The sequence below is a fragment of the Nerophis lumbriciformis genome, linkage group LG21 (genome assembly GCF_033978685.3).
Source record: "Nerophis lumbriciformis linkage group LG21, RoL_Nlum_v2.1, whole genome shotgun sequence".
NCBI lineage: Eukaryota > Metazoa > Chordata > Actinopteri > Syngnathiformes > Syngnathidae > Nerophis > Nerophis lumbriciformis.
Genome location: NC_084568.2, coordinates 19177186 through 19246516, shown reverse-complemented (window position 1 = coordinate 19246516; position 69331 = coordinate 19177186). Strand labels below are relative to the sequence as shown.

The 69331-nt window shown below is 41.0% G+C and overlaps 1 protein-coding gene across 3 annotated transcripts; it reads right to left on the bottom strand.

Moving 5' to 3' along the window:
- Window positions 1–22861: 22861 nt before the first annotated feature.
- Window positions 22862–48626, bottom strand: LOC133621010 (adhesion G protein-coupled receptor B1-like). 3 transcript variants are annotated; one of them, XM_072915561.1, is made up of 31 exons: window positions 48045–48626; window positions 47352–47501; window positions 47184–47282; window positions 46946–47110; window positions 46699–46863; window positions 45907–46071; window positions 45635–45799; window positions 45456–45557; window positions 45272–45378; window positions 44991–45185; window positions 43476–43544; window positions 41019–41127; window positions 40654–40797; window positions 40482–40551; window positions 39108–39210; window positions 38703–38746; window positions 33561–33687; window positions 30586–30689; window positions 30401–30503; window positions 28820–28970; window positions 28633–28702; window positions 27719–27785; window positions 27548–27633; window positions 27161–27332; window positions 26981–27076; window positions 26854–26893; window positions 26151–26767; window positions 25859–25894; window positions 25462–25566; window positions 25175–25225; window positions 22862–24960 (listed from the first exon to the last, which is right to left on the bottom strand). In XM_072915561.1, the coding sequence occupies exons 1-31, from the start codon at window positions 48532–48534 to the stop codon at window positions 24760–24762; spliced, it is 4368 nt and encodes a 1455-aa protein (XP_072771662.1). In that variant the 5' UTR covers window positions 48535–48626; the 3' UTR covers window positions 22862–24759. The 3 variants fall into 3 exon arrangements, with proteins under 3 accessions (XP_072771662.1, XP_072771663.1, XP_072771664.1); XM_072915562.1 differs by having other exon boundaries at window positions 26854–26890; XM_072915563.1 differs by lacking the exon at window positions 25175–25225.
- Window positions 48627–69331: the final 20705 nt, after the last annotated feature.

Genomic DNA, 69331 nt, shown 5'->3' with positions numbered 1-69331 from the left:
CGACCAGTAAATTGAGAGCTTTGCCTTCCGGCTCAGCTCCTTCTTCACCACAACGGATCGATACAGCGTCCGCATTACTGAAGACGCCGCACCGATCCGCCTGTCGATCTCACGATCCACTCTTCCCTCACTCGTGAACAAGACTCCGAGGTACTTGAACTCCTCCACTTGGGGCAGGGTCTCCTCCCCAACCCGAAGATGGCATTCCACCCTTTTCCAGGCGAGAACCATGGACTCGGACTTGGAGGTGCTGATTCTCATCCCATTATTATCATTATTATTATTATTATTATTAATAATAATAATAATTTCAGCATTCTGGGGATATAAGATGTAGGTTATCTGTTAGGAATATTACCATCTGTATTTAAACTTGATTCATGTTGATTATGCCTGCAGCACAATGCCAAAAAAATAAAGGATACAGAAAAGGAAGGAGAAGGAGCGCCAGGAAGCAGCTAAGGGTAGCAGACCTCTTAATGCATGGCTAAAACCAAGTACTAGCACCAGAATTGAAGAAAGACCACAGACCTCAGAAAGTGTCACACCTGAGAGAGAGGCAGAGACCTTAGAAGCAACACCTGAGAGAGAGGAGGTGGAGAGTGTAGAAGCAACACCTGAGAGAAAAGAGGCTTTAGATGCAACTCCTGACACAGAGGAAGCCATAGAAATCCCGGTAAATGTTGGGGAGGAAGAATCCACAGGAAGGGAGGCAGATGATACTACTGCAGAGGAAGCCATAGATGAGGGGGAAGTTGAAGGAGATACAAGTGATGTAGGAGAAGAGGTCTTATCAAATATTGCAGTATAGTATAGTTGTATAGTTAGCTTCCTATTAGCAAATTTAATTTTACATTCATGTCCATATTGTGTAAAGGACCAAAAAAAAATTTCCTGCCCTTTTCTGACTTTGAGCCCCTGCCCCTCTATAATCATGTGCACGTCCCTGCATTACACCCAAAAGTAGTGAAAGTTGGTATTGGTTCAGGGCAGTGGCGAGTCTTTCCTCTCTACTCTAGGCGTAAACACCACTGGCTGACGACGTGGCTGTTCTGTGTTGCTCATATCACCAATATCTTTGCAGAAAAAAATTCAATACTGTAGAATCTACAGCCTGTGTGTGTCAGGCTTGTCCCTGACAGTTTGACTGTGTTTTAGTTTTTCCTCTGCGTTTGTTTTAGTTTTCTGTCAGCGCTTTTATTTTGTCTTCAATTCCTGATTGTCTCCCTGAGTGCTGCTTCCCCTCAGCTGTGGCTGATTGGCACCTGGCCACACCTCGTGTCAATCAGCCAGCTGCTATTTAAACCTGCCTTCCCCTCCAGTCAGTGCTGGATTATTGTCATTGTCATTGTCATTACTACCTGTCTTAATACTTGTCGTTGTAGCTCTGTCTACTTTTGTTTCACTCTGCTCATGTCCTAGTTCCTTCGTGTCACAGTAAGTGTTTTTGTTTCTTGTCCACAGTTAGCCTCTGTGCTATTTGAGTTCATAGCCAAGTTTGTTCTCCGCCTTGTGCGCGCCTTTTGTTGTTACCCTTTTGTTTGTTGTTTTGCCATAGTGTTTAATTAAATCATGTTTTCTCACTCAATGCCTGCCGTCATCTCTGCATCTTGGGGTTCATCAACAACAAACTCTGACAGTGTGAAGTATTTAAATGTTTTAAACCAAAATAAAATGTACAACAACAGCAGAATGTGACAGCATCTGGCTGCCAACATGGAGGTTTATATAGCCAAGTTCAAACACTATTATTTTCAGACAAAAGAGAAGGTGATCAAATGCTTGTACTTCAGATAGAAATAAATAGTTGTGTAACCAGTGGTAATTTCCACCTCTACAGGGGACGGCGTGAAGGTTCCCGGTTCGATCCCCCGTCTTCCCCCACACATCCGTTGTGTCCTTGATCAAGACAATTCACTCTTGCTCCTGATGTGTCGTGGTTAGGGCCTTGCATGGCAGCTCCCGCCATCAGTGTGTGAATGGGTGGATATGGAAATAGTGTCAAAGCGCTTTAAGTAACATGAAGGTAGAAAAGCGCTATACAAGTATAACCCATTTACATTGTGTGACGAGTTTTTAACAATGACTGACACAACTTTACCTTCATCGGACTAAGTCAACACGAAATGCAGATAAAGTCAATATTGTGGCCAAATACCGCGTCCCTCTCTTGTAGACAGAAGGGTGTTACATGCAACATACCTGACAAAGTCAACACGAAATAGTGATGCAGTCAATATTGTGGCAAATTGTTGTGCCTCTGTGTTGAATTATACCGTGTACTATTTTCTTATATGATTGTGAGCTTGCATGTATTTGTACTTGGTCACAGAATCCAGAGAGTGGGGGCTTCTACCCCCAGGACATTGAGGAACTTAAAGGATAGCAGCAGTTGGATTTTAGGACGAAGTGTAAACACAATAACGACATCTGGTAAGAGCCACCACCGGTAGGAGTAGAGATCAGGAGTTGGAGGTAACCCGACTCCATTGAGCAAGGTGACAACGCCCAGGTGTTGTCTGCATTTGTACAAACGTACTGGGTGTTGTCCAGACTGACCGGTCCCAAGGCTAGAACACCAAAGAGCAACTGTCTTCGTGTAAAAGGTATTTAAGGACAGTTGTCCAAGAAAGACAGGCCCATACCCTTTCTCCTGGAATCTGCAGTTCCAGTCTGAGGCTCACTGAAACAAATAAAGCTTTTTGTTCGACGATTCCTCGTTGGCGTCTTCTTGGCTTATAACCCATCACACGACCATCAAATATACAACACCCCTACACAACATACAATTATAGATGTCCGATAATATCGGACTGCCGATATTGTCGGGCGATAAATGCTTTAAAATGTAATATCGGAAATTATCGGCATCGGTTTCAAAATGTAAAATTTATGACTTTTTATAACGCCGCTGTGTACAAGGACGTAGGGAGAAGTACAGAGCGCCAATAAACCTTAAAGGCACTGCCTTTGCGTGCCGGCCCAGTCACATAATATCTACGGCTTTTCACACACACAAGTGAATGCAAGCATGCTTGCTCAACAGCCATACAGGTCACACTGAGGGTGGCCGTATAAACAACTTTAACACTGTTACAAATATGCGCCACACTGTGAACCCACACCAAACAAGAATGACAAACACATTTCGGGAGAACATCCGCACCGTAACACAACATAAACACAACAGAACAAATACCCAGAACCCTTGCAGCACTAACTCTTCCGGGACGCTACAATATACACCCCCCGCTACCCCCTACCCAAAACACTGCCCCCCCCCCCCCCCCATAACCCCGCCCACCTCAACCTCCTCATGCTCTCTCAGGGAGAGCATGTCCCAAATTGCAAACTGCTGTTTTGAGGCATGTTAAAAAAAAGAATGCACTTTGTGACTTCAATAATAAATATGGCAGTGCCATTTTGGCATTTTTTTCCATAACTTGAGTTGACTTATTTTGGAAAACCTTGTTACATTGTTTAATGCATCCAGCGGGGCATCACAACAATATTAGGCATAATAATGAGTTAATTCCACGACTGTATATATCGGTATCGGTTGATATTGGAATCGGTAATTAAGAGTTGGACAATATCGGAATATCGGATATCGGCAAAAAAGCAAAATATCTCAACATACAATGATACAAAACAAGAAATGATTATGAAATAAGGCTCTAAATGAGAAGATTGACACTTTTCTGCAGCCACATGGACACGTACCTCTCACATATAGATCGCGGACAAAAAGGGAAGTAGAAAAGCGTGTTCAACGCATATAAAGAGGCCGGTGTCACGCACACTGACATAATGGTTCCACATATTGATATAACATAAAACAAACAGGTATTTTCCTCTACCATACACATTTTGTAATTATAACAATTAGGGATGTCCGATAATGGCTTTTTTGCCGATATCCGATATTCTGATATTGTCCAACTCTTAATTACCGATACCGATATTAACTGATACAGATAGAAACCGATACATACAGTCGTGGAATTAACACATTATTATGCCTAATTTTGACAACCAGGTGTGGTGAAGATAAGGTCCTTTTTAAAAAAAATCATAAAATAAAATAAGATAAATAAATTAAAAACATTTTCTTGAATAAAAAAGAAAGTAAAACAATATAAAAACAGTTACATAGAAACTAGTTATTAATGAAAATTAGTAAAATTAACTGTTAAAGGTTAGTACTATTAGTGGACCAGCAGCATGCACAATCATGTGTGCTTACGGACTGTATCCCTTGCAGACTGTATTGATATATATTGATATATAATGTAGGAACCAGAATATTAATAACAGAAATAAACAACCCTTTTGTGTGAATGAGTGTGAATGAGTGTAAATGGGGGAGGGAGGTTTTTTGGGTTGCTGCACTAATTGTAAGTGTATCTTGTGTTTTTTATGTTGATTTAATAAAAAAAAATAAAAATAAAAAAAAAATACAGAAAAACCCGATACCGATAATAAAAAAACGATACCGATAATTTCCGATATTACATTTTAAAGCATTTATCTGCCGATAATATCGGCCTGCCGATATTATCGAACATCTCTAATAACAATAATAAAAAGATATGATACAAAGTACATTTTCAATACACAATTGACCCTTTTAGAGTAAGACCAAAATTATTTTTTCATTTCATGAAAGTAAATAAATGGTGCTAAAAGATATTTTGATTAGAACATATGAATTTAAAGGCATCAGTGCTTTACCTGGCGTAAACATCACTGCCAACAGTGCAACAGGAAGTATACATATTACCGCTGGCATCCGTTATGCTCACCCTCTAAACCTCACTGTCATCCGGGTCACGACATTAGTGTAGCCTGGGGCTCAAGCCAGTGACGGAGACTGCCCCAGCGAATGAGAGTTAAGTGCAGCAGTGCTCGGAAATGAGCTAAAAGCTGTCTGCTCATTGTCAAGCGTCTGGAAGTGAGGTTGGCACAACACAGACATATCCTTTACACAAGTTTATAATCATTTTTCTTCATTTCCACTGCTTTCCAACCCATTATTTCAAGGTAGTCCCCCCCCCCCCCCCCCCCCTTTTTTTCTATGTATTTTGCATTGGTCATTTTGGAATGCAACATACAGGTGTTGACAGTGCACTGCATTTTTCCGCACCTTCAACTAAGGATTTTCATAGTCGGTCCTCATAGAATTGCTGATGGTCTAACACAGTACTAACTTAACCCTTAAGAAGGGTTTCCTGCACATTTTTTAGGAAATCGTTCAGAACACATACGTCGATGTAAGGAACAGGGATTTTATCTATTCCGCCTATAAAGCCCTTTAAAAACCATCCAATGTCTTGTATACATGCTTTAAGTCTATGTGATGTAGTAACCAGCACATTCAAAACATGTAATATGTACAGTATTTTAGTCTATTTTGGGACACATGATGATCCAGAACCTTATCTTTTTTAACCTGAATATACGGAGTATTGCTGAAATAAGCAGGGGCATCCGTGATAACGTTGTTTGGATGGCAACGTGTGTTCATGCTTGCCAACCTTGAGACCTCCGATATCGGGAGGTGGGGGTGGGGGGCGTGGTTGGGGGTGCGGGTGGGGGTCGTGGTTAAGAGGGGAGGAGTATATTTACAGCTAGAATTCACCAAGTCAAGTATTTCGTATATATATATATATATATATATATATATATATATATATATACATATACATATATATACGCCGAGAAGATCTTCTCCATCTGCGCCGAGAAGATCTTCTCCATCTGCACCATGCTCATCGGTGGTATGCCGGACGCCTCTATGGAATAACGTGATTGGGCAGGCACGCTGTTTATATCGTGGGAAAGCGGATGTGAAAAAAGGCTGTCCTCACTCAGGTCCGCATGGAGCTGGAGGGGGCGTGGCCTCCAGCTCCGGCTGAAAATCGGGAGATTTTCGGGAGAATATTTGTCCCGGGAGGTTTTCGGGAGAGACGCTGAATTTCGGGAGTCTCACGGAAAATTCGGGAGGGTTGGCAAGTATGCATATGTTGCTCTAAAACCTGTATGTACCTTTCAGCATTAATGGTGCCTTCACAGATGTGTAAGTTACCCATGCCTTGAGCACTAATACACCCCCATACCATCACAGATGCTGGCATTTGAACTTTGCACCTATAACAATCCAAATGGTTCTTTTCCTCTTTGGTCCGGAGGACACAACGTCCACAGTTTCCCAGAACAATTTGATATGTGGACTCGTCAGACCACAGAATCCTTTTCCATTTTGCATCAGTCCATCTTAGATGAGCTTGGGTTTCTGGGTGTTGTTGATAAATGGCTTTCGCTTTGCATAGTAGAGTTTTATCTTGCACTTACAGATGTAGCGACGAAATGTAGTTACTGACAGTGGTTTTCTGAAGTGTTCCTGAGACCATGTGATGATATCCTTAACACACTGATGTCGCTTTTTGATGCGGTACCGCCTGAGAGATCCAAGGTCCGTAATATCATCGCTTACGTGCAGTGATTTCTCCAGATTCTCTGAACTTTTTGATATTACGGACCGTAGATGGTGAAATCCCTAAATTCCTTGCAATAGCTTGTTGAGAAATGTTGTTTTTAAACTGTTCAACAATTTGCTCATGCATTTGTTCACAAAGTGGTGACCCTCGCCCCATTCTTGTTTGTGAATGACTGAGCATTTCATGGAAGCTGCTTTTATACCCAATCATGGCACCCACCTGTTCCCAATGAGCCTGTTCACCTGTGGAATGTTCCAAATAAGTGTTTGATGAGCATTCCTTAACTTTCTCAGTCTTTTTTGCCACTTGTACCAGCTTTTTTTAATCATGTTGCAGGCATCAAATTCCAAATGAGCTAATATTAGCAAAAAATAAAGTTTTCCAGTTCGAACGTTAAGTATCTTGTCTTTGCAGTCTATTCAATTGAATATAGGTTGAAAAGGATTGGCAAATCATTGTATTTTGGTTTTATTTACGATTTACACAACGTGCCAACTTCACTGGTTTTGGGGTTTGTATAAGCTATGAACAGCTCGTAATAAAAGAATGATTTGCAATGCAGTCTGCTCAAAATGATGGAATTGCCACAAAACACATTTTAAGATATTCAACACTCTACTGCCATCTGGCGACGGAAGTGGATAGTGTGCGCCCCAAATTCGTCACGTTTCATGTGTCAGGTAATCCGCAAAGAATAAGGCCATATGAGTCCCCTTCCTACTGTAAAGCTTTATGGCACTGAAGGGCGCTGAAAGAGAAAACTAATAAACCTTTGAGATGCTTTAATTTCGAGCCTCGGTTTTGAAGTTTCTTCTTCTTCTTCTTGTTTTTCACTTTACTTTCGCTCTGCCTCGTTCATGTATGGTTGAACGCTAAAATCCACTGCTGTCGCCATTTTTAACAAACAAGTATCTTATAATTCTAATGTATGTTTTTCGGTACCGAGCAAGGAGCGTACATTGAAAACTACAAAAATGGCTGACGGGGTGTTTAAACATACTTGCATCTAACGACAGCCCTAAAAAACACTCATTTTCAAGCGACACTCAGTAAGGGGCTTGAATATGGCTCTGTAAAGCTAAATGTATGCAAAATTTTCACCATTACAGGTTTTATAGACCACAAGGAAGTTTGATGAATGTAGATTAGAATCATAATACGACCCCTTTAAGCCAAACGGGTGTGTGTTCTTGTGGGTTAAATCACAAATTGAGTCTGCATCTTCAGTAACAATCAACACAGTTACATTTTTTTTGAAAAGCTCTTTAAGAAAACCAGTGCATGAGTATGCAAAGTTTGTGCACAACAGTATGCAGATAACTTTGAAAACGATGACATGACGTGAGGTTAAAAATGGGGAAGACAAAATAAATCCCAGTGCAAACCAAGCAGACTAAAATGTCCATCACAGACATGCCTTATTTCATTATCTACCACTGTAGAAATCTTTGTCTCCTGGTAATGATGTCTCCTTGAAAATAATAAAAATAGAATAGGAGGACAGTTGCTCTTTTATCATCTTAAGTGCCTGTTATTTTGGGGACCAACAAATCATGACTATATTTAGAAAAATATAATTGTTGCTTGCCAGCAGCTTTAATGTGGCTATTAAAATATATCTAATCTGCTTATCTGTCCAACAATAGATTTATTTTCACTAAAACTTCTTCATAGGTGCGCTTTTGTCATATTCGAATAAAAAACAACAACATGCTGCCTTGCAACAAATTGAGTCACACTTTTTTGACTTGCCACCGAATCGGTGCCATTTGCGTAACGAGAAAATAGAATGTATAAATGCATGAAAAAATTTACAGTAAAATGCTTTTTTTTTTTATTATAGAAAGTGTGCTGCACATTGATTCAATTGCATATTTAATCAATGAAATTTAACATTTTACTACCCTGAACACAAAATAGCATTTGTTGTGTCCCCACTTTGTAAATTTAGTCCATCCATCCATCCATTTTCTACCGCTTGTCCCTTTTGGGGTGGCGGGGGGTGCTGGAGCCTATCTCAGCTGCATTCGGGTGGTAGGCGGGGTACAACCTGGTCATGATGATTAAATCATTTATTAAAATTAGTCTGATTATTTTATTACATTGTTGTAGATGGCACCAAATCAGGATACTACATCGGAATAATGTTTTTTTGGTATGATTTTTTTTTTTTCTTCAAACAAAATGTGTATTGAAAGCTCATGTTTTTTACGTTGACAATAAAAAAAAAACTGCATAAAATTCGATTGATAAATAAGCAAGTTATAGCTTTGCATTACCTTAAAGGGGGAACTGTTGCGCTTAGTAAATGGTGGATCCCAGAAGCAGAGAGAGACGTAACAGTTCAAAAAGGTTTAACATCCAAGTAAGGGAAGTAAAAAAAAAAAAAAAAAAAAAAAAAAAAAATAGTACTGGTGGGAGGAACCAGTGCCACGGGGTCAAAGTAAAAAAAAAAAGTGGCCATAGGAAGGCAGGTAAAAGGCTGAGCACAAAAAACTAAGTAACAAATGAAACACCAATGAAAAGATACTTGCACGTGAACTGCAGGAGGAAGGTTGGCATGGTCTGGATTTATGGAGGGACTTGAAGGAAAGAACTGGAAGGGAACAGGTGTGTGCAATCAGTATATGTAGGGCGTGGTGATTGCTGTCAGGTGTGCTCAGCCTTCCCGCCTTCCTTGGCTGCCATGAAAACTGGGTAAAAAACGAGAACACAGCGGCCACGAAAAGCACACATTATGAGAGACAAGATCACATATGTCTTTTTTTTTAGGATTTTAAAGATGATAAAAATCGCTTGAAAGATGCGGCTAATGAATTGTAGTCTTCAAAGCCCTCTAAAACAACTTCAAAACCCTCCATCAATGTTCTATATACACACTGCAGGTATATATATATATATATATATATATATGTATGTGTGGGAAAAAAAATCACAAGACTATTTCATCTCTACAGGCCTGTTTCATGAGGGGGGGTACCCTCAATCATCAGGAGATTTTAATGGGAGCATTCGCATACCATGGTTTATATAGGGCACAGAGTGGGTGGGTACAGGCTGGCCTAGGGGCGTGGTGATTGGCTCATGTGTTACCTAGGAGGTGTTTCCGTCTATGGCGGCATGCTGTTACAATTTCGCTGCGCTTGTTGAGGGATGACAGGTCTGGACGGTAAATAATAAACAGTTTCTCTTTCAAGCATAGGTTGCATCTTTTATTACCACTATTGTAAGGTGTGCTGGATGCAAGAATTTGCCATGTTATTGAATATTCAACATTATTGTCTTTGAGGTCCCAAATGTGTTTGCTGAGTTCTGTGGTATTTCGCAAGTTTTTGTTCCTGAAAGAAGCCTTGTGATTGTTCCATCTGGTTTTGAATTCTCCCTCGGTTAATCCTACATATGTGTCGGATGTGTTAATGTCCTTGCGTATTACCTTAGATTGGTAGACAACTGATGTTTGTAAGCACCCCCCGTTGAGAGGGCAATCAGGTTTCTTTCGACAGTTACAGTCTTTGTTGGTTTTGGAGTCGCTCTGTCTGGGGGCCGACGGCTCATTTGCAATTGTCAGAGGTGTGGACTCGAGTCACATGACTTGGACTCGAGTCAGACTCGAGTCATGAATTTGATGACTTTAGACTCGACTTGACAAAATGTAAAGAGACTTGCAACTCGACTTAGACTTTAACATCAATGACTTGTGACTTCACTTGGACTTGAGCCTTTTGACTTGACGTGACTTGCCACTTTCCCCAAAATCCAAAGCTTAAAAAGTTATTTGGGAGCGCTCCGTATTTTTCATTTTCTTCGTCTGTCTATCAGCGTGTTGTTCCTGTCAGCTGGTGTGCGCTCAGTACAACAGCCAATCAAATTAGAACTACGTTGTTTTCATCACGCAGCATTCATCCAATCAAATTGCAGTACAACCAATGAACAAGAGTTGTCCAACAACGTGCCAGTGATAAACAATTATGCCAAAGTTGGTTTCGTTCGGGTATAAAAACTACGACTTGGTCAACAAAAAACGAATTGCCGTATGCAAATCACGCAGTTCGAATATTACAGACGGAGACGCAACAACTTCCAACTTCGTTCGACATTTGAAGTTGCACAAAGAAGGGTAAGTTTTGAATGTAAGATAACGTTTATTGGCTAAGTAACGTGACTTTTATTTGCTGTGTAGTTAAATCAGTGAGGCTGCAAACTCACTGCTAACGTTATAACCATAGACATCTTATAAGTAGACGCAGCATAGAGCGCTACTGCCTACTGGCGCAGACGAGGCGCGTGGCCGCCATCTTGGAGTGGTGATCCGCTCCACTCAGTGCAATTCATTTGGCAGGAGCAATGAACTGTCAGCGCATTTAATTCATTTTACCTGACTGAATACCACTGATTTTCACGCGCTTTTTTGTCATACGTGTAGCTATGATAACAGACACATGTTTTGGCGTGTTTTATTATTCAAAACTGGGAATATAATCCCAGAGAAGGGGGAAAAAAACGGTAAACTATTTTTAAGTTGAAGAAACAATATGATTAGGTTATATATACAGTAAATGCGTATATCCTACAATGTATGAATACATTAGATATCTATATATCTTAGGGACCTATAGACTGTATCTCTGTTGCTTCAGCAGCAGAGAGTTTATTCTGTCTTGACACTTTGTATTGATATTTTCTATTACATTCTTCCCTTAAATGATAATGTTTGCAGTGATTGTTTTATATGTATTATTTTATGTAAGTCGCTTTGGATAAAAGCGTCTGCCAAATACTTAAACATATATAAACACCTGAAAGTCTTCATATCAGCTAAAACCACCAATCTGTTTCACTGGATTCAGAATAAAACCAAATTCTGTTTTACCCAACAATGTTAGTATTTGAATATTGTTACTTGAAGACTTATTCCTGGTTACAATTATACTGTTAAGAAAGTATTGTCTTATACTTTGCCTAAAATGAGAATGCATCATAATCAGTGGCGGCTGGTGAGTTTTGTTTTAGGTGGGGCTGAAAGTTTGTAAACCAAACCCCTGTAGGCGGGTCATCCTCCCCCAGAAGATTTCTTTGTGATTTTCACATACAAATATTGAAGATCTTTGCTCCTTCTCAACTCTGTGGTAATATTATTTTCATAAAATACAACCAATAGTACGTTAATGTTAAATCTTACTTGTGAAAAGTAATCCCCCGATTCCTATTTTCAACAGTCCGCTCATTTGAGCAGGAAAACGCTGAACACCATCTTTGTTTTCTACCTTTCAACTGTCAGTTTAGACTGCTCGCCGGCTCCTCATCAGCACTTCAAGATGGCGGCCAAATTGCTCACGTCACAGCAACCAATGCTGCGTCTACTTATAAGATGTCTATGGTTATAACGTCATTGCAAACACGGCAATCTGTTGCGTCCACTGCAGTTCGCTACCTTATTCATACTTTTTGTCAAGTGATTTTTTTTTAAGCAGGGTTGTATGAGGTACCTACACATAACGTTACGTTAGACAATGTATCACACACAGTAACGTAACGTTAGTCAATGTATCACACACAGTAACATTACGTTAGTCAATGTATCACACACAGTAACGTAACGTTAGATGGTGGTCAGCAGCACCGCGTATTTTAGCCACCTACAAAAAGACAAACATAGTCAAATAAAGGTCAGTTAAAATGTATACTATATTAAGAATATGTGTACATATTGCATAGGGTCCTGACATCTAAAAAGTACAACTCTGTTCATTGTTATGTTCATATATTTGTTATGTTTTTCATGTGTACGCACACATCAACACACATACAGTATGAGATGAGATCAATGAGATAAGGTAAGAACAGGATAGAAACTGCTGTGGAACTAGTTACAATGCAATATGCCATGGAAATACAATGTTAACACCTTTGTGCAAATAAGTACCGTATTTTCCGCACTATAAGGCGCACCTAAAAACCACAAATGTTCTCAAAAGCTGACAGTGCGCCTTATAACCCGGTGCGCTTTATATATGGATAAATATTAAGATTCATTTTCATAAAGTTTAGGTCTCGCAACTACGGTAAACAGCCGCCATCTTTTTTCCCCGTAGAAGAAGCGCGCGGTGCATGCTGGGATATGTGACGTTTCATTTCCATTTGTGTGTTTATGTAAAGACCCCAAAATGGCTCCTATTAAGTGTGTTGTCTGTCTAATTATAAATAATGCAGACGAGGCGTGTTAACTGAGTTCTCAACGTTTTCTCACAGCGTGCTCATAACCACATTCGAACTCCCAGCATACAACAACGCTTCTCAGGGCTACCGCGCATGCTCGTAACTATCGTTGCATGCTGGGTAGTGTAGTTGTTATATTTGCTAGCTCATAACAGCACATTGAGAGACACGCTTACGCGCTTAATTCAATACTCGCCGTCATTCCGGGTGGATTGACAAAAGACCTCCAGCCGCTAGATATTGGTGTCAACAGGGCATTCGAAGCTAGACTGCTAACTGCGTGGGAACTTCTCAGGGCTACCGCGCATGCTCGTAACTATCGTTGCATGCTGGGTAGTGTAGTTGTTATATTTGCTAGCTCATAACAGCACATTGAGAGACACGCTTACGTGCTTAATTCAATACTCGCCGTCATTCCGGGTGGATTGACAAAAGACCTCCAGCCGCTAGATATTGGTGTCAACAGGGCATTCGAAGCTAGACTGCTAACTGCGTGGGAACAATGGAGGACAGAAGGCGAACACACCTTCACTAAGACGAGGAGGCAGCGCCAGACGACGCCAACATCTGCCAGTGGATCGTAAATTTGCCCAACTTTTCACTTCGGACACCGAAGACGAAGGATTTACGAATGAAGAATAACTTCAGAAAGTAAGCGCTATGTTTATTTTGTGTGTTGTGACATTAACGTTCGAGCAACATTATGTTGCTATTGCTCTGCACTATTTTGAATTTTACTATGTTTGTGATTGCACATTTGCGTACATTTTGGGAGTGAACAGAGTTGTTAGAACGCTGGTTTTTAATATATTATTAAAGTTTGACTGACCTATCTGACTGTTTTTTTGACATTCCCTTTAGCGCAGCGTAGGCGCGGCTTATAGTCCGGGGCGGCTTATTGGTGGACAAAGTTATGAAATATGCCATTCATTGAAGGTGCGGCTAATAATCCGGTGCGCCTTATAGTGCGGAAAATACGGTACAGTTGCACTTGTTTTTTTCAAATGTGTTTATTCTGTAAAGGAATGAGTTACATGTTTAAAATGACTGGTTAATAGTGCTATTTTGAAGTGCAATGTCAGCACTATCTTTTTCCCTGCAATTTCAAATGCACTTGTTTTAATAAATAAATACAGCGTTTTAAAAGCATACACAATCTGTGTAAATATATTAGTCTGTGGTTAAACGACTTGAAAGGACTCGAAATTCAAAATGCAGGACTTGGGACTTGACTTGAGACTTTCCAGTCTTGACTTTGGACTTGACTCGGACTTGCCCTGTCTTGACTCGGGCCTTGACTCGAGACTTGAGGGAAAAGACTTGAGACTTACTTGTGACTTGCAAAGCAATGACTTGGTCCCACCTCTGGCAATTGTTTTGTTGTGGTTTGAGATGATTTGTCGTATATTGTTCATGCAGCTGTAGCTCCAGCTGCAGAGCTACAGCTGCATGAACAATATACGACAAATCATCTCAAACCACAACAAAACAATTGCAAATGAGCCGTCAGCCCCCAGACAGAGCGACTCCAAAACCAACAAAGACTGTAACTGTCGAAAGAAACCTGATTGCCCTCTCAACGGGGGGTGCTTACAAACATCAGTTGTCTACCAATCTAAGGTAATACGCAAGGACATTAACACATCCGACACATATGTAGGATTAACCGAGGGAGAATTCAAAACCAGATGGAACAATCACAAGGCTTCTTTCAGGAACAAAAAAATACCACAGAACTCAGCAAACACATTTGGGACCTCAAAGACAATAATGTTGAATATTCAATAACATGGCAAATTCTTGCATCCAGCACACCTTACAATAGTGGTAATAAAAGATGCAACCTATGCTTGAAAGAGAAACTGTTTATTATTTACCGTCCAGACCTGTCATCCCTCAACAAGCGCAGCGAAATTGTAACAGCATGCCGCCATAGACGGAAACACCTCCTAGGTAACACATGAGCCAATCACCACGCCCCTAGGCCAGCCTGTACCCACCCACTCTGTGCCCTATATAAACCATGGTATGCGAATGCTCCCATTAAAATCTCCTGATGATTGAGGGTACCCCCCCTCATGAAACAGGCCTGTAGAGATGAAATAGTCTTGTGATTTTTTTCCCCACACATACATATATTGCGCTCTACTACGGTATCGAGCACTATTTTTTGGATAACCTTATTAAGACATATATATATATATATATATATATATATATATATATATATATATATATATATATATATATATATATATTGTAGTAACAGACACGTTCATGAAAATATTTAATATGTACAATATTTACCTTATTTTGGTCATTTTAAGCATTCCTCAGCGCATTTATTTCTGTTTCCATAGCAACGCACTTACGACTTCCGGCAACAAATGTGTGTTCCTTCTTCCGGAAACAAAACAAGTGTTTTCTAATCATGGCAGACTTGGCAACTGACAACAAAGAAGACTATTTTGGTCCAAATGAGGAATCGCAACCTTATCTTTTTGAAGCTGAATATACGGAAGATGAACTACTGCTTCTAGAAGCGAGCGCGAACAGAGTGTGGAATATTGGAGCAGACGGAAGCCGAGAGAATGAGGTCGGCGTGACTTTTACACTGTAAATGGGGAACTTGGAGCCAAGCTATTTTGACATAAATGGAGTACTTGTGCTACGTACGGCTGGGGAAGGAGACGACACAACGGCAGGGATCAGTTCCATAGGTTTATTGAAACTGATGATGATGATGAGTTGGGGTGTGTATGCTACTATACGTGAATGGTGCAAGACGATGTGTAGAATTAACAATGTAAATGTTACCAGAGTTTGCTGTATGTGCGTGTTGGATGACTCCTTCGCCAGACCAAAGGGGTAAGGCGAGAAGACAGTCCGTGGGCAAGCGAGAGGTCGGGGGCTGGAGAGAGGCGACGAGGTCCGTGTCCAAGCGGGGGTCGAGGATCGAGGGAGGCAGTCCAGAATCCGGTGGGAAGTCGAGGCACACAGCTCGATCACAGGAAACAGAGGGAACACTGTTGGGAACACAGAGGACATAAGACACGGGCACAGGGAAAGCACAGAGAGAGCGAGTACGCGGAGAGAACCCAGAGACGGGATGCTTACTACGGAGAGTGAACTACGTTCCGGCACTGGATCTTCGGGTCCGCTGGCCTTTATGCCATCTGCCCTCATCAGACCCAGGTGTGCAGATTGCAGATTGCTTTCAGCCGTGCATTAATGGTGCCTTCACAGATGTGTAAATTACCCATGCCTTGGGCATTAATTCGCGCCCATACCATCACAGATGCTGGCTTTTGAACTTTGCGCCTAGAACAATCCGGATTGTTCTTTTCCTCTTTGTTCCGGAGGACACGACGACCACAGTTTCCAAAAACAATTTGAAATGCGGATTCGTCAGAACACAGAACACTTTTCCACTTTGCAACTGATGTCGGTTTTTGATGAGGTATCCAAGGTCACAGGCATTCAATGTTACGTGCAGTGATTTTTCCAGATTCTCTGAACCTTTTGATAATATTACAGACCTTAGATGGTGAAATCCCTAAATTCCTTGCAATAGCTCTTTGGGAAATGTTGTTCTTAAACTGTTCGACAATTTGCTCACGCATTTGTTCACAAAGTGGTGACCCTCTCCTAATCCTTGTTTGTGAATGACTGAGCATTTCACGGAAGCTGCTTTCATACCCAATCATGGCACCCACCTGTTCCCAATTAGCCTGTTCACCTGTGGGATGTTCCAAATAAGTGTTTGATGAGCATGTTTTCAAACATGTTGCAGGCATCAAATTCCAAAAAATAAAGTTTTCCAGTTCGAACGTTAAGTATTTTGTCTTTGCAGTCTATTCAATTGAATATAGGTTGAAAAGGATTTGCAAATCATTGTATTCTGTTTTTATTTACGATTTACACAACGTGCCAACTTCACTGGTTTTGGGGTTTGTACATGCTGGCAGGAGGCCAAGGTGTCCAACCACAACTATGCAGATGACACTCAGATCTACAGTACGTGTCACTGACGGCCTGTTGATTCACTTTGTCACTGCATCGAACAGATCAGTGTGTGGACGCAAAACAATGTTCTTTTAGCCAAAATCATTGTGTGTGAAGGGAACATGTTATTGAGACCCTCTCTCTGGAACCTGTCTCCTGTTTATCACTGCTAAATGGTTTAGGACAGGACCACGATAGATGAATTTCCGCGAAGTAGGAATCATTCATTATAAATCAAATATTTTCATAGCTACAGAATAAAAAACAGTTTATGACCTTTTATTATTTTCAACATTGAAAGCCCTCTAGACATGAAATAACATGATGGCAGCCATGTCTATTCTGTGTTCAGTGTGTTCTTACCTGAGGTCTGAGTTTTTGTGTTTTTATGTATGAGATTTTAATTATTTTTAGTCTGAATGAGTGGTACTCTGCAAGATAAACAAATTCTCTGCAGAGTGGGATTTCTGGTGGATAGTTTCTCATCAAATGTCACTGGATTGCCATAGACTTTGGCCTACCTATAATCCACCTGTTCAGGTAGCAGTAGCAGACAGCTAGCACCCTCGGCCTGCCTGCTAGCCTTCCACCATCGGCCTGCCTGCTGCGAACCTTCCAACATTGGCCTGCTTGCTGCTAGCCTTCCACCATCGGCCTGCCTGCTGCTAGCCATTCACCATCGGCCTGCCTGCTGCTAGCCTTCCACCATCGGCCTGCCTGCTGCTAGCCTTCCACCATCGGCCTGCCTGCTGCTAGCCTTCCACCATCGGCCTGCCTGCTGATAGCCTTCCACCATCGGCCTGCCTACTGCTAGCCTTCCACCATCGGCCTGCCTGCTGCTAGCCTTCCACCATGGGCCTGCCTGCTGCTAGCCTTCCACCATCGGCCTGCCTACTGCTAGCCTTCCACCATCGGCCTGCCTGCTGATAGCCATTCCACCATCGGCCTGCCTGCTGATAGCCTTCCACCATCGGCCTGCCTGCTGCTAGCCTTCCACCATCGGCCTGCCTGCTGCTAGCCTTCCACCATCGGCCTGCTTGCTGCTAGCCTTCCACCATCGGCCTGCTTGCTGCTAGCCATTCCACCATCGGCCTGCCTGCTGCTAACCATTCCACCATCGGCCTGCCTGCTAACCTTCCAACATCGGCCTGCTTGCTGCTAGCCTTCCACCACCTGCCTGCTTGCTGCTAGCCATTCCACCATCGGCCTGCCTACTGCTAACCATTCCACCATCGGCCTGCCTGCTAACCTTCCAACATCGGCCTGTTTGCTGCTAGCCATATTCCAACATCGGCCTGCTTGCTGCTAGCCATTCCACCATCGGCCTGCCTGCTGCTGGCTCTCCACAATCGGCCTGCTGTTTGCCTCCAGCCATTGGTTTCGTCTACGGGCTTCCACCCATCGGCCTTGGTTGCTAGCCTTCAGCCCTGTCTGCTAACATATTCAAAAGTGGTAGAATAAGTGGAACTTCTCCTCTCACTATGTCACAAATTATTATATTGTGTTTTATACTTTTGTGTGGTTTTACTGGTGTCCCAAATGGGTCTGTTAATCCCCCCTCACAAGCTATGCTACTTCAAGATGACAACTTTGATAATTTGACATTTCATCACAGTGACAGCTACAAAATAACCTCGGCCTTATCTCAGTTGAAGATTTCTGTGACTTTGGACAAAACAAAATGGCTGCATACTATGGTAGTGTCCATTCATTCTTATTGTTTCCTTGTTTTGAGAGATCACGTCAACATTACTGCATCCTCCCCTATTATGAGCACTTACTTTCACAGATTAAAGACGGACTCAAAAGATGATAACTTTAAGCGCAAATGTTTAGTTATATTATTGTTATTGCTCTCAGGAAATGTTGAGACTAATCCAGGCCCTGATACACCTACACAATGTTTTACACCTGCGGATTTTAAAACTAGATCTGGTCTTGGGATTATTCATATCAATGTTCGGAGTTTACTCCCTAAACTGGATATGATAAAGATCTGGATAAACTCAACAAATGCTGATATTGTAGTCTTATCTGAAACTTGGCTTAAACAATCTGTGCTTGATAAAGATATTTACATTCATGGCTATAATGTCTATCGTACTGACCGACAAAGAAAAGGTGGTGGAGTGGCCATATATATTAAACAGAGGTTTGATGTTAAATTAGTGCTCTCTGAATCAGTAAGTAAAGAACTTGAACTGTTAGCACTTGAAATTGAATTAGCTAGAAATCACCACATAATGGTAGTGGGGTGTTATAGGCCTCCATCTGCCCCTACTAATTCCCTATCTACTCTTGTGAAGCTTCTGTCTCAACTGAAATACAATGAAATAGTGATGGTTGGTGATTTGAACTGGGACTGGCTCACATCTGTGTCTGACTCTTTGAAAGCACAGTGTGAATCTCTAAATTTAACACAATTAATTAACTCAGCTACAAGACCTAATCCTAAATGCCCTCAAAAAGCTACACTCATTGACTTAATTCTAACAAATATGCCCTTTAAATTTATTGCATCTGGTGTTTTCCCTAATGATGTGAGTGATCATTGTGTGATTGCAGTAGTGCGAGACACAAGGATTCCTAAAAGCAAGCCTTGTCTTGTTGAAAAACGTAATATGAAATTATTTGAGACGCAAGCTTTTTTACATGACTTGCATCTTTTTAATTGGGATAGAATTGCTCTTTTTGATAATGTTGAACTGGCTTGGAAATATTTTCACAAAAACTTCTTGAGTATAGTGAACAAACATGCCCCTTTTAGAAAATGTAGGGTTAAAGGACGTGACAATCAGTGGTTTACATCGGACCTGTCAGATTTATTGCATGAGCGTAATGCTGCTTGGGCCAGGGCACGCAAGTCAGGGTTAGAAGCAGATTGGTTGAATTTTAGACAATTAAGAAATCAATTTACCTCTCTCCTTCGGAAAGTCAAATCAGAATTTTATTTCTCCACAACAACTGAAAATCTCAAACACCCAAAGAAGTTTTGGAAAATCATCAAATCTTTGTCCGGCTGCTGTAATTCAGTCAATCTCCCACCTAGTATACTTGTTGATGGTGTCAGAGTAAGTGACAGAAGAGAAATGGGTAGTCATTTTAATAATCATTTTATTTCCTCTGGTTTTCTCTACAATTCTGACAACTCTACTGAAGCTCCGCTAACTCCGGAAAGAACCGTTGAAAATACCCAGGTTTTTAACTTTACGCCCTTTACCACAACAGAGGTCACGAGGGCTCTAAAACAACTTAAACCTAGAAAGCCAGCTGGCTCTGATAAGTTGGAGCCGCTCTTTTTAAAGTTGGCAGCTGAAATTATAGCTGAACCACTGACTCACATTTTTAACCTTACTCTAATTTCAAATGAAATCCCTTTGGATTGGAAATCTGCCCTTGTAATCCCCCTATTAAAAGGAGGTGACCCTAGTAATCTAAATAATTACAGACCGATCTCTAAACTCTCTGTTCTGGCAAAAGTGCTTGAATCCCTTATCAGTGAACAGATAAAAGACTTTTTGGACACCAATTTTATTCTGTCACCATTTCAGTCAGGTTTTCGTAGAAATCACAGTACTGTTACTGCTGCTATGAAGTTTATAAATGATGTAACTAAAGCTCTTGACAAGAAGCAATGCTGTCTGTCCCTCTTTATTGACTTTTCAAAGGCATTTGATACTGTTGATCATGTCATTTTAATCAAACGTCTTTCAGCTATTGGTTTTTCTCAGCAAGCAGTTGGATGGTTTGCAAATTACCTCACAAGTAGAACTCAGGCTGTTCAGATAGAAGGTTCCTCCTCGGACGTACTGCAAGTGAAAAAGGGTGTCCCTCAAGGTTCTGTGTTGGGCCCCGTATTATTCACTATTTACATAAATAATCTTGGACAGAATATTCCGAACTCAACTTTCCATTTCTATGCTGATGATACTGTCATATACTGCACAGCACCCACTCTTGCTGAGGCTTTTAAATATCTACAATATGCATTTGACAGAGTACAAGAACAACTTTGCTATCTTCAACTGGTTTTAAATGCAGAGAAAACAAAGTGTATGCTCTTTACCACATCAAAAACTGTAAGATCATCACTGTGTGAGAACATTTTAACAAGAAATGGGCAACAAATTATGTTAGTATCTGCTTTTAAATATTTAGGATTTTTAATTGATGACCACTTGAGTTTTAAGGAGCACATTCAGTATGTTGTAAAAAAACTGAAACTTTTACTGGGATTTTATTATAGAAACAAGTCTTGCTTTTCTTTTACTGTGAAACAGAAATTGGTGGAAACAACCTTTTTACCTGTTATTGACTATGGAGATGTGTTGTACATGAATGCTACTGCTGGTTGTCTCCACAAGCTGGATAGTGTGTACCACGGGGCACTGAGATTCATCACCAACTGCGCTCCCCTTACTCACCATTGTTTGTTATACTCAATGGTTAACTGGACATCTTTATGTGCTCGACGCCTCAATCATTGGTATGTTTTCATCTACAAAACCATTCTGGGTATCACTCCATCTTATCTGTCTTGTCTTTTAACAAAGAAACAAGGAAGTCACAATCTTCGTTCAATGGATGTTCTGCAATTTGTTGTCCCCAAAGTAAGAACTGAACTGGGAAAGAAAGCATTTAGGTTTTCAGCACCGAAGGCTTGGAATAACCTACAATCGAACATTAAACTTCAAACCCTAGTTACGCTGAATGAGTTTAAAGCTTCTGTGAAAGGACTGCAGTTTACCTTGTCTGTATGCACATGTGTCATGTGAGCAAGTTTTAATGTTGTAAATGTGATGTTTTATGTATTTGTTTACTGTTTTTAATGTAACCTTGCTGCTGCCCTCTTGGCCAGGTCTCCCTTGGAAAAGAGATCTTTGATCTCAATGGGATTTTACCTGGTTAAATAAAGGCTAATAATAATAATAATAACACCCTCTAGTCACCTTTATACTCTTTTAATCTGTCTGAGGCTTAGCCAATCAATTGCCTCAATACTAAAAAGCACGCTCTGATTGGTTTGGGCTGATCTACTACTGTAGCATTGATGTTTTCAGTTCATTTATCCATTTTTATTCCTGAAAATGTTTGAACTTTTGTATAAAAAAAATTGTACAATATTCTTTAAAGTGTTTTAAAATATTTCCAGAAATTCTGCAATATGGTGAAGCCGCAATATTTGAAGACCGATGTAGCGATGGACGACTGTAATCTGGTTAGAAATCTAGGGATTATACAGGACTCAAACTTGAAAGTTAAAAAAAGCCGATGCATGGTTTGACTATTATCGATTTTTAGTTGAAAACTTTTTTTTTTTAAATACAAAACCCAAAACCAGTGAAGTTGGCATGTTGTGTAAACCGTAAATAAAAACAGATTAAAATGATTTGCAAAAGCTGGTTATGGTTGAATAATGGTTTTCTGAAGTATTCCCGAGCCCATGTGGTGATATCCTTTACAAACTGATGTCGGTTTTTGATGCAGTACCCCCTGAGGGATCGAAAGTCACGGGCATTCAATGTTGGTTTTCAGCCTTGCTGCTTACGTGCAGTGATTTCTCCAGAGTCTCTGAACCTTTTGATGATATTACGGACCGTGGATGGTGAAATCCCTAAATTCCTTGCAATAGCTGGTTGAGAAATGTTGTTCTTGAACAATTTGCTCTCGCATTTGTTCACAAAGTGGTGACCCTGGCCCTATCCTTGTTTGTGAATGACTGAGCATTTCACGGAAGCTGCTTTTATACCCAATCATGGCACCCACCTGTTCCCAATTAGCCTGTTCACCCGTGGGATGTTCCAAATACGTGTTTGATGAGCATTCCTCAACTTTTTCTGTCTTTTTTGCCACTTGTGCCAGCTTTTTTTAAACATGGCATCAAATTCCAAATGAGCTAATATTTTCAAAAAACAAACTTTTCCAGTTCAAATGTTAAGTATCTTGTCTTTGCGGTCTATTCAATTGAATATAGGTTGAAAAGGATTTGCAAATCATTGTATTCTGTTTTTATTTACGATTTACACAACGTGCCAACTTCACTGCTTTTGGGTTTTGTAGTTACAAGCAGGCAAATGACACCAAATTCTGTGGAATGACACTGTAAATCACGTGACACACCTCCTTCAGTAATGTATAGATTTGTTTTTTTTATTAGAAATGAATCACATTCATTTTGTGCTGTGAAAACTGTACATTTAAGGGAGGGGGGTAAACAAATATAATACAAATGATTATTGAATACATGTCCTTTGAGGTATGAATTGGACTAACACATTGGCAGGTAATTACTGACGAGGTATTAAAAAACACACTCTCACAGAAGACATTAGGTTCCATTACTCATCGCGACACAGTGGAGAGTAATAACAAGTAACCTGAAGCAAATTTGAGAAATATATTCATTCATTCATTGTATACAGTGTTTGCTTTATAGAAGTACAATTATCTACCTGTCACAGACACCTCCAAATATGGAGTTTTTCTGGAGTCTAACAAATCTCTAGTCAATAAATTCCTTGAATTACTAATACAGATTTGTTATACAATATATTCTCATAAAGCGCCTATATGCTCTGTAAATGTGAAGAAGATGGTATAAAAGATTTGAATCATCGGTAAGAAAAGAATGTGTAAATCCTAATATCAGTCTTGCTTGAGCATCAAGCGCCCATCATATTGCACTGTGTTACACTGATGGTCTAAAAACACAAATGTGTTGAAGGCTTAACAGCCTGAAACTGACTGCGCTGGCACATCAGTGCCAGGAGCCTCAGTCCAAAGTCCAAATAGTTCCTGCAAGGGTTGGACCGGCGATTCCCACAGTGCACTGCTCCGCGTCAAGAGTCTGTATTGTGGTGCTGGTGCTTTGGCGTCCGAGCAAATGCAGGAAAAAGCAGGAAAACAACAAACCGCCTTCGTCCCTACTCAGTTTGTTTGTCCCTTTGCAGTGCATACTGTGTCACCAACATAGTGGAGATGTGCATTTCCCACTGTAGGCCAAATAAAACATATTGACAGTCATATAAGGTAACTTAAAATATAAAATAGGGATGGGCCATTCTCTGAATGTCCTGAACTCCTGTTTTGATACCAGCGTTTCCCATATGTTTACCTCAATGCCCCATTGTTAGTTCTAACAATTGCTTCATTATTATGCTCATCCCTAATTTAAAGTAAAAAAAACGGTAACACTTTAGTATGGGGAACATATTCACCATTAATTAGTTGCTTATTAACATGCAAATTAGTAACATATTGGCTCTTAATTAGTGATTATTAAGTACTTATTAATGCCTTGTTCTGCATGACCTTATTATACAACTAACCCCAACCCCAACCCTTAACCAAATAACTCTAAATGAAGTCTTTGTTACTTAGAATATGTTCCCCATACTAAAGTGTTACCAAAAACACATGTTATGGCAACAATGGTGATAATGCTGAAATAATCATTGATAATAACGATGGTGGTACAGTATGAGTGACGAATGCTGTCAACAAGCCTGCATAAAGTCTGATCTTTAACAATAGTTCCAGGCGTGGAAGCCATCAGAAAAGATCGAAAAAAAATGACACACTGCGAGTGTGAAACAGTTTGCTTTTCAAGTGGAAGGGACGTAGACTGGAAGAGGAGCAGCAGTCAAGAGTTCTGCGTTATTCCTCCCGCTAAAAGAAGCCGTCTCGCAAGAAAGAAGCACAGACATGTCTGCCCAGGTTGCCAGTGTGCAATAAAGGAACCGCGGGCTGGCCTACATGGACCGCAAAATCATTTCGCCAGCCCTTTGACCGTCCGAGCACTCTAACAAGAGGTGCTTTAAGTCCACTCAGAGAGGAAACAATCAACCACTCTATCTTCCACTCCGCCACCTTGCCGCTGATGCTGAGGGGTTTGAAGACAATAGATTCTCCGGCCCACAGTCTCACGTCCTGACGTTCTGGCTCCGCTGTATGGTACGCACACAGGAGCCCGTACTGAAGCCCGAAAGGGAACCGAGGTAAAATAAGGCGGCTTTTGCTTGCGTCGACTCCAACTGCTTCAGACCTCGGTCTGCAGGTCAATGATGTCCTGCCCCACCAGAGGGATGGGGGTGCTCGTCTTCTCCCATTCCACGGCGTGCAACTCCAGTGGCGACGCGGCCAGAGGCTCCAAGTCTTTGCGGACCCACGCGGGAGGAGACTGCTGTGGTAGTCCCCGCACCGCTTCCCAAGGCCTCTCCAGAGGAGCCTGCTGTTTGTCCTGTTGGGGTAAAGGCGTAACACTTTAGCACTGGTGTCACTCGGCCTCTGTGAGAAATATTTCATCAGTCGGAGGGGTGATTGTCCAATGAGGTGGTATGGTCAATGGAGGACATTATTCCACTTTGAGGCAAGGGTACTATCTGATGGTGTGCCATGTCTACAGGGCCGTAAATTTGCGATTGTGAGGTTATATATATTACATAAACACTCACGCTGTGGTTCGTTTTGTCACTTCCTGCTGATGATACGCTCCATCTCACTGACTGTAGGAAGCAAGGAAGAAAATGCATCCTTATTCAAATGACCTCATGTTAACCATAACTCAATACACATTTTTAGGGTCATTTTTTTTTCCACCATCATTTTCCTCTATCAAACTAATCAACAGCAATTGCCTCTGCTGTGTGTCTCCTGATTGTTTTGTCCCAATTTCTAATGTATGAATTTACTTTCTCTGTGATGATGGATAACGGGTATACGCATCAGATCATGTGTTTACCTTGCTGTCAGAGGCAGGTGACTCTCTGTCCTTATCTGCATGGTGTAACTTCCTGTTCAGGTCCTGGAACATATTCTGGTGGCGCTTCTTTGTGTGCATTATTTTCTGCAGGAGACATGAATGGAAACAATTAACATACATTCCTTAAATTGGGAATTGTGATGATAAAGATGCCAATGGTTTAAACCAGGTGGGGGTCCAAAAAGTGGCAATTAGAGGCCCGTGGCTAATTGTAACAATGGACTTAGGCCAAAAAACAACAGCAAAAACAAAAAATACAGAAACAAATTGTCTTTAAGTCATGTTTTTTTGGCTAAATAAGAAATGATGAATAGGCGCCGCGCCATGAACGAAGTTTGGACACTCCTGGTTTAAACAATATCTGATTGATATTTACCTCAAAGTCAAGCTCAGCATACCGGGACTTTTGTCTCTGCAAAATGAAGGCACATTAAAGAAGGTTGAATAAACACAACAAAGGAATACAAAATATATATATTTTTGAATTACAGTGGTACCTCGGGATACGATTTCCCCATCGTACAAGTTTTTTAGGATCCGAGCTGTCTCTCGATTAAGTGTTATGCTTGAGGTTACGAAGAAATTCAGGTAACCAGTTTTTTGAGGTACGGAATCCAATTCAACTCGTATCATGAGGTACCAATATGTTCTAATTAATCGAGTCTCACCTCCAAAGAGCTCATGGACAATGTGGAGATGGTCTCGCTTTTGGACATCATGGAATTCATGGACTCAAAGGTGTTTTCCAGGCTGCTGTGGGTGATGTGAGACTCGCTGGACATATTGTGGATGTTCTGGATGGGCGAGTCCCTCTCGGAGTAAGACACGCTGATCTGGTCGGGGGGGATGGGCTTGATCCCGAAGGCGGTTTGCGGCTCGGCAAAGGGTCCGCTCAGGTGCATGAGTCTCGCCTGGGGCAGTTGTTCCACGCTGATGTTGTATTTTGTCCCGTCGTCTTTTGGCTTGGACCTGAGGGTGGACGTCGTGTTGGGCATGAGCATGTAACCGCCGCCGGTGGAGACTCCGCCCTCCGCTTGGACCAAGGCGAGATCCGCATCCAGCTGCTGGAATAGCTCCCCCTCGCAGACGTACACGGGCTTCCCACAAGACGGGTCGACCCCACCCGTCAGACGGCTCTTCTCTCTCTTCAGTGTGAGCGTGTGGCTGGAATACTCCGGAACGGCCTGCATGTGGCTCTTGTTGGACGGCAGAGTGTGGAAGTTGGGGCCCATGGGAAGAGGCATTTGAGGAGGGGACATCTTCTCCTCTGAAGAGCTGCTCATTCCTTTAAACAAGAAAGCAGAATAGTATTGAAGCCTGGCTTACGTAATAAAACGCAAATGGAAACATTTGTAAAAGTTTTCTGTTTACCTTGTCTGCATGAATCTCCGTCCTTTTCATTATCAGACTGCTGAAAAGGAAACAAATTCATCAATCATCCATCGAAAACGCAGAAGGCACTCAAGACATTAACAGTCAATAAGGAGAATAAATATACCGTCAGCTGGTTGTGGCCATTGTGATGAGAGCTGCCAGAGTCTCCATTGCCGTCGTCCTTGCGGTCAACTACCCTGCACTTAACAGCTTCTTGAACCTGAATGCGGATTATTGAGGAAATTGCATATAAAACCACGGCTCGGTGAACCGCAACTAATCAAAACAAGTGTGTTCGTCTTACCTCTCGACGCAGTATGCAGTGGACCATGACGATGATGAAACCTTCTAGGGAGTCGAATACAGCAAAGAGGATCTGGAAGAGGGCGGAACGGCGGTCTGTCATGGCGAGTACGGCAGACATCCATGTGAGGGCCAGTAGAGGAAGAACCACGCAGGAGCTCCACAGTGACGCCCTGTTAGGAGGAAATCGAATAATGAGTCTCTTTCCTTCTTTCCATACGGACACACTCAAGTCATTCTACTATCCCTTCACAGACATATAATGTCATCCTCCGGTTATTTGTTTGAGAACCTTGACATCAGAACACACGATCGATACAGCGTAATGGTGCTGATGTGGGCGATAAGCACAACCCCCTGTTGCAAGTAGAAGATCAATAGGACCTACCCAGCTCTCTCCTTCAGCTTCACGTCGGTGATGCCGTCCTTGGATACCAGCTTATTGAAGACCAGAATACCAATGACCATATTCACCTGGTTGGAAAAAAAAACCCCACACGGTCAGGATAAAATGCATGTCGTAATGTGGATCTGTATGGGAGTCAGATCAGGTACGAACCAAAACAACGGCGGCGGCGGGGCCAACAAAGGAGTAGAGGAGTCCGCCCTCGAGAGACAGCCAGCAGCTATAATGAAAAGAGGAGGTCATGATTTATTGCTTGATCTTAAAAGCATATTATTGCAAAATGAAACACAATATATCGCACAATTTTTCCAACAATATGAAACATATTTTAACCTCTTCATATAAATTTTGGGGGGTTTTGAAAAAACATTTTTTTTTAGGGCTTTCAAATTGTATGAGTTAACTCAGGCAATTAATCGCATCACATTAATCCATTGTACAAAATACCAAACAAACAAACAAACAAACAGAAGAAGTCTGTAGCTAAAGTTTCTTAAGCGCAAAAATTATGACTAAAGTGGTGAAGCTGTATTTTCACTTGCACTTTAATTTGATTGACAGTTTACTTAGGAAACATATGTATTATTAATTTAGTTTATTTATTTTAGCAACAACAAAATTGTATGCAAATGTATTATTTGTCGGTTCTTCATGAGTCCCTTCTAATGCAGTATATTTGTTTAAGTACTTATTTTTCTAATCAGCCTGACCTAAGCCTAAGGTGTATGTGTTGAATAAACAAGGTTTCATATCTTTCGACGAACTTGTCAATTAGGTTAGATATAATTATTGAAAATGATTCAAATCAAAAGCAAGATTACTAATTTAATGTTAAAATTTAAGTGGACCCTCTCAAATGGAAAAGTTGGGCCCCAGATCTAAATGTGCTTTTTAATTTTTTTTTTTTTTTACAATTGATATGTAAGTTTTTCTACACCTTATACTTTCACACAGAAAGTGAACTTTAACACGTAAAAGTCAACACAATTTGATCTCGGACCCCAGCTCCAGACTTTGTTTGTGTTTGCATTTTCCGAACTAAGAAGCAGTAGGCAGACTGTACTTACTAGTTGACGGTGCCATATCCCTTGGCTTTTGTGAAGCCCACAGACACAGCCACCACTAATGCAGGCAAGCCTGTAAGGAGAAACAATGCGCCAAGAGGAGAGAGAGAGGTTAGAGACTGAAAGGGCAAACAAACGCTAAGAAAGGGTGACGCAAGAGGAAGTGAAGTGAAAAGATCGGCGGTCTTACCCCAACCCAAGCATAAGAAGCGCTTGCGGATGATGCGGTTGCGCAGACGACCAGTGACAGCCATGTACGACTGCCAAGCTTCTGTCAGCACCCAGCAGAAGGAGGAGAGGAAGAAGAAGTGCAGGAAAGCGGCTACCAGCGTGCACACCACCTGGGGGGGGGATGCCAAACAGGCACGGTTCTTAATCCACCGTCCACAAAGTCCATCACAAAATTCCTGTAGGACTTTTTGCGTCGATCTCAATAAGATCCGATCATAATTTGTAATGTACTAGAAGGGAATAGTGGTTTAATATTGTGGATATATTTTGTTTAGGGCTGTCAAAAAAACCAAGTTAACTCATGTGATTAATCACAAAAAAATGATTGTATTAATCGTGTATAGTTGCAGGTTAATTCTGAGTGCACGTGCTCCTTTATCTTGGACGGTTACCACACCTTTTAATTTTGCTTCAAAATGAACTCCGAGAGGACTTTAGATGAAACTGTTACAAGGTTTTGCGCAAATAGATAATGTACATTAAAGTAAAACATTTTAAAAAATGTTTATGTATGACATTCTGACATTTGTGTCAAAATAATATTTTTTTTGGTTAATTCAAATTATGAAAGCAAGTCATTCACTGTGATTAATCACTATTTATCTACATCTAAAAGTGTGATTAATCTGATTAAAAAAAACTAACTAATTTGACAGCACTAGTTTTGTATTTACATATTGTTACTGTTCACAAATACCTTTTTCTGTTCACCTAAAACAAAGGGGGGCCGAGGGGCCATTTGCAACACACAATGTAGTGGAAAAAAAATGAGGAAATGTTGATATTATTGATATATTGATACTTTTTGACACCTATGACCAAAGCTGACACAAAAGTTGTCCCCCCCCCCCTTCATGCTTTGACTTTTCAGTGTGCGGTCTTTGATGGAAATTATTTTCAGATTCAGATATTCTTATCAGTGCCACAGCAGGAAGGGGCTCCAAATTTGTTTCCAGTAAAATGTCATATAAAATAAACAATTTACATGCGCTTCTTCGTGCAAAACTGGGCCGCCCATATATAATCAATGATTTAAAGCAAAATTCTTCAATAACCTTGAAAATATTCAAGTAAATATAGGAGAAAAAAAAATCAATTCACATCCAAATCCCGATTCTTATTTATTCTGATTCTAAATCGATTCGTATTTCTCAAAATTTGACATATTATTTTTATTATTATTTTTTAAATGTTTTTAGCCCATATTCATGCTTACTCGCTGCACACATAAACGTCTTACGTCAGGAACCAAAGGAGCTTTTCGTAATCTGTAAAAATTATAATTACTATACCAAATAAAACTTTGCAAGAATCGAGTTGCATCGGGAATCGATTATGGATCGAATTATCACCCCAAGAATCGGAATCGTATCGAATCGTGATGCGCCCAAACATTCCAAACTCTAGTAAATAGTACCGGTATTGGCAATACTGGTATTGAAACCAAAATTTGCAGCATCGCCCTAACCTAGTTGTTATTGGTAGCAGTAGGGTTTTTTAAAACTGGAAACATCAAGCAAGAATCGAGAAGAGCTCTTACCTTATTGCGAGCCTGAGTTTGTCCCACGAGAATGAGGGCGTTGGAGCAAATAATAGACAGGCAGAAGTTGATGAGGATAACAGAGCGCTCAGAGCGGATATACCTGGGGTTAGATAGAAGAAGAGGCCGAGCATTAGTCTGGCTGCAGACGCAAGAGAACCAAGAAGCTTTAGGGTTTGACTTACTTCCACACGGAGACGTAGATGATGATGAGGAGCAGCAGGGTGAGGGAGGAGACCCCACAGCCAACTATGAGCGTCACGGATGGGAGAAGTGCCTTGTCCATGATCTACAGAGATGAGGCAACCAAAAAAACATACCCTTAGTGAGCTTAGCGAATCCGAAATATGCATCTGCAACAGCAAACCGGTCCCTGAAGGCACCGCTTGAATGGCGCACCTCAAGGTGACTATGTCATTTGGTCACTACTCCATCTCTGCTCTAAGAGGAGGTTGCTCAGATACAACGGACAACCTGCACTTGTCATTCCCCCCCCCCTTTTCGTGTGTGTTATGCGTTCAACCCTGCGGGGGTGAACAGGTGGATCATTATCATCGGTGCATTAATCTGTCACAACCTGCCCTTCTCATATCTGACAGCCGCTTAGCGCCCGCCGCTGCCGGTGGCGTTGACAGTCCCGTGTTTCATATACCGTCACAAGGAGAAACAAAGGGATGGAGACGCTGCTCTATCGACTCGTTTTACCTCAAAACGACACTCCTGAAGCAGCTAAATAATGCATTATTTGACATTATTGACCCCGACAAAGGAGTCTTTCCATAAATGCACAAAGAAAAACGTTAATGTGTTGCTAACAGAAGAGCGAACATATGTTACTTAGGCCTCGTTCTTGTTGCTTTTAACAAAGTGGTGTCTAAAATGTGGCATTCTGCAGATAAATACGTCCTGCATTACACAAAAAGCTAAGAAAGACATGGGAAACAGCACAAATCCCCCCCCCCCCCCCCCCCCCCCCCCAAAAATGGGACCTAAAAACCAACATGGCCGACAAATGGTCCAGTCATGATGATCTGATCTGATATAATTATGTGTAGTCCGCAAAATCCTGTACTTGCATCAATAAAGCACCTTCATTTTTCTTCTTAAATGGATTCGTTATTTTTATTTTGACGGAAAAATCCATGTATTCTGACCATCTGTTAATGCAACATATACTATATTCCAAACATTTTTTTTTTTGTTAAAATACCAATAAATACTTAAACATCTGATTGTCGCACTGTGACTCAACGTATGATTTTAAAGCAAGTTATCTGTCAATGTGTACATTAACACATATTATAATCAAATGCATTGGCAATTGTGTAATTATATCATGACTTCAGGTGATTATACATTAACATTCATGTAAGTTTACCATTACAAGAGGCCCTGTGAGCAATGTGGCCCTCAATGAAAAAGAGTTTGACACCCCTGCAAATGGTCCAGTCATGATGAAAGTATGTGTAAGAGATGGTAATTTTTCGAGAGCGCTGAAGATTTTAGTTGGTGGAATAACAATATTATTAGTCAAGAATAATAATAGGAATAAACTAAATATCTCAAGAGGCAGTGTGGTTCGGGTACCACTAGTGGCACGTGGGCCAAAAAAATCACTAAAAAAAAGATTCAAACACAGTGTTACTGTTCAAAAACTGAGTGTAATGTTACAGTAATCAAAAATATGACATATACGTGTTAAATAAAACCATCTGCCTCGTTTTTAATGAATAATTAGGCCTACTAGGCTACTGTACTTTAATGGTACTTGGAGAGCCAAGTGTTTTCTGAGGTGGTGCTTGGTGGAAAAAGTGTGAGAACTGTAATAGATATGACAGTACACAATGTTGTGTACCTATGATACAAGTTGTGGTTGTTTTGTTCAGATCGTTTTGAGAACTGATTGAGCTACATTGTAATAGTTTTAGTATCTTTAATGTATCAACGTAGCCCCTGAATTCTTGAATGTTTCTAACACATTTGTCAGTATCGTCTCTTAGAATTTGACCTCTAATTTCGTGCAATACACCTGAAGCAAACATATAGTGGAGCGGCGTGCTGTGTTTTTTGAGCCAGCTTTTTTTTTAAATTTTTATCAAATCCCGAGGAAGGTACAGACAAGGGCGATTCAGTCTGTCTGGGCCTGGAATTTTGACCCAAAAATGAAAGAGAAAGTCTGGTAGTTTCTGCTATACTATATCGCAGTATCATTAAGACTTTGAAATGAGACGACATCAAAAGTCTATCTTTCCCCCCTCCCCCCCTTCATCTTCCTCATGCTGATATTCTCATGATGTGATGTCATTGAAAATGTCAACAGATCACGTTGAAGGGCGAACAACGGGGATGGAAGAAAATTGGCAGAAGAAAAAGGATGACAAGAGGGCACGGGGATGCTGATAATCATGATGGGAGATTAGAAAAGAATGGTATTTTTTGCAGTTAAAAATCGAGAAAAGCTTTGGATCAGATCACAATGGGGTCAACACCGAGGCCAAACATGATGAGCAAATGAATTAAAATGCAAATAAATATTGTTTTGCGGTCAGACAGTTCAAGGAATAAGGGTTTGCTGTGTTTTTTTATTTCTTTATTTTTTCCCCTCAACCCCCCCACCACCCCCACATCTTCTCAGTTATGAAAAATCCCACAGGCCGCGTTTGCGCTGCAGAAGCCGTTGCCACGGCAACTGGCTCGCTCAGCTTCTGGGGCAACACAGTCTACCGGTTTTTTTTATTTTTTTATTTTTATTTTTTTGTGCGCGTTTAAGGTTCCTCCAACGTTACGGCTTTAAAACACACCAATAAAAAGAACCTCCAAATATATATATATATATATATTTTTTTTTTTTATGATAACCGAACATAATTAGCTGTCGACTGATTCTGAGTATATACACGCCATGATTGTACGACGGCAAACGCGATGCTTTCGCGCCTTTGAATCGATTTAACGCATGAATATGCGACTAAAAAACACATTTCCCGATTATTTGTCCCCCCACCCCCCCCCCCCCCCCGCACGAAGTGTATGCAAATGAGTCCAAACCCGGACAACAACACTGCATCGCATTCGCGCACATCGCACGACAACAATATACATATATATATACATATATATATAAAAAAGATTTTTGCATGAGCAGATTTCAAGGACTTACCGAATCGAAGTTGGTGTGCGCTAAAATGGCGAAGGTGGAGACGCTGTCACACACGCATTTGGTCCTGAATGAATGAACGGGGACGGCTCTGCAGCTCCGAGCAGACCAAGATCCAAGCAGGGAGGATCTGCACAGGGGAGGAGAACAAAAGCAGCCCACCGGTTAGAAGAGGAGGTCTGACGACTCTCATTAAAAATGCGTCCTTGATTTCCCCCCAAAAATAATTCACATATGAAATATTTTTCACCAACCTCTACCTTTATATTATTATTTAATTATTTAACACCAAATCTGCCACAAGCCAAGAAAATGTATATGCGGTAATGCATATGTAATAATTAGTAATAATAGTCTAACGATGTGTCAATTACTTTAATCATAGACGTGTTTAAATAATAGTACATCCTGTGCTGCAAGTATCATTTTATTTCGAGCCCCCCCATTACGTATTTGAAACGATAACACATTTACCATAATCAAAACGTACATTTGCTAACTTTCCTAAAAGATCTCCGACAAGGAGTGTAACACTGTCTTCCCCAGACATCCATACAACGTTGATTGTACGTACAGTACAGGCCTATGCGTTTTCTTTATTTTCACGACTATTTACCTTGTAGATAGTCACTGAAGGCATCAAAACTATGACACCTGCGAAGTGAAAACCATTTCAGGTGACTATACCTCTTGAAGCTCGTCGAGAGAATGCCAAGAGTGTGCAAAGCAACTCAGCATCAAGGGTTGCAAATGGGGCTTAAGTCCCCAAAATGGTTCCCGAGCGCGGCCACCGCTGCTGCTCACTGCTCCCCTCACCTCCCAGTGGGTGGAACAAGGGGATGGGTCAAATGCAGAGAGTACTTTAAAGTACCAATGATTGTCACACACACACTAAGGTGTGAAGAAATGTGTCCTCTGCATTCGACCCATCCCCTTGTTCACCCCCTGGGAGGTAAGGGGAGCAGTGGGCAGCAGCGGTGCCGCGCCCGGGAATCATTTTTGGTGATTTAACCCCCAATTCCAACCCTTGATGCTAATTCCACCACACCTAGTGTGTGTGTGAGACTATCAGTGGTACTTTAACTTTACTTTCAGCAGTAATCAAAGCAAAGGGTGGCTATTTTGAAGAAACTAGAATATAAAAACACGTTTTCAGTTATTTCACCTATTTTTTGTTAAGTACATAACTCCACATGTGTTCATTCATGGTTTTGATGCCTTCAGTGGCAATCTACAATGTAAATAGTCATGAAAATAAAGAAAACGAGAAGGTGCGTCCAAACTTTTGGCCTGTACTGTGCATGTTCTTTAAAACTGACATTGAAACAACGTTGCAAAATAGTTGTATTAATAAATTGAGACAACGTTGGATCCACGTTGTTGGTTGGGAAATGACCAAATTCCAATGGTCAGATCAACGTCAGCACCCAACATACCCATTGTCAAAAAGCATGTTGTTCCAACGTTAGGTTTGAGTTGCTCAACGTCAGGACCTAATTTAACACTTTTTCAACGTTGTTTCAATGTCTCGTGCCTGCTGGGTTACAGGACTATATCGCACTAATGCTATGCGCCAAGGGGGACAATTACACTGTACAGGGAAATTTTGCCATTATATTCTTATTAGCCACAGAGCAGGAATGAGCTACGGGTATGTTTGCGTACAATTTCACATGGAGAGCCCTGTCTTTCATTAATTTGCATTTTTAGACGTGCTGCCCCCTACGGATCAGTGCAGAGAGGAGCACATCGTTTTCTGGGCTCTTAAGATTTTACTACCAATACCTGGCCAGTATGGGTGGGGGTGAATCGATCCATCCATCCATCCATTTTCTACCGATTAATTATAACGCGATGAGATTGATTTTTTTTTTTTTATCCATCCATCCAAAGTTATTTTAAATTTAATTTAAATTTCAAAACAGCCAAAAACGATTTGACTGAGAGCCAACATAAGTTTTTTCACTTGTTTCGTTATTTTAAACTATTGCATATTTTTTTAAATTTTGTTGTTCATTTTGTTACATTGCTGATGTTGCCGTATTTTCATATTTTATATTCTGCTCTAATGACAGCCAACAAATTAAAGGCAAAAATAAAAAAAAATCATTTAACAAGCATCAGTCAGTATTGGCAATACTGGTCCTGCATTTACTTGGTATCGGAGTGATACCAACATTTGCAGAAGTGCCTCACCTTACCGTTTTAAAGATCAAAATAAACACCCAATCACAATCACAAAAATGCAAAATCTATTGAAAACTTGCAAAATGTATTGAGAACCAATCAGTGATGGCTTGCAAACATGACACAAATGTACACATATACTGTAAACATATCTATATAAACATTTCAGAACAGGGGAGGGGGTGGGGGGGTACTGTCATGTCACGACTAAGTAGTAATTTAAGATGCGTTGTTGGCATCAAAATCCAATTTATTCTTTCCCAGTAGGTTTGAGTTTTTACCTGACAGTGACGTGTAATAGCTCTACATTATATACAACTGCAGTGCACCACTGAGAGGTGTTTGCAATATTCAGACTCTCATGCAGCTAAATGGGAAGCTTAAATATGTGCTGTGTTGTCAAAAGTGTGTCTCTTATTTTCACAAAACCCTGCAGCACCTTGTACGACTTGTTGAACTTCATTTGAGGAGCTAATGGAGCCCTTCCTGCTCCACATGTGCACCTCTGCACACAGGCACTGACCAATTTGCACGGTCTCCGTCTTCCCAATGATCACATCCGCTGTCACAAATGAAGCACATCCGACAAGAGCGTTGCGCTCCCTTCCGAAGTGCAGAAAATGTTGCACTTGAAATTCAGTTTGGTTATGGACTGAGTTTAGGAATTAGAATAAATACATCTTTCCTATTGTGTGGGATTAATAGGCTGTTTCTGCACACTGTTACAGTGCATGCAGGAAGTATGGGTTGTACTTGTACTTGTATAGCGCTTTTCTACCTTCAAGGTACTCAAAGCGCTTTGACACTACTTCCACATTTTACCCATTCACACACACATTCACACACTGATGGAGGGAGCTGCCATGCAAGGCGCTAACCAGCACCCATCAGGAGCAAGGGTGAAGTGTCTTGCTCAGGACACAACGGACATGACGAGGTTGGTACTAGGTGGGGATTGAACCAGGGACCCTCGGGTTGCGCACGGCTACTCTCCCACTGCGCCACGCCGTCCCTACTTTGTCCACCTTTGGTTATGTCACAGCCTAATTCCAAAATGAAATACATTAATCTGGCCCGCCCAACCATTCCTGAATAATTTTTTTAGATCTTTAAGATGGAAACTGTAGCTGCCATTATGATGTGCAGTGATGTTTTCAAATTACCGTGAGTCTTGAACTATACAAAGTATTGCAATGGTTGGAATCTGCGCATTTGCATGATATACTATAGTCACTATGGTCATCTAAGTCACAGCAGCTCAGACGAGCGTTTCCACGGAGTGTTTCCAGAGCGGGTGTCAGGGACAGACGCGGAAAGAGATTTTTCACAAGAAAGTTCTAAAACTTAGTGATATATCAGATTGTAGGTGCGGTATAGCTCGGTTGGTAGAGCGGCCGTGTCAGCAACTTGAGGGTTGCAGGTTTGATCCCTGCTTCCGCCATCCTAGTCACTGCGGTTGTGTCCTTGGGCAAGACACTTTACCCACTTGCTCCCAGTGCCACCCACACTGGTTTAAATGTAACTTATATATTGGGTTTCACAATGTAAAGCACTTTGAGTCACTTGAGAAAAAGCGCTATATAAATGTAATTCACTTCACTAGGTGTTTTTTTTTTTTTACCCTTTGCGTTCATATTTCGCTGCGTTTATTGCATTTTTGTTGCTCACTTGATTGTAAAATATGTCGATCGAGAGGGGTTGTGGCGTTCATATGTTGTCAATTTTCAGTGTTTTATCGTTCATAGTTAATCTATTTTTTTGTTTTTATTCAGTCATTGGTGGAGCATAATATTGTTTTTAATATTGTTTTTAATATTGTTTTTAATATTGTTTTTAACATGGATGCGCAGCACTTTGGAAACATTCTTGTTGTTTAAATGTGCTATATAAATAAAGTGGATTGGATTGAATATTGTAAATCCCACATTCTTTATTTTCATGTACATTCTGAGTGTCTCATTCAGTAAAAAACTAACATTCCATTCAGTTTTTTTCCGTTTTTAGCATTCAATCAGACACTATTGTGAGGATTTGTATTAGTGTTCCTAAAAATCAGATATACCCAGTGTCGGAGGCAGATGTTTACATATATCTGAATTTAAGTGTTACTTCTTTTATTTCATAATCATATTACAAAAGAGCTAGTGTTTTTCTTCCAATTGTGGTCTTTTGGTTGTCTGCAAAAACTGTGTGCTTAACCTTGAGTGAGGAATGTAAGAAAGAGAGATAATGGGCATGTGTTTTGGCTGGAGGGACATGACTGCGAGGGTGGGAGAGAGAGAGACTTAAGAGGGGAGAGGGTTTTTCGGGGGGGGGCAGACCATCTTGGCGGCGCGATTGAATGTTCTATGCTGGACTGGTCTCAATGTATATGCAAAGCTTTGCAAATATATTACAAAATACCTATTCTGTCTCTGGTGGTTTTTCTACTCGGCTTTAAGTGTCGTAAAGAGCTTGGGAGCGACTTGTGACTTGAATTCCCTGGGAGGAACAACTGGTCCAAACGCAACACCAGACACATTTTTTAATATATGTAACTATTAGTCACCCAGGAACCAAACCAAGAGAAAGATCAAAGGAAAACCCTCACCTGTCTTATGTTATTTGCACCATTTTCTTTAATAACTCACACTGCCAAATACATCTATGATCCTATAGTCTTTTCAACCCTCCCTTCAGCTGATAATGTAATAAAAAAACCCACACAAGTGTCTGCCATACATACAGTAAGTATGTCAGAGGTGCTCTAGCTGGGAAAGATGGGTCAACATGTGCTAGCTGTCAGCTGTCATGAAAAAAAGGGGATGGAACCTTTCCACTCCCCCCTCTGGTTGAGTCCCATGGCAAATGAATGTTCTATTCAGTGTTGGATGCAGGATGATAAAAAAAAGGTGACATAGCCTTTCTCATGAGAGAAACATGAACGGAAAAAGCTAAGCAACAAAAGTCAACACTTACGTTTCACTCTCATCCCAAGAGAGGCATGTCTCATTCATGGTGCCCTAAAAAGGAGACACAGATGGGAGACAACATTGTGAGGAATCTCTGCATACAAAGCGTGTAGATTGGAATGATGTATAAACATGTGAGACGCAACACCTCGCCGACATCCATCTGCTTTTCGCCACATTTAAAAAGAGCTCATTACTGCTCCAGTTCCTGGGTGTTTCTCATCGCCGACTGACCAGCTGGTTAGGCTGTGATAATCGCAGGTCTCAAAATGATTGGCAAATGTCACAGTTTCGCCGCAAATGTCAGGAAAATGTCAAGCCCCGCGTGTGGCGACGAGCAAACACCCCGGAGGGGAGGCTGGTATTTCTTTCGTAAGGCCGCACGGGTTTGGGTGACTGTGGGTGGACTTACATTGTGGAGGTGAGGGAACTCGATCTCAACAGGAGAGGAGACGAGTGCAGGGGTGGGCTTGACGATCACCGTGACCACTTTGGAATTGAGCAAGGTGCTGTTGCTGTGGGAATACAAATGGATATAATTAGTGTGGAATGAATGATTTAGACTCTAAATCGAAAATGTTTTCATGGAGGGCCACATCGCAGTCACGGCTGCCCTCAGAGGGCCGCTTGTAACAGTGAATGTAAGAATATGAAAGTATAATCGCCTCATATTATTGCAGAATTTTTTTAAAGTTTTTTTTTTTTGCATTTGGTTATTAGATATTTGTACGTACAAATTGATGGATAACTTGCTTTGAAATCGTATTTAAGTATTTATTGTTATTTTTACAAACTATAATACGGTATATAATAACTAGGGGTGCTAAAAAAAATCTGAATCGCGATTCTTATTCATCTCGATATTAAATTCATTAATAATCTTAAAAAAATCTAATTTATTTGCTTATTTTTTTTGACAAATTATTTTAAAAAAATAAAATTTTTTAGGCCATCTCTATGCTTACTTGGTGCACGAATGTGTCATACATCAGCAACCAAAAAGAGGTTTTGTAACCTGCAAGCTGTTTTGTTAAGGTGTTATATTATTATACCAAATAATACATTGCAAAAATCAGTTTGAACCGACAATCGATTATGAATCAAATCCTCACCCCAAGAATGGGAATCGAATGGCGAGGTGCCCAAAGTTTTACACCATTGAATATTTGTTGCATGAGCAGGTGGTATCAAAGTCTAAAACATATGGAATTTCCTGTTTTTCTGTCAAAATGGAAACAACGAAAACATTTAGCAAGAAAGATGAAGTGTGCACATTATTTCCACACTTTCGTGGGCAACATTAAATGTTGTGTCAACACATGTGATTTAGAACATTTAGGGGCAAATAATACACCCCATGCGGTATCCCTTTTTAATTTAATCAATACATGCTTCTAACTTTGTGGGACTTGTTTGGAAATATCCATTTTCAGGAAAAAAAAAGTAACATGCACTTTTAACAGTAATGTTTGTCTCAAATATGATTACATTAATTATGATCTGGATGACCGTGACACAAATATAGCTTTAAATATCCACATTCTCTACCCATTTTCAGTTTTTGTAGGTTTAATCATGCTTTTGTCTGTTTTGCAGTAGTATTGGAGTGGACCCCATCTGGTGGCCAAACAAAGTATGACATGAGAGAAATTATATAATGTATTGTACTTAGACTTAGACTTGTGTGCAACAAGGGAAATTGTTGCACACAGTAGCACAGTTACAAAGGATGGAAAGGATAAGGATGGAAAAGATAATGCAGGTATAAAGTAGACTAAAAATGTACCTTTGGAAGGAGAGAAAAGAAGTGAGGTTTCTGTAGAGGACGATGCCAGTCACAAATGCATCCTTGCCATCTGAAATGAAGAAAACAGTTGCTTGAACCAACTCAAAAATTACCAATGCACTTTGGTTCATCTGAAAATAAATAGAAAAATAGATAAATAAATACATCTTACCAGTATGCTCAATGGCTAGAGCATCTCTCAAAACAGTAATCTTCTCCTCCGAGGTCCTGACCCAGTCCAACATGCCCCTCCAGCCTTTAGCGGGGAAGGTGAAGTTGGTGTTTGTCGTGGTCGGCCTCTTGTGGATGCTCAGCACTGTCAAACAAACAAACAAACAAACGATTTTGGAACACGTGATTATCAATAATGAAAACTGGCACATGTTTTTGGTACATGGGACACGGAGTGAACCACAGTGAGAGGTTTACCGTTCTAAAAATCACATCTGTTACGTTTGATGCATTTCAAGATGGATGTGCTTTTAGGTCAAATCACACCTGGTAAAAAAAAAAAAAAACGCAAAAAACAAGGCTTACCTAAATTCTCGGTGACTTCATAAATGTCCTGGAAACCGCTCATTTGCATGCCGATCATATCCACTGAGTCCTCAACAAGACGGAAGAACTCCCTAACGTTGGCGCCCATCTGTATGAAGACAAGGAGAAACAAGTGTTCTTACGACTGAAAACTCTTGAGTGAAAAAAAAAGATGCTAAAAGTAATCCTTTGCTCAGCTATCTGAACAAAAGCAATAATAGTGAATTCGTTTTATTTTCTAAGTATATGCCAAATGATGACAATTTGGCAAATTAAACTGAACACAGAATGAATCTAATTCCAGCCAAGAATGGTAAAATATCTAAACGGCAGACATTTATCCATGAAAGTATAGGAAAGCTGCTGATTGTTTGTTTGAGGGCAAATCAGCTGGAGATAACCCAGAAGTCAAGTCTCCAAGGAAAATCCAGTACATTATTGATACATTACTTCATAGAGCTACTGTAGTCGTTCGTAGTACATTCTAATCTTTTGTTTTTATACAATATTTTTTATGCATAAGTCAGCTTTTCTTTTTAAAGGCTTTTTAGAAAGCACCAAATAAAGCGATTTAAATGTATTTCATTGGGAGACGCTGATTTGATATGCAATTGTTTTGAGTAAAGAGCTACGTCACAAAATGATTTAATTTCCTAAATTGAGGTACTACTGTACATTTAATTGCTGGGCACCTTAGGATGTCACAGTCTAACTAGCAGCAGTAACATGGTTTACCACGCCCCCTTGTGGGCTGATTAAAGACTACACTATATCTCTAGGAGAGACAAAAACATTTGCACAAAAAAATTACAAGTGAATATAGTACAGCTAACCCAGTCGCATAAATTATGGGACATCACAACCTCTAGGGCAGAGGTGTCAAACTCAAGGCCCGGGGCCAGTTCTGGGCCGTCGCATCATTTAATAAAGCCCGCCAAATCTCTGAAATAATATTTCTTATCTAATGTATTTTGTTATTGTCATTTCTACAGAAAAAATAATTGTAGTGCATGCAATTGCATATATTTCAAACTTTAATATTATCTAATAATGCAACAAATATACTCCAAACTTGAAAAAAAAAAAAAAAGTTAAAATAACATTAATCATAAATATCTGCTTGACTTAGTAATCCATTAAATTGTACACTGTAAAAATGACAATATATTTTTCGGTAAAAAACTGCCAGCTCAGTTTTTCAGAATTTTACTGCAAAACACTCTTGTATGGTTTTACATTTACAGTAATATGCTGTAAAAACCACCATACGTTTTATGGTGAAATTGTGGTGAATGAACTGTCAGATATTTATTGCAAAACCAGATTAATTTTTACAGTGTATGTAAAAAAATATAATTATCAAATGCATAGGCAATTGTGAACTAATATCATGAGATGAATCCCAATACATTTATATTCAGTCCTCTGCAATGTGGCCCCTCAATGAAAACGAGTTAGACACCCCTGCTCTAGAGCAGTGATTTCTTAAACTGTGGTACGTGGGCTCCATCTAGTGGTACGCCACATATTTGATTAATTATTTAAGTACTAGTGTTACTGTTCAAACTGTGTGTATTGTACAGTGGCCACAAATATCAAATACACTTCTTAAATAAAACCTCTGCCTTGTTTTTGATAAATACTTAGACATACTATGCTACCTTATTTCAATGCTGGCCCTTGCAGTGGTGCTTGGAGGGCCAAGTGTTTTCTGAGGTGGTACTTGGTGAAAGAAGTTCGGAGAACCACTGATCCAGAGGCTTGGCTGAAGAAACTAGCATTGATGCAGTGGAGATGTTTCCTTAAGTTGATAATATTGAATAAAATAAAATAAAGTCACATGCGTGTTTGCACATGCAACACGTACATCTTCGGTAAGACTTTTAGTCATGATTAAAAAAAATCTTGTCGAGATGTTCTGTTCTGACTGCAGTGAAAGCCCAGCTTGCTGCTAAGCAACCTGCAAACTTCCTTAGAGCCATATATGGACAGGCGGTTGAGTCACACTGGTGTTTCTACAGTATTTCCTCTCAGCAGAGGGGAGGGCTGTTCTTGCTTGCGTCTCTCTGACGCATAACCGGTGCAACGTGGGCGCTAGGTGTGTGTGCACGTTTTTTTCTCTCTCTCTCAATGTGATGTGTTGTGCCGTCTGTGTCCCCTCTCGGCTGACAAGGCTTTGTGGGATGGCGCGGAGACACACAGATTGCCGGGTAGGCGTTGTGCTTTTCCCTGAGTCAATCTCGCATCTCAAGCTCACCTTGAAGTGTTTGCTGTGTGTCATCAGTTTTTGCACATTTAACTCGAGCAATTAAAAAAAGACCAACTTAGTTATGTGCATATCTCATAAGCGTCGCAGTGATGCACTTGATTGGAAGTCCTCTAATTAGTTCTAGCGCCTTTTCACTCCAAAAGTGTTGTGAAAATGTGAGACTTTTACATTCTCCTCCTCACACGTACCAGCTGTGCCTCTTCCCATTTGTCGTGATGTTCTTCCTTCAGCAAGTTACTGATGGTCTGGACATAGTTCTGCAAAGAGAGAGAGAGAAAAAAAACAAGGCACAGTTGTAAGAGATTACCAAATACAGCTTCAACTAGGCTACTCAGTGGCCTCGTGGTTAGAGTGTTCGCCCTGAGATCGGTAGGTTGTGAGTTCAAACCCTGGCCGAGTCATGCCAAAGACTATAAAAATGGGACCCATTACCTCCCTGCTTGGCACTCAGCATCAAGGGTTGGAATTGGGGGTTAAATCACCAAAAATGATTCCCGGGCGTGGCACCGCTGCTGCCCACTGCTCCCCTCACCTCCCAGGGGGTGGACAAGGGGATGGGTCAAATGCAGAGGACAAATTTCACCACACCTACTGTGTGTGTGTGACAATCATTGGTACTTTAACTTTAACTTCAAGGGGTGCTAAATCAGGACAATCTGCACAATTATTGATGGCATGGTAAAAAAGTAGCTGCAGAGTTTTAAGGTAAAAAAAAAAGAGTGGTACTGTTCGTCAATTTAGAGACTTAGAGACTTAAACTTCCTTTTATTGTCATTCAAATTTGAACTTTACAGTACAGATAAGAACAACATTTTGTTGCATTAGCCCGTTGTAGTGCAGGATAAAAGAGCAATAAGGTGCAGATATAAATAAATAGATTACTGTACAGATAAATATATTGCACTTTTGCATATGCATCCACGTTTATGGATGTATGTTATATTGTCTTTATTTTCCAGCGAGTTAATCCGTTTTGGGAGGGGGGTTGAGGGGATTATTATGATGCGTTCAAGAGTTTTACGGCCTGAGGGAAGAAGCTGTTACAGAACCCGGAGAGGTTCTGCTACGAAAGCTGCTTTCAGTAATGCACTGTAATAAAAAATGCACACAGATTCTACGGCAGCTCAGTCACCAATTTTTGCTATGAAAATGTATAGATTTCTGTTTTCACATAGGCTAACTCGTTTGAATTTCTCTACGGTAAAGCACGTCTTATAACAAAAACCTAAACGCTTAAAAATGTTAACATCCTCCGTATGTCTAAACTGTCTGGGTAAAGTTTCAAAGTGGTTGGATGACATATATAGGACGAGCTGGTGTACGGAAAAACACCTGGAAATGGCGAAAAATCTGCCAAAAAAATACCTTTTTGAATGTTTTTAGGTTGAAAATGCACATAAAATATGCAGAGTTGAATTGTGCAACAGTCTCTACTACCTTATATTTATATGTGGCTGTATGAGGCTCAATTCCTCACTTGTGGTGCTGATGCATGGGAAAAAAATTGCTGTTTGGACTATTGGCACATTTTCACTTTGGCCCTTGGAGGCATAACGTTTGGGCATGTAATACCTCCAGCTTGAACTTCATTGTCACTTCTGGATAAATCGTGTCTCACTGAACTGACCCCCGTTTATTACATTTAAATTGTGGCACCTCAATACTGTCTTTCAAAAGTGGATTTTTTTCCAACTCTGGTTTACCTCGACGTCTGCGTTGCTCAGCCTCAGCCCGTTGGACTTGTACATCTCGCTGGTGTTCTTCAGGATTTCCATGACGGCCAACAGGTCCCCGCTGTACGTGGCGCCTTCGTCGGTTATAAACCTCAGACGTGAAATCACCTCGGCGACGCCATCCACGCTTTGCGCCACCCGGGCTTTGGAGCTGTAGTCCTTCGACTATATATACGAGAGAGGAGTTCATGTGGGTTAAACCACACACCAGACGTTTAAAATGTCGGTGTTAAACTTTGTGGGGACCTCACCATGATCTGAATGTTGTCGTAGTTCTTGGAGACACATTTGATGTAAGTAGGGCTCTCCCAGGTGGCGAGACCGACAGCATTGAGACTGCAGCGTCGAAGAATCAGACCTACGTATGAGAGAAGATATGGTAAGGGACGATCCATCCATTCATTTTCTCTACTCAGACCTCTGCTGTCACTGTACCTGCAGCATCCGCCGGACAGGATACAGCAGCCATGTCACCGGCAGGGGTCTTCTTCCACACAACATCCCCAGCGTTCTGCTCAGGACAAATCTCATGGGGCTCTAGAGGGTTGCAGCAATATAAGCATGAGCACCAAATTGTCATTTGAGTGAATTTCAACGCATTTGCACAAACGAACCGGGACATCTCTTCTCGTTGCAGCGCTTCTGCTCTCCTCTTTCGCCGGGGCAAGGCTCCCCGCCGAAAAAAGGACCTTCGCAAACTCTTTGCCTCTGCTGGATGCCGCCGCCGCAGGTCTTGCTGCAGCTTCCCCAGGAGGTCCACGCATGCCAGCGTCCGTCGACTAAACACAGACAGCAGCGACACCGTGAGATCTTGTATATTTTCCAGTAGACCACTGTAAAGCTCTACAATAGGAGAATATGTATTTATTTGTGTATTTTTTTTAACCTGGACACTCTTTCAGAAAGCAGTTGATGTTCTCTTTCCAGCTGCCGTGGCACTCGGAGCCCCCGTAGGATGGGCCATTGCATTCTCTTGTTCTCTGCATGGTACCGTTGGAGCAGGAGGCAGAGCATGGGCTCCATGCCGACCAGTCGTTCCAGTGTCCGTCCACTAGAGGGAAGCAGAGAAGCAGTCAGTTGTGGCTTTGCATTGAAAATCAAACAGCATACATGGCATCTATTACAAAATTAATAGTTTTTACACGAATTTAAGTTAATTGAGAGAATTAGTATGATTCCAAAATGAGTTTTTGACAAAACTTTGTTTTCGATATGACTATAGTGTGCAGGTACCTTATCGCAGATCTTCAAGACGCAACCTTTTAATCAAATTTGAATAATAGGATATTGAGACTGATTTGGTAGATTTAAAGATTTCTTTTTTTTTTTAATTTATAAATGAAATTGTAAATGGGTATTTTGGTGGGTAGATTTTGAAATATATTTTATTGTATTTTGTATATTGTATTAATGATGTATATTTTAACTGCGGGTCCATAAGCTGTGTGCTTCTGGGGATGACCTTTTTGCAGAACGGACTCTGATATCAACAAAATAAACAATGATGAAAAAATACAAAACTATGGCTGTCTGTAAATACATCAAAAAAATACAATAAAAAAATAAAAATACCTCCACTTTACCTAAATGGAGTCACATAATATCAATGACTACGAGTTGACGTTCCAAATAAGTGCTTTAATTGGCGTGAATACAGTACGAAACTCATGTAACTCACCAGGGCACACAGCAATGTTGCAGAGCTTGTTCTGTCTTGAAGGGCCGTTGCAAGGCTGGCCTCCGTTCTGGGGCAGCTTGCACGTGCGGGAGCGGTCACGATAACCACGACCGCATGTAGATGAACACAGGCTCCAGGGGGTCCATTCATCCCAAGCGCCGTCAACTGCACGAGTCAAATAGATGTCATGTTTTTGCACGTGTCAACACCTCGGCTTGTCGCCGGAGGAGGGAACGATGGAAGTCACCTGGGCAGACGGCGGTATTGTTGCAGGGCCTGTTCTCACGCAGGGGCCCGGTGCACTGGGTGGTGAAGGAGGAAGTGGCGCAGACGCGAGTGCGGCCTTGCCAGCCCTCTCCGCAAGTCACTGAACACCCAGTCCAGGGGGACCACTCGTCGGTCTTAGCGTTTCCTGTGAGCAGGACAAAAGTCATGAGGTCAAACTTTTGTATTTAGAAAAGTGAATTTAAACCAAATCATCTTACCGGTTTGGGTTGCAACGACTCCGAGGCTGGAATCATCCACATGATCTCTCCTCAGACCAACAATGGCCCTCAAACCCTGGCTCTTGTTGCGCTCTTTACCTGCAGTCATTCCAGGTTTAGTGCACAGAAATTCCAAGAAATTATGATAAAATGACGGATTGAAATTACCTATGCAGGATTGTGGGTTGCATGGCCGCCCTTCTTCAACGGTGCCCTCACATACGGCGCCATCGGGCTGGCAGGTACGAGTGCGCAGCTGGACGCCACCCCCGCATTCCTGGCTGCATGCTGACCAGCGACTCCAACCAGCCCAGCCTTCTGCAGCACAACCATATTAAGATTAGGTCATCACCGAGGAAGTTAAGTTTCATAAAGTGCGGTAAACAACATTGCTATGCCTCTATTTGAGATAGAATCTACAAACTTGGAAGTATTGAGGACATTTTGCTTGTCTGACTTCTAACCGCTGGGTGTGAACCTGCCGCAGAGGCAGTGTTGCTATGCCAACGACAAGTGCCGCGCTTCGACTTGCACAAGCTGACTGTGAGGTCTTTGTGCTCCCCCTCCGCCTTTTCTCCGACATGCATGCCCGAACCCTCAAACAAACTTATCTAGAGACACAACAGAGAGGCGGCCATGCGTGCACCTGGGGCAGTTCATCCAATTACGGCGGTTTCTCTAACACCTTTTGATTCGCTGCTCATTACTCTGTGGCGGCAGAGTGCACATTCCCTGCCTGAGCCTGTGTTCTGCAGACTTGATTATTGGCATCGATAAACTCAAAGGTCAGGACACCCCAAAGAACATTGTTTCTAGAACGTTTCATAACTTGAAGATCTTTACTAAGTATCTCATACTTACTGATGATCTCAACATTACGTCCGTTGTCCCTTGGCACTGGAAGGCACTTCTCGACGTAGACGCCACCCCGGTAGCAGCTCCCTGGTTTCCTTTTCGGCGCCTCCCAGCACTGGCAAGGTGTGTTCATGATTCCGCAGGGGTACTCGTGGGTGCTACTGGACAGGCACTTCTCCAGCCACTGGCAGAGCATCTGGCAGGCAGGCATACTGGGGTTCCTCTTTCCCACCACTAGAAACTCGGCTTTGAACTCGCTGACGTCATTCTCGCCTCGCAGAAGCTCCAGGCCGTTAGTTGGGGCAACCTTGCGGATCTGCAGGAACTGCTTGCTGGATTCGAGGTAGGTGACGGTCGTGGAGGCGTCGCACAGCCGGACCACCTCGTCGTAGCTCTCCATGCCCAGGTAGGTGCGCGACGTCTCGATGAAGGAGTCGAACTGGAAGGTTCTGATCTGCTTCGGCGTGCAGGAGTCGGTCGGCTTGGTGATCTTCATGTAGACGGTGTAACGGCGCGGGTCGGGGTTCTGCAGGGTCCAGGAGCACGGCGTCGAGGGCAGCGTGGTCGCCGAGGAGAACACGCCGAAGAAGCGGCTTTGTTCCAGGGTGGCGCAGGTGGCAGAGGCCGGACCAGAAGGCGTGCAGGAGGTCAAAGTGAAGAAGAAGAGCAGGGGGAGAGCCACGGAGGGCCCGAAAGGAACCGACGACGTCATTGGGTCAACCTTGTATCCCTCAGGCGATCTGCGACGAGGGAGGCTGCAGAGGGACAGGGAATGAGATGCAAAACAGTCTGGTTTGATTATTACCTTCCATCTCAAAGTTCATATGCAAATGAATTAGACCTGATGTTCACACCTGCAGAGATTTGCATCTGATCAGTATCAGTAGGGTTTATTGAATAAACCCAAACTGACCGCGCTTCTCTGGGAGATAATTGCCATGAAACTGCAATTACAGCCCTTCACAGAAGGCTGGTATCAGCAGCCTCTTAGTCTTTCCTCCCACACGCTCGGCTGAACTATGAATCATCTGCGTCAGTCTGACGTCCATCCAAGCATCGCCACTAGCAACCGCAGATATTTCGCACAGTACACGCCTCTTCTTGTGCAGTAAACGAGAAACGATTAGTCCAGAGCCGTATCTGATTTGATGCCTTGCTTGTGTGATAACGTTTGAACAAAATTTGATTTGAACCAATGTGGTTAAAACCTACTAAAGCAATGCATGCAACCAAAGTGATCTGGGAAAACAGTGCTTCATGCAGGTCGCGGTCACCTCAGTCTGCCAAAGGAGCACAGAGTCACGTTCAAGTCTACGCGGTTGCTCAGCAACGTCGCTCACTTCTTCTTTTTTCTTGCCTTCTGTTTTGTTATTCATTTGTTTGTGTCAGCGAGAGGGACCAACCAGGGCAAGAGGGTTAATCGTCCTAAACCATTTGGCACAATTCACCTTTCTCGTTGCACCTGCACTTTTCAGGCTGCATGCCCATAATTATGTTCTCCACTCTGTGAAAAGCATCTGCTTGGTCTCTCTCTCTTTCTCTCTCCCGCTCTCTCTCTCTCTCTCTCTCTCTCTCTCGCTCGCCTCCCAACAACCGGAAGCTCTTTGAATGTGCATCATATGAAGCACGTGGCGAAAAGAAAGGAGGTCCAGCTGTCGTCCATGCAATCGCTCACTTTTCTTTTTGACCTTATTCATCCCTTTTCTCTTCCGCCTGACCATTTTTGTCATCTTCAGAAAAACCAATAGGGAGTCAACGGCCGTTGTTATGGTGACAATTTTTTTTTTGTAGTCACTATTAATGCTGCAGTGCAGGTTTTTTTTCTTTGTTTAACATTAAGATATGCAATGACTAAGTACATTTTCACATCATTACAAAAATCAGACACCTCATTATGAATTTTCTTTTTTTTGTGCATGAAGAAACACAGGCTTCTTTTCAAACTTTTTGAAGCCATACGCATTATCATCACCACCAACCGGATCTCCTCTCATTCTCAAAATCACCTCTTTCAAGCAGACCATAACAGGCTGCACTTGCAACCTGTTGATGCGGAGTCTAACTTTCCACTGCCATCAAAACCCAGCAGGCACAAGACATTGATACAACGTTGACTATGCATACACGTCCTTTAAAACTGACTTTGAAACAACGTTGCAAAACAGTTGTATTTTGTAAATTGAGACAATGTTGTTTATACATACACGTCCTTTAAAACTGACTTTGAAACAACGTTGCAAAATAGGGTAACACTTTAGTACGGGGAACATATTCACCGTTAATTAGTGTCTCAATTAGTCATTATTAAGTACTTATTAATGCCTTATTCTGCATGGCCTTATTATACAACCAGTAAGCCATTAACTAAGAGTCTTCCCTCAATAACCTCAGAATTATTGCTTATTAGTAACCCTAATCCTAACCCTTATATGTTCCCCTAGTGTCCAAATAACTCTAAATTAAGTCTTTGTTACTTACAATATGTTCCCCATACTAAGGTGTCACCCAAAATAGTTGTATTTTGTAAATTGAGACAATGTCGGTGTCTAACTTTGGATCCACGTTGTCGGTTGGGAAATGACCAAATTTCAACGGTCTCCACTGGACATTGACTAAACATCAAAAGTCACGTTGTATTTGTGTTGTAAAATATTGGTCGGAAAATGACCACAGTTCAACGTCAGAACCCAACATTGATTAAACATCGTCAAAAAGCACGTTGTTCCAACGTTAGCTTTGAGTTGCCCAACGTCAGGACCCGATTCAACAAGTTCTCAACGTTGTTTTAAAGTCTCATGCCGGCCGCAAACGCACCACATGGCAAAGTTGTGCAGCGGCTGAGATGCGTTCACTTCGGTTGGAGCTGTTTCAGCACCGTGGACAGCGACCGGACAGTTCCATAAACACTCTCAACTCACCATTTATCAACAAAATGATCACTTTTCTTACCTTTTCTCACACCGTGACGTCCGGGATGTCTGGCCAAAAAACAAAACAAAAAAAACTTTTGTTTGTCAAAAAAAGATTGCACCAGGTCCCCGAGCTGGGGGCTGGGGGGGTCCCTCCCGAGTTTCACTGCAGCCCACTTTTTTCACAAGCGAATATATTTTCGGAATGCGACTCTAACCAAACTCCAAAGAGTTTACTACCAACTTGTCAGCAAGCTATAGCCTATCCAGAGGAACTGGCGTATAGCGAAGGTTGCGTTGAATTTGGGTTGAAACGGAGCTCCAGCAGACAGTCCGGAGAAGAAAAAAGGCGCGTAGTCTGAGCTCCAGGATCAATGTTGGTACTTCTACTCCCGGCTTCGGAGTCTCCTCGCTTGCGTGGCGCTGCGAAAGTGGGGATCCGTCTCGGTGTGGCGTGTGGCCTCCTCTTTGGCGGTTTATATTCCACCCCGCCCCACCCCTTGCAAGTGCGTGGACGAAGTGAATGAGACAGCGGCCACAAGACGGGAGGGGCGGGGAGTGTGTGTGTGTGTGCGCGCGTGGGATACGTGTTTGCACGCGCACGTGGAAGTGTGAGCGCGTTGGGGGGGGGGGGGCGTGTGATGCTGTGGACTAAAGGAAGGGAGGGGAGGGAGGCTTCTGCGCATAGATGCAGGCGATTATGAGCAGCCGACTACGCACATATCAACGCGGAGCCAAAGGTACCGGAAGGAGGATGAGCACAATCAGAGTGAAGCAATTGGACTGCAAAGCCAGAGGGACATTTTTTTTTCAATTTGTAAAAAAATTTTTTTGGGGGGCATTACATGAGCTTGACTGATTGATTGATATATTTTTTTTATTTCAAATATGCATAAAAAAACAAGAGCAAGCCTGATCCAATACAGTGCTATATAGCCTTAACAGCCATTAAAACAAAATGAAAACAATGGAGAATAAAAAACAAAAACAAATGAGCATTGGACTTTTATTTTTTTTTATTTTTTTTATTTTTTTACATATTTGAAAAGGAGTGAGAAGAAGTTTACACTTATTTAATCCCACCCCTTTTCTTTAAATCATAAATTACTCTGAGCTAGAACTACCTGTTCACTCTATGTACAAACTTAATGAACTTGTATATACATAAATTATAGATATATACATACATATGCACACTACACACATACATAGCCACACCATTACCACTAGTGATGATGGAAATGGTATCATGCCACCACAGCAGCACCACTGCCTCAATGGGCAGCCCCACACTCTTTTGTAACACAAAGAAGCCAATATCAAAGCCCTTCTTCATCTCTGTACCTCTGGAATACCATGTACCTATACTTCTTTTTAAACTGGTTTATGTTTGGACATTGCTTTAACTCCACATTCAAACCATTCCATAATTTCACTCCACAAATTGAAATGCAAAAACTTTTAATGGTCGTTCTATAACTAAGCATTTTGAAATGTAAATACCCCCTTAAATTATAACCGCCCTCTCGTGTGCTGAACAATTTTTGAATGCTTCCTGGGAGTTTATTTATTTTGGCTTTATACATTATTTGTGCAGTTTGATACAAAATAATATCATTAAATTTCAATATTTTTGACTGTAAGAATAGTGAGTGAGTATGGTCCAGATATCCAACCTTTAATGTAAATACATCTCAGTTTGTAATTGCTGAAATAAATGTTTTTTTAGACCTCTTGCTGACAAAAAATATTGGGTAACACTTTAGTATGGGGTACATATTCACCATTAATTAGTTGCTTATTAACATGCAAATGGCTCTTAATTAGTCATTATTAAGTACCTATTAATGCCTTATTCTGCAAGGCCTTATTATACAACCAGTAAGCCATTAACTAAGAGTCTTCCCTCAATAACCTCAGAATTATTGATTATTATTAACCCTAACCCTTATATGTTCCCCTAGTGTCCAAATAACTCTAAATGAAGTCTTTGTTACTTAGAATATGTTCCCCATACTAAAGTGTTACCAAATATTGAAACTGATTACATAACTCACTGCCGACGGGCCCTTGAGCAAGGCAACCCGCGATTTATCACATGTGCCCACACGTTATACAATGATCCATTGTTACTTATTTGGACCAAATAGTGTATCTTTAATATTGTAATATTTGACTGGATATTGTATACATTATATAATAATATAAAATAATATAACAATATATATTAGTCCATCCATCCATTTTCTACCGCTTATTCCCTTTGGGGTCGCGGGGGGCGCTGGAGCCTATCTCAGCTACAATCGGGCGGAAGGCGGTGTACACCCTGGACAAGTCGCCACCTCATCGCATCTCATATATATTAGTATATATTATATATTGTATATATAATATGTACATATTACATATATGTTATATTTTATAATGCTATATGCTACATTTTTTGTCTACTTTATACCTTTTGTTTTCGCCCTCTTTTTGTGCTCTTGTGTGCATTATCCTTTCCATCTTTACCCTTTCCATCCTTTGTAACTGAGCTACTGTGTGGAACAATTTCCCTTGTGGATCATTACACTTTGTCTAAGTCTAAGTCTTATTAAATGATCCATTGTTACTTATTTGGGCCAAACAGTGTATCTGTCACTGTAATATTGTACATGGTAATTGGGATTTATTATATATTGCATATATTATATATAATATAATAATATAATATATCAGTATATATTATATACTGTATATATGATATGTAAATATTACATATATGTTATATTTTATATTACTACCTTGGTACATTCTTAGTCTACTTTATACTTTTTGTTTTCGCCCTCTTTTTGTGCCCTTGTGTGCATAATCCTTTCCATCCTTATCCTTTCCACCCTTTTAACTGAGCTACTGTGTGGAACAATTTCCCTTGTAGATCATTAAAGTTTGTCTAAGTCGAAGTCTAAGTCTTAAGTGTCATGGTCTCTCATGACAGTTACTTGTATTTTTTTAAGTTTCCTGTTCAGTTTCCACTTTCTGTTTCCCTCAGTTTGCCATAATTTCTACTCTAGTGTCCCTCACCTGTCCCTAATTGGCAATCAGTACACACCTGTCGGTTGCCGATCAAGCTGATTTTTTTAATCTGGACTGGGCTGAATCATTTTGCCTTCCCTGTGCTTCCTGTGTCTGGTTCCTTTTTGCACATTTCCCTGCTGCACTGTTGTGCTTCCCCTGGCACCAGCACTTCGCCTGCTCTCTCTGCGTCCCGATGTCCGGACCAACAACGGTTAACAAGAGCTGTATCAGTATTGTCATATTGTGACAGGCCAAAACAATGAAATCCTCTCTCACTTGATGCCATGACTGTGGTACATCGGATTTAGGGGTTACTCGACAAAAACTAAATGGTACAAGTTTCCTCATCAAATAATGCCAATTCTCTTAATATGTTTCAGACACCTGGAAATATAAACTTTTTTTTATAGATAACGATGTAGAAAACAAGGTGAAATATAACTGATGAAAGAAATAGATACACAAATATTTCATTATATATTGTTATAATATTCACTAAATTGAAGATTTCATTTGAATTGGCAAATTCAATGAAATTCAACCAATTTGTCCCAACAACACCCGGAAACATTTTTCACACTTTTTTTATTCATGTCAAAGGATTGTTATTCTTTTTAAAAAACAAATTGAATTACATTTTATGCATGTTTTTTTTTTTACCAATACAAATTAATGGGAGATATACTGTTCAATAATTGTATGTATTTATTGCTAAATAACAAATTTAACATAAATGTCCCTGGCACAATCCCCGACCAGGAATCGATCCCAGCAATACCACTGTGCGCCACAGGAGACTATAAAAATTTGACATTTTCTTCTAAATGATGGAGCAGGAAGGGGCTGGGAATACATTTGCGGTAACATTTCATATCAGGCGCCCTGCCATTTATTAGATGGTAGAGCGGCCGGTTCAATTCCAGCTTTCCGCCATGCCAGTCACGGCCGTTGTGCCCTTGGGCAAGACATTTCACCCAACCTGCTCCCAGTGCTGCTCACACTGGTGTATGAATGTGAATAAATGTTTGGCTGTGGTCAGGGGGGAAAATTGGCAGCCACGCTTCCATCAGTCTACCCCAGAGCAGCTGTGGCTACAAATGTAGCTTACCAACATCAATGTGTGAATGTCAAGTGAATGAATAATGGGTTCTCAGTTGTCCGTGACGCGTTTTGAGTGTGGAGGAAAGCGCTATATAAATCTAATCCATGAATATTAATTTTCATTCAATGCTTTACGTAATACCGGCCACAAGCACACGACCGTCCCACACATAAATGATCCAAATTCACCTAATTGGACTGAAAATTAATTTGTGTTCACTCCAAATACCGTGTGATGGGTAACAGGCCAAACAAAAAAAAAGATCTTTCTTCATCAAAGTGCTGGCACTTGCAACTTCTTTTGGCCCTATGCTGGATTATTTTGCAGTCATACTGTACGTGCGGTGTTAATTAGTCAAAGAACCAAGCAGTGATGATGGCAGATGGGGAGGAACGACTTCCAGGTTGATATTATATAACACGGGCACATTTTGTAATAAAGACATGTGACTAACAGTTTCCTCGTAAGAGGGCAATACGGAATGACCAAAGCAGCGTTTTTGTGTACTGCAATAATGAGTAGACTGTTCCGGTGCACTTGGAGAGACCCTCCACAGGCAATTCAAGTAGATATTAAGCTATTACAAACTCCTTGTGTTTGCTTGCCTCTGACATATCACATCTCAACACACACACACACACACACACACACACACACACACACACACACACACACACACACACACACACACACACACACACACACACACACACACACACACACACGTAAGCAAAATAGGCGTTCCTCTCCATCACTCCCTGCCTCCGCTCCTCTCTCTGCGGAGATGTCGGCGGGCCTGGGTGGTTCTCCGAGCGTGAAAAGGAATAACCTAATGTGGGTGTCTGCCTGTTACGCGACCGTTGGCTCAGTTTCAACATTACCGAGAGGGATGGCTTTCCCTATGAACATGAGTCAGGAAGTCTAAAAGAGAGTAATTAGTCATTGTTCGTCCTCCCAAACATACACAATGAAATGATATGAGGGTGGAGTGGGAGGTCATGCTGTTGTAGCAACAGGAGATTTTGTGTGACTGCGGCATACGAAAAAGGGACGAGGGCTGTCAATTTGCATGCAATTCATCAAATAATACTGCATGAATCATGTATGAATGCTAAATTAATTTCGAATAAAGGCACCCTGCTATGCAAAACCAATTTTCTTACCTATTGGTAAGGCTGGGCGATATGGACGAAAAAGTATATCTCGATATATTTTTAATTAAACTCAATATTCGATATATATATATCTTGATATATTTTCCGGTGAAAGTATACATACAGTATAAAGATATACATTTTTGAGCGGGATTCACTGAAAGTGAACTGAATGACAACTGTACTCTAAACACTTTTATCCAATCACATAATATCTACGGCTTCATACAGGTCACACTGAGGGTGGCCGTATAACCAACTTTAACACTGTTACAAATATGCGCCACACTGTGAACCCACACCAAACAAGAATGACAAACACATTTCGGGAGAACATCTGCACCGTAACACAACATAAACATAACAGAACAAATACCCAGAACCCCTTGCAGCACTAACTCTTCCGGGACGCTACAATATACACCCCCGCTACTCCCCCCCCCCCACCTCAACCCCGCCCCCCACAACCCCGCCCACTTCAACCTCCTCATGCTCTCTCAGGGAGAGCATGTCCCAAATTCCAAGCTGCTGTTTTGAGGAATGTTACAAAAAATAATGCACTTTGTGACTTCAATAATAAATATGGCAGTGACATGTTGGCATTTTTTTCCATAACTTGAGTTGATTTATTTTGGAGAACCTTGTAACATTGTTTAATGCATCCAGCGGGGCATCACAACAAAATTAGGCATAATAATGTGTTAATTCCACGACTGTTTATATCGGAATCGGTTGATATCGGAATCGGTAATTAAAAGTTGGACAATATCGGAATATTGGATATCGGCAAAAATCTCTAATTAAAATCAATTTGATCGGTCAGCCTCCCCAAAAACGAGCCAATTCTAACATGTAACAAACCTTTTAAAAGGAAAAGCTAACTTTTAGACTAATAAATAATGTAAGAAAAACTATATAATAAAACAGTTTAATGAAGTAATGTAATAATAATGTACAGCATTTACCTTGGAGAGCGAATTTCTATGGTATCTCCTTTGAGCTGCTTCTTCGTAAAACAAACCATCAGCAGCTTTTCCATATTTCCATGGATAAATTGTTTGTCAGCTATATGCTCCGTCATGTTTTTGCTGATTTATTTAATTTAATTAACAGCATACGCTTCTTATTCTCAGCACTGTTTTTCACACTAACGTTCTTTGTTGCCATGGTTGGAAAAACAAAGTTATGTCCGTCTCTAGCTATAAGCTAATGCTAGCGAGTAAAACCAGATGTTTTGGGTGGATCTTATGGGTTTCTCATTCGCTCCGCCAACAAGCGGTGGGGAGCCTCGTAACCTGAAAGTTTTATTCGTAACCCGAACCATAACAATTGGCCAATTGAATCGTGAAGATTAACGTGTGATTAATCCAATTAACGCAAATATGATTTGACACTAATAGGAACTGAGATATGTACCTGCTCTGTCGAAAAACATTGCAGAACTGTTGATCGTAATAGGAAGTATCGTCCATTTTGATTTTTTTTCTACTCGGACTAGACAATCAACCAGCTTGTCAACAAAAAGTTCCTGTAATTTATGAATTTGTATTTGCTAACTGCCATAATGTTTTGTGTTCAACAAATACTTTTTATAAACACAAGCAAAGACGATGAAAAGGTGTGTTATTGTTTGTGCTATGGCGCCATCTTTCGGACAAGTTTGCCCACCGCAGCACCTGCGGGGTGAACGTCTACAGGAATTCCTTCTGTGTAGTGCTTTCAACCACAAGTACAAGTCCCGTTTAATCTTCTAGTCGTCCATAGCGTTTCTACTTATATGGGTTCTTTATACATCACTCCAAGCAACGTTTGTAAGTTTTACAGTACAACTAAATCTATTCATACTTACTAAAATGTGTGATGTCTGCGGGAGTGTTTTCATGCATATTTCCACGCGCTATTGTGATGTAATCAAGCTAGCGCCATTAGCATTAGCTAATACGCTAACAAGTTTAACCTCTTAAGGCCCAAGCTGTTTGTTTACATGATTTTTTTTTATTTCTCTTTGCTATTTAGGCTTATTGGACCCTAATTAGAATAAAAACTAAAAATCATCTTTTTATATGATGTACTTAAGTCCATAAGTAACAAACGTGTACTTCATGCTAATTTTTTTTTTTTTACACTTTTTTTTACAAATTCCATTGTATGTTATACTCTTCTGACACCACCACATAGCAGTATAAGTGACCATATGTCGGCATAAGACCCCAATTCAGTAGTGTACACAATTTTGGAAATAACAGCTAAAAGGTGCTGTCCACGCATGTGGCCACTAAGGCCTTTAGAGGTTAAGAGTGCCTGTGTTAGTATTATTAACTTACAATGGCATTCTTTTTGTATTGTTTCAGTTTCACAAATTCCTTAGTAAATTCACCAAAACATCACCATGGATTTATTGAGTCTGTTTAACTGATTGGAGAGCTAACTAGCGCAGCTAGTGGGTCCATGACGATGACTTCTGTTTTGTTTGATCAGCCGTTTTACTGCAGCGTTACAGGCACCCTTTGGAAACAAAACAATTAGGTATCTAAATAAACATCCACAAAATATTTCTGTGTAATTAACTCATTTCACAACGTAAATATATCTGCGGCTTATAACCCGGTGTGGCTAATATGTGGAACATATTTTTTTCTTTTAAAGTTTAGTGGGTGCGGCATATATACCGGTGCGCATTGTAGTCCGGAAAGTACGGTATGTTAAGCTCCAGAAGGATTACATTAGTTCAAAGGGGAAAAAGTAGTTGATTGGATAATAGTAGTTGATTGGATATTAAGTATGTCTTTTGTAACATCAGTCCTGGAGCATTTTTGACACGCCTCATATGTATGAAGATAGGTACAAAAGTACGTAGTGACAGTTATTAGTTTTTAACCAGTGAAATATACTGTAACCATTGTATTATGTTGGGTTTCACTTTCACCTCTACGTTGTCTCCCCAATGTCTCATTATTGTGGAAAACATTTGCATATAAAACGGCTGCTACATAAACACCCGCAGTTGATATAAAATTCATTATTTTATTGTAATAAATGTAACCTTGAATAAATGTGTTCAGTTCTGAGTTGCAGCTTCCTGCAGAGACTGAAGAAACACCACGCTCGACCCGACCCCTTTTCATTATCGCTCACTTCTCATTATTGCTGAGGGCCAGAGTTAAATCCCCCAGTATTTTTTTTTTTTTTTTTTTTGCCTGTTACTGTTACTTTCCATTACATTTTAGTCTGCTTTACTGTAATGACCCGCGTTCACCTGACCCAACTGAAATAATAGAAACCAGAAAACCACTCGGAGCACTCCAATAGTAAAGAATCCTTAAAAAAAAAATCCTGAATCCAGACGGCGATCTGGGTCACCCCCAAAATGTAATCACCATTTCGAATATTTTCTGAAAGTTATGATGCCAAGTAGAGTTGCAAAATTCCGGGAATATTCAAAGTTGGAAACTTTCCATGGGAATTAACGGGAATATATGGGAATTAACGGGAATTAACGGGAATTAAAGGGAAATTAACGGGAAATTAATGGGAAAAAAATGGGAATAAACATTGAATGCAACATGCTAGATCTTGCAGCATGATTATTAGCTAAAACAACCTGATTTAATGCAAATTCGGTGGAATTTCAACCCTGCACGGTGCATTCCTCCATCACATGTGCAGTGCATTCTTCCATCACATGCACAGATAATTCCCAGCATGCTACACACTACATCAGGGCTATTGAGGCCACACTAGTATTTGAGCCCAAGGACTTCATCCAGTCAGGTAAGTTTTGATGATATTTGTCATAACTTGGACTATGGTGCAGTTTCCTGCGTGGATTGTTTTCCCGAGATGCATACGAATTGGACCGGACATGGCGTGAAGGTAAATACATGATTTAATGATTACTCTCAAAAGTGTAAACAAAAGGCGCGCACAAGGCGGAGACACAAAACTGGCTAAAGAACAAAAACTACACTTAACGTAGGCTATGGGCAAGAAACAAAAGACTCGCTTAACGTGACATGAATAAACAAAAACTTACTTGGAAAAGCATGGAACGAGCATGGAACTATGGCATGGAATGAGCATAATCAGAGTGGTGACGCCAGGCCGACTACCTGGCAACTACAGGCTTAAATAGTCATGTGATGATTGAAAACAGGTGCGTGAGTCCAACACTTAAGACAGGTGAAATTAATGGTCGTCATGGTGACAAAACAAACAAGGATGCGTAAAAAAACAGGAACTATGGAGTTTTAACCAAACAGAACACAACTAAACTAGACATGATCACAAGACATGACAATATTACTGCGGTAAATATATTTGATCTATGGCATTTAAGTTTATAAATTGGCCCGAGTGTGTGAATGTGAGTGTGAATGTTGTCTGTCTATCTGTGTTGTCCCTGTGATGAGGTGGCGACTTTGTCCAGGGTGTACCCCGCAGCCATGTGCAGCTGAGATAGGCTCAAGCACTCCCCGCGGTAGAAAATGGATGGATGGATGGTATTTAAGTTCAATAGAGGTGTAATTGCTTGTTACTCTATGACTGTAAACTACTCCAGCATAGATTGATTGATTGAAACTTTTATTAGTAGATTGCACAGTTCAGTACATATTCCGTACAATTGACCACTAAATGGTAACACCCGAATAAGTTTTTCAACTTGTTTAAGTCGGGGTCCGCGTAAATCAATTCATGGTAAACTTCCACTCAAACTAGCTAGCTGTTCCTGTACTTGTTAAATGATTTTGGGGCCAATATCTCTAGCTAGCACCACAGTCTCATAATGAACCGAAAATATTTCTCTGTTAGCCGTGATGCTAATTTTCTCTATGTTAAATCCCATTCATTTATGCTAACAACGTTAGCGATCCGGATTTACCTTGTTTGTGATCTGTAAAGTTCAACTAGCAAATAGTACATCAAAAGGTGTCGTTTCCTCTGCCTCAGCCATTCTGTTGTCATACAAGAATGTAGGTTACAGTTTGATTTAGCATGCTGTTTGACTGTTCATTTATTCATCTAGCCTATTTCTATTAATTTGTCCTTCAGTAAAACATTTTTAAAGACTACTCCAATTGTTTAGCTGACTATTTATAACTGTGTGTGGCATTGTATTAGTGTTTTACAAGAATAAATAAATACAAACAGAATTATGCCACATACACCATCTGATGTGTGGAGACATTTCACCCCAACCAATGTAGGCGGAAAGGCTGTGTATATTTGCAAATACTGTGCAAAGAGCTACGTCAAAAATGCCACAAAGATGCAGCAGCATTTAGACAAGTGCCAAATAATATATAGTTATTGTAATTCCCCATTAATTCCCATGGACGGTGTCCAACTTTGAATAATCCAAAAATGGTCAATATTTCCAAACTTCCCGAGCTTAACTTCCCGTGGTAAATTTCCGGAAATTTACCGTAAACTTTCCACCCCTTTTCAACCCTAATGCCAAGTAACTAACAAACAAACAAACGAACGAACGAACGAACGAACGAACGAACGAACGAACGAACGAACGAACGAACGAACGAACGAACGAACGAACGAACGAACGAACCGAACGGACGGACGGACGAACGAACGAACAAACAAACAGACAACTCCCAGAAATCACATCATCTGCTGCAAATGTATGTAAACACGCACATCACAAGATTAGAAACACATGGTTTAAAAAAATCAAAGGAGGTAGACGGACCGATCTAAGTATTCATAGCATCGATACCAAGGGTAGAATCAGTATCAGTATTGAATTGATACTACCTTAATATGATTCCTTATCTATGTTGTTCATATTGTTGCATTGTTGATGTTATTTTAACACATTTTATTGACTCTTCTTGCTTCTGGGGCAAGTTGTAAAAGTGCAATGCTCGTACTGCTTTGGTCAGAGTTGGGCGAGCTACCTGGAAAATGTACTAAAACCCAAAACCAGTGAAGTTGGCACGTTGTGTAAATTGTAAATAAAAACAAGAATACAATGATTTGCAAATCCTTTTCAACCTATGTTCAATTTAATAGACTGCAAAGACAAGATACTTAACGTTCGAACTGGAAAACTTTGTTATTTTTTGGGTGAGGTGGGTGCCATGATTGGGTATAAAAGCAGCTTCGATGAAATGCTCAGTCATTCACAAACAAGGATGGAGCGAGGGTCACCACTTTGTGAACAAAAGCGTGAGCAAATTGTTTAAGAACATTTGTCAACCAGCTATTGCAAGGAATTTAGGGATTTTACCATCTACGGTCTGTAATATCATCAAAAGGTTCAGAGAATCTGGAGAAATCACTGCACGGAAGCAGCAAGACTGAAAACCAACATTGAATGCCCGTGACCTTCGATCCCTCAGGCGCTACTGCATCAAACACCGACATCAATATGTAAAGGATGTCACCACATGGGCTCAGGAACACTTCAGAAAACCACTATGCAAACTCTACTATGCAAAGCGAAAGTCATTTATCAACAACACCCAGAAACGCCACCGGCTTTGCGGGGCCCGAGCTCATCTAAGATGGACTGATGCAAAGTACAAAAGTTTTCTGTGGTCTGACGAGTCCACATTTGAAATTGTTTTTGGAAACTGTGGACGTTGTGTCCTTTGGACTAAAGAGGAAAATAAACATCCGGACTTGTTATAGGCGCAAAGTTCAAAAGCCAGCATCTGTGATGGTATGGGGGTGTATTAGTGCCCAAGGCATGGGTAACTTACACATCTGTGGAGGCATCATTAATGCTGAAAGGTACATACAGGTTTTGGGGCAAAATATGTTGCCATCCAAGCAACGTCTTTTTTATGGACGCCCCTGCTTATTCCAGCAAGACAATGCCAAGCCACATTCTGCACGAGACTTCGTAGTAAAAGAGTGCGGGTACTAGACTAGCCTGCCTGTAGTCCAGACCTGTCTCCCATTGAAAATGTGTGGTGCATTATGAAGCCTAAAATACGACAACCGAGACCCCGGACTGTTGAACAACTTAAGCTGTACATCAAGCAAAAATGGGAAAGAATTCCGCCTGAAAAGCTTCAAAAATTGGTCTCCTCAGTTCCCAAACGTTTACTAAGTGTTGTTAAAAGGAAAGGCCATGTAACACAGTGGTAAATATGCCCCTGTGCCAACTTTTTTGCAATATGTTGCTACCATTAAATTCTAAGTTAATGGTTATTTGCAAAGAAAAAAAGTGTCTCAGTTCTAACCTTAAATATCTTGTCTTTGCAGTCTATTCAATTGAATATAAGTTGAAAAGGATTAGCAAATCATTGTATTCTGTTTTTATTTACGAATTACACAACGTGCCAACTTCACTGATTTTTGGGTTTTGTACAACAAATCAAAATCATAAAAAAAAAAAAAAGCCTTACGATATGAACTTTTTCTGTAACTTCCAGAAAAAGCTGTTGCAAATTCAAGCCTTTTCGGCAGCAACACTCACAAAAAAAAAGCTAGCAAAATCCTGGCGGGACTGCATAATAACTTACTGTATTTGTGAATTCTCTTCACGCACATTAACCTAAAAAGTGGTCACATTAGTGCCCTTCAGGTACGCGCAGTTTATTTGAAAGGAAAGCGTGGGCTGCTGCAGACACAGCTACATAAACAAATGATCATTAAAGTCAATGCAAGCACAAAAGTTTGGGCCTCCAGGGGACATGGCCCTCACATGCAGGAGGTATAATAAAGGTAGCATGCGGCAGGGGTCCTATAAACGGTGTCAGAATGATGCTGCTTTAGTTTTCTTACAGCATGTGCCAATGCTCCAAAGAACCATGTTATGGATATTATTTTTCAACATCACATTGTTGGAAACATTTTTTTTACAACTCCTGGTCCACATCAAAATACCCCAATAAAGCCTTACTGTTGCTTTAAATGTGATTGTCTGGATGATGCACTATGCTTTTCAGATATAAAAAAAGACAACTTTGTTCCGAGTAAGCAGGCACTATTGAGTCTCACACTAATAATTCATATTGCTTAGGTATTATAAAGCGATGGTAAACGTTTGTGATCTCGCTGATGCCCATCGATCTGTCTATTCATTCTCCTGAAAGGCCCACACAGTTATGATGGAAATCAATAAGCAAGTCACAGCTTATTATCAACACGATGAAGCTCAAATGTTCTGTCCACCATGTGCAGGCACATTATTATTGTTTTGCTTAAATGGGGATGGGGAGTTTTGCCAAGAACATGTCCCCTTAAATCAGTGCTTCTCAAATATGGGATGAGAGGCAAGGGGCCTCCAGTATTAGCAGATTGATGAATAAATATTATCAGGTTCTCAATTGTATTTGAATTTAGAGGGGGTGTGAAAAAAATGATGTCCCCAAGTGGGGCATGACAAAAAAAATCAGTGGCGGGCCGTGCGTTTCCCAGCTAGGCCTTCAGTGATGTCCGACTTCAATGATTACCTCTCAAAATACTATAATTTATGTCCCCACATGACCATTGCTGGAGAAATACTATACAGCAGTGGTCCCCAACTACTGGGCCGTGGCCCGGTACCGGTCCGTTGATCAATTGGTACCGGGCCGCGCAAGAAATACAAAAAAATATATATATATTTTTTAATTTTTTTATTAAATCATTCTGTTATTAATATTTATGGTTCCTACATTATATATCAATGTATATCAATACAGTCTGCCGGGATACAGTCCGTAAGCACACATGATTGTATTTTTTTATGACAAAAAAATAAAAATAAAATAAATAAAAGCGTTGACCGGTCCGCAGTTACAAAAAGGTTGGGGACCGCTGCTAAACAGGAACACATTTACTGAGCATTGGATCCCATCAACAGTGTACAAAATAGTTTTTTTTCTGGCGCATTTAAACATCAATAAACCCGCATCAGCAATTAAAACATATCTTATGCGGCACTGTCAAAATCAAAATTGCAAAAAACATATTATCCATCCATCCATCTTCTTCCGCTTATCCGAGGTCCGGTCGCGGGGGCAGCAGCCTAAGCAGGGAAGCCCAGACTTCCCTCTCCCCAGCCGCTTCTTCCAGCTCCTCCCGGGGGATCCCGAGGCGTTCCCAGGCCAGGCAGTAGACATAGTCTTCCCAACGTGTCCTGGGTCTTCCCCGTGGCCTCCTACCGGTCGGACGTGCCCTAAACACCTACCGAGGGAGGCGTTCGGGTGGCATCCTGACCAGATGCCCGAACCACCTCATCTGGCTCCTCTCGATGTGGAGGAGCAGCGGCTTTACTTTGAGTTCCCCCCGGATGACAGAGCTTCTCACCCTATCTCTAAGGGAGAGCCCCGCCACCCGGCGGAGGAAACTCATTTCGGCCGCTTGTACCCGTGATCTTGTCCTTTTGGTCATAACCCAAAGCTCATGACCATAGGTGAGGATGGGAACGTAGATCGACCGGTAAATTGAGAGCAAAACATATTAAACATGAAAAATAAAGAAATAACATATTTGAACTCACAATTTGTAGCACCCATTCGACGCCGTATAACCTCTTGTAGTTGGTTGATTCAAGAGGCGGGCATTTCCCCATTTCATCGCCAGAACAGCTGAGCTAGCTTCCGGGGTTGGCCGACATTGTCTCACAAGATGTAGTTTCCCTTTAAAAATCCTTCTTGAAAATGGCCTTGCAAATAATATATCTGCCACCTAATCAACGTTTTGTTCCCCTTTTTTGTGGGTTAAAAAAGTGAGTATCGGGGATTTCTCTGCTAGCCCGGTATGGCTATGGTGCAGGGGGGCGGTGTAGCGCGGTTGGGAGAGTGCCCGTGCCAGCAACTTGAGGGTTCCTGGTTCGATCCCCAGCTTCTACCAACCGAGTCACCTCCGTTGTGTACTTGAGCGAGACACTTCACCCTTGCTCCTGATGGGTCGTGGTTGCACTGCAAAAAGTCAGTGTTCAAAAACAAGAAAAAAATAAATAAAAATCAGGGGTATTTTATTTGAACTAAGCAAAATTATCTGCCAATAGAACAAAAAAATTTGGCTTGTCAAGACTTTCCAAAACAAGTAAAATTAGCTAACCTCACTGAACCCAAAAATACCTTAAAATAAGTACATTCTCACTCATAACAAGTGCACTTTTCTTGGTAGAAAAAAAAGGAGACCTTTTTGCTCAATATGTTGAAAAATATTCTTAAATTAAGTAAATGCTAGTGCCATTATCTTGACATAATGATCTGCGCTCGGCATCATGATTTTTTTTTTCATGTTTGAAGTAAGAAATTATTACTTTAAAAAAGTAGTATTATACTTGTGAGTGTTGATGACACAGCTTTGCAACAGTTGATATTCTAGTTTCAAGCATGTTTTACTAAATATAGGTCATAACATCTCAGCTACAAGCTGTAATATCTTACTGAGATCATTTAGGACCAAAACCCTTAAAACAAGTTAAACACACAAATCTGCTTAATGAGAAGAATTATCTTATCAGACAGAAAATAAGCAAATATCTCCCTTATTTGAGATATTTAATCTTACTTAGTTTTTGCAGTGTAGGACCTTGCATGGCAGCTCCCGCCATCAGTGTGTGAATGTGTGTGTGAATGGGTGAATGTGGAAATAGTGTCAAAGCGCTTTTGAGTACCTTGAAGGTAGAAAAGCACTATAAAAGTATAACCCATTTACCATAACACTTGTTGCTTTAGTAAATTGCAACTTGTGATTGGATACTCACTTTGGAATGACAAGTAAGTCAGTCTTGTTAACATCAGGCTACCTAGTTAGGCTACTGTCAAAAACCTGTGATCTGATTGGCTATTGCAATTATCTATCAACAGCACTGGAAGGAGCATAATATGACATGAAGATAATATGAGTACTTTTAGATATTTAGAGAAAGTAAATTAAAAATACAATTTTATCTTTAAAGGCCTACTGAAACCCACTACTACCGACCACGCAGTCTGATAGTTTATATATCAATGATGAAATCTTAACATTGCAACACATGCCAATACGGCCGGGTTAGCTTACTAAAGTGCAATTTTAAATTCCGCCCGAAATATCCTGCTGAAAACGTCTCGGTATGATGACGTCAGCGCGTGACGTCACGGATTGTAGAGGACATTTTGGCACAGCATGGTGGCCAGCTATTAAGTCGTCTGTTTTCATTGCAAAATTCCAAAGTATTCTGGACATCTGTGTTGGTGAATCTTTTGCAATTTGTTCAATGAACAATGGAGACAGCAAAGAAGAAAGCTGTAGGTGGGAAGCGGTGTACTGCGGCCGACTGCAGCAACTCAAACATGGCCGGTGTTTCATTGTTTACATTCCCGAAAGATGACAGTCAAGCTTTACCATTGGCCTGTGGAGAACTGGGACAACAGAGACTCTTACCAGGAGGACTTTGAGTTGGATACGCAGACACGGTACCGTGAGTACGCATGCAGCTGCGGCTTCCAAACTTTGGGGACTTTGGGGAAATATATGTGCTGTATGAACTTTGGGTAGGTGAACGGTACTTTGGGCTGTGGGATTGAGTGTGTTGTGCAGGTGTTTGAGTTGTATTGGTGGGTTATATGGACGGGAGGGGGGAGGTGTTTGTTATGCGGTATTAATTTGTGGCATATTAAATATAAGCCTGGTTGTGTTGTGGCTAATAGAGTATATACATGTCTTGTGTTTATTTACTGTTTTAGTCATTCCCAGCTGAATATCAGGTCCCACCCGCCTCTCACAGCATCTTCCCTATCTGAATCGCTCCCACTGCCCTCTAGTCCTTCACTCTCACTTTCCTCATCCACAAATCTTTCATCCTCGCTCAAATGAATGGGGAAATCGTCGCTTTCTCGGTCCAAATCGCTCTCGCTGCTGGTGGCCATGATTGTAAACAATGTGCGGATGTGAGGAGCTCCACAACCTGTGACGTCACGCGCATATCGTCTGCTACTTCCGGTACAGGCAAGGCTTTTTTATCAGCGACCAAAAGTTGCGAACATTATCGGCGATGTTCTCTACTAAATCCTTTCAGCAAAAATATGGCAATATCGCGAAATGATCAAGTATGACACATAGAATGGACTTGCTATCCCCGTTTAAATAAGAAAATCGCATTTCAGTAGGCCTTTAATTATGATCATGATTTCTGGTTATGTTAGGCCAGCAGAGAAGGCCTTGCTGGCCCTGACGGCACAACACTGCAAACATTTATTGGGAAGCATTGCCTTAAATGCATGGGAGGCTTGCCCGTGGTGCAACAACACCAACAACCACAGGCAGGCTGTTCTAAACCTTCACCTATGTTTTGAAATGAAAAGGCACATCTCATTAGGAATTAATGGAGCAGGTGGTGTGAATTTAGTAAACAGCGAGTGATGCGCATGTACAGAGTGACTCACGGCAGTTTCTCTCGACCGGCTGTTAGCTTACAATGCCTCCCTTGCATACAGGTGCCCTGCAGGGAAGGTGTTGCGAGAGCAGGAAAGACATACATGGTACTGCACGATGACTAGTGCAGTGAATCCCCAAGAACTGCAGCTATGAACAAAAAAAAAGGACAGGACAAAGCTCCAGGCTAGCCTTGATTCTGTGAGTCATATGTTCCTGTTGGTTCCTCAAAGAGGACTTCTTATTCTGCCGTTTGTGAGCAACGCTACCTTAGGAACAGGCAAATGAGTACAGCAGAAACACTTGATACTGTTAGATCCCCAGATAAACAGAAGTCTGGACCAACTCTGCAGCCATTGGCTCAGAGTTTCTAGGCCCAGTGTGTCTCAGCACGGAGACACTAATGCTTGTTTTTATTACAAAAGTATAAATTATCATATAAGAGGTTACATCAGGAGTCCCCAAACTACGGCCCGCGGGCCGCATTCGGCCCGTCAGCATCCAAAATCCGGCCCACAGAAAGTCCCAAGTTAAAAACAATCATATTTTTTTTAATTATATATCATTATATTATTATCATCATTTTAGGCGGTCCGGTACTTTTCAGAGGCGGTATAGTACCGAATATGATTCATTAGATTCGCGCTACTATACTAATACCGGTATACCGTACAACCCTAATATATATATATATATATATATATATATATATATATATATATATATATATATATATATATATATATA

Bases quoted from the DNA above. Each gene is read 5' to 3' on its own strand.
- LOC133621010 (XM_072915561.1), bottom strand. From the start codon at position 48,534: ATGAAGATCACCAAGCCGACCGACTCCTGCACGCCGAAGCAGATCAGA. The intron at 47,502-48,044 runs GTAAGTATGAGA...GTTGTGCTGCAG, and splicing joins ACGTAATGTTGAGATCATCA to AAGGCTGGGCTGGTTGGAGT. The intron at 40,552-40,653 runs GTAAGATGTATT...TCTTCATTTCAG, and splicing joins TCTAGCCATTGAGCATACTG to ATGGCAAGGATGCATTTGTG.